General features: G+C 45.3%; 2 protein-coding genes across 8 annotated transcripts; one reads left to right on the top strand and one right to left on the bottom strand.

Moving 5' to 3' along the window:
• The first annotated feature begins 7,885 nt into the window (after nucleotides 1–7,885).
• LOC120761941 (serine/threonine-protein kinase PAK 3-like) lies at nucleotides 7,886–18,332 on the top strand. Its single transcript, XM_040083733.1, has 12 exons — nucleotides 7,886–7,979; nucleotides 8,797–8,846; nucleotides 9,711–9,818; nucleotides 10,270–10,426; nucleotides 11,350–11,413; nucleotides 12,483–12,531; nucleotides 13,394–13,506; nucleotides 14,391–14,508; nucleotides 15,119–15,218; nucleotides 15,336–15,532; nucleotides 16,554–16,691; nucleotides 18,216–18,332. The coding sequence occupies exons 1-12, from the start codon at nucleotides 7,886–7,888 to the stop codon at nucleotides 18,330–18,332; spliced, it is 1,305 nt and encodes a 434-aa protein (XP_039939667.1).
• Nucleotides 18,333–19,897: 1,565 nt separating this feature from the next.
• Nucleotides 19,898–70,448, bottom strand: LOC120762113 (calpain-5). Of its 7 annotated transcripts, none has more exons than XM_040084154.2 (14): nucleotides 70,224–70,448; nucleotides 64,011–64,097; nucleotides 62,982–63,154; nucleotides 41,984–42,115; nucleotides 41,553–41,761; nucleotides 40,977–41,169; nucleotides 37,214–37,407; nucleotides 34,169–34,246; nucleotides 32,835–33,030; nucleotides 29,583–29,705; nucleotides 28,013–28,215; nucleotides 26,840–26,961; nucleotides 23,363–23,499; nucleotides 19,898–22,504 (listed from the first exon to the last, which is right to left on the bottom strand). In XM_040084154.2, exons 3-14 carry the CDS (start codon nucleotides 63,144–63,146, stop codon nucleotides 22,322–22,324), a joined length of 1,935 nt encoding a protein of 644 aa, XP_039940088.1. In that variant the 5' UTR covers nucleotides 63,147–63,154; nucleotides 64,011–64,097; nucleotides 70,224–70,448; the 3' UTR covers nucleotides 19,898–22,321. The 7 variants fall into 7 exon arrangements, with proteins under 7 accessions (XP_039940088.1, XP_039940089.1, XP_039940092.1 ...); XM_040084155.2 differs by having other exon boundaries at nucleotides 23,363–23,496; XM_040084158.2 differs by lacking the exons at nucleotides 62,982–63,154; nucleotides 64,011–64,097; nucleotides 70,224–70,448 and adding exons at nucleotides 42,636–42,749; nucleotides 43,626–43,667.
• Between the last annotated feature and the right edge of the window lie 323 nt (nucleotides 70,449–70,771).

The following is a 70,771-nucleotide window of genomic DNA, read 5'->3' as shown; positions in this document are numbered from 1 at the left end:
TTATTGTTTACCACGAAAAGAGTGAATTGGGCAGCGCAAGTTCGAAATTTTAGCAGAGAGGGAGGTGTTGGAGTAATTAAATTCTTGATGCACATGAGGGAAGCTCCACGGTCTAACCTAAGGGATGGTGAGACTGAAGGCGGTGCACAATCAGCAGAAGGGTGCAGTGGGATGGCATTGCTGGGCTAAAAATGGCATTGCTGGGCTAAAAATGGCATTGCTGGGCTAAAAACACCTGCCAGCAGTGCACTGGGTGTCCCTGGGGATCAGCTTAAAGGTGCTGGTGATCTCTGCTTGCAGCAGTCCTGCGCTAAGCAGTGTGAAAAAAGGGGGCAGGAAAACCAAGCAGTGACACAAGGCTTGGAAACAGCCTCACTTCCCAATTCCAGCCTAGAGCTGGGCAAGACACAGACCTGGATGCCTCTGTTCCTGCAAAAAGAGAATGTTTATAAATACTTACAAAGGACAAAAACCCCTCCCACGCTAGGGATTGTTATTATGAGCAGAAAGGGTGAGAAACAAGCAGTTGATGCATCCCGTGCCGCGTTCATTTGTGCGGGTGTGCAGCACTGGAAGCTGTGTGAGTTGGAACAGGCCTGAGAAATCATTAGGGGAAGTGGGAAAAGGCTCACTCTTGTTTGTACCCCCCGGAAACAGCAGATCACATTTTTATTTCTACCTGAAACATGTAAGTTTTGCGAAGATTCCGTGCTGGATGTTTTGGCAAGCCTGAGGGTGTTCAACGCTCTCCATACAGATGATTGCTCCACGACACACATTTATCTTTAACGTAGTTTACAGAGTTGGGGTTTTTGCTGTTGTTGTTATTTTTTTGTGGGTTTCCCCCCCTTTTCTCTGTGACAAATTACATTGTGCTTTATGGAAATGTAACATTTTGTGTGAATGGCCGGCTGCAGCCACGGCGCATAGCAATGAGCAAGACAAAGTAGCTCCACTCTTATTTGCAACTGGCTCAGACCTTTCCATTAGCAAATTAAAATCTGTTCAAATTTATTTACTAATATATTAGGAGAAGCTTCAGGCTAACCCCTGTTGACCTGTATTATATAGCAAACAACTGTAGCAGTGAAAATAATTAATAGAATGTATTGCACCTCCTGCTTGTTTCTCCATCACAGCCCGGGGTTGGCTGCAGAGTGGGTTTGCCATCTGCATTCTGTTACAAGGCCACATTTACTTAAAAATTATCAATTATATTATGGAATTACTTCCTTTAATTGAACTCTCTCTATTCAACTCATCCCCTGTTTTTAAAGCTTCTGGAAGCATGGGCATGAAAACATTTTCCTTTTCAAAAACTTGAGGGGAACCTGCTGAATTACCTGGGGATGCAAAAGGAGCAAATATGCAACAGCTATTCCTTGTTACATCAGTTATTCATTACTATTATATCATACTCATGTCATTCAGGTGGAGAGAATTGCAAGATTTTTTTAATTTTTTTTTTTAATTTTATTTTGTCTTTGCTATTATAATGTTCTCCAGAGAACCTGTGGCTGCCCCATCCCTGGAATTGTCCAAGACTGAGTAGGACGGGGCTTGGAGCAACCTGGGATGGGGGAAGGTGGAACTGGATGAGCTTTAATGTCCCTTCCCAAACCATTCTCTGATGCTATGAATGAGCAAGAAACACAACTGGTGTCCGTCAAAAAGCTTGGGGTGTTACCCTCATTCAGCCTTTTCACCCTGGAGAACAGCTAATTCTGAGCTCTTCATCTAATTGTTAAAGGAGAAAGTGGTTATGAGCATAGAATGATAAAAAAAAGGGGTTGTGAGGAAAAAAAAAATGCAGTTTCCAGCTGCAGAGACTGAAGTTTAGGTGCCAATATAGTAAACGCTGGGGATGTGTAAATGCTTCCTTTCTATCAACACAAGCAGCTAAAATAAAAGCTGGCAGAGGGTGATCAGCTGCTAAGTTTTAGCCCTACACTGTGAGAAATGGATTTGCAGGGGATTCTTAAAGGCTGACTAAAAGCTCACACGGTCTTGTGCTAACTCTGAGATGAGGTGTGCTGACTTAGAAAGGCCATGGGATAGAGAAAACACTACTGAGAGAGAAATTGAACTGGAAAGTTTCAATCCATGGCCTTGCAAACAGACCAGGTATTTTGGAGAATTAGAACCGTGAAAGATGCTTTGTAGCCAGACCACGTGGGGTAAAATAATAAGTGATTGGGGTAAAATAATAAGAGATTGGTGTTAGAAGTATTGGCAGCATAGTGTGGCAAAAGCTAATAGGCTGAGAAACATTTATAAGGTATTGTAACAAAGAAATAGCTTGGTGTTGAGTTTTACATCTCCTGCGTCTCACCCTTCTACGAGATTGATAATGGAATAAAATCCTTAAAACGCCTCTCAGTTGCCCCATCTCTGTAGCGCTGTTTTTTTCCAACATTACACAACAAATACAAGTTTGAAGAAGGAAGCCGATGTGCCACTTTAACATCTCAGTGGAATATTTTTTGTATGTATATAGATATGGAAATAAATTTGCACATCAATGGCCATAGTGACAAATTTCACGAGGGAATGTAGGCCTATTTTATTATTATATGAATAAAACCAATCATGATCTCTGGAAAACATGCATTTCTAGACAATTTACTTAGTTTTTGATAACTTCCTTTCTGTATAAAGGCAAACAGATTAACTAATGAGGGCTAGATCATTAATTTGAAGGGTGCTCGATCACCCTTCAAATGGCTTTAGGAAAAGAGATTGTTAACAATCCCATAATTATTGCTATAAACAATAGAAGATCTTCTCTAAAATGACCGGAAAATTTAGTCTGATTAGGTGTTTTTATTACAATGTATTTAATGTATAGAAAGAAGGGGCATTAGCCATGACAGGTCGCTGTTGACCTCTTGTGGTCCCATTCTGTGGTTACAGAAAAACTCTTAAGACCAGCCAGGAGTTGGATATCGATGCTCCTTGTGTGTCCCTTCCAGCTCAGGAATTACTCTATTCTGTAATCCTCTGATAGCCAGGAAATCTCTGGAATTCTCCCCCTAACCTTAAAAAAAGAACCAACCCAATATTATTTCTGCAGCATAAGACTGGAATAGAAATCAAAATTCTTGACAGTTGTGTTTAAATTCATTCAATCCTAAAAAGAAAAAGGACTTTCACTGCCAGCAGCCAGATCTTTCTTTCCCAAAATGGAGGGGGGAAAAAAAAATTGAAAAGGATACAACACAACACGATGTTCTTCTTCTCTATTAAGTATTCAAGCTAACCAAGAAGTAACAATTAGCAGCAGGAGAAAAGGCAATCAGTGATGTGCTGTGTAATTACTGTGCCCCGGGTCTCATCTGGAATGAGAATCCAGTGAATCCAACAGGGATCGTTCACTGCTTCCAGCACTTCTGCTGGGTCAACTTATTTACACAGCAGTCTTCACCCTAGCAGACAGGCAAAAAGACAATTAATTATTTACTTATCACTGGTATTAATATTGTGTTTGAATGTGTTAATTTCTTGAGGCAAAGACTGTGAGGGTCAGCACATTGTTTTGGAGGGGAAAGGGGAGAGGAGGAAGATGAGAAATAAAAGAATGAAGATCCAGATTGCTTTCTGCACTGATAAATCAGCATTTAGGCCCTTCCACAGGAAAGAAGCTGCTCTAAGCAATCATTCCCTCTGGAAGTTCTACAAGTTCTTAACTTTCTATGCTAGTGAATGATTATTTGATTAAAAAAAAAAAAAAAAAAATCAATCTCTATATTCAACTGAAAAAAAAAAATTGTTTAGAAACTCACCCTGGCATATTGTCTGCTTTGTCACAAAGAAAACCAAACCCAAACATGTGAATAAACAGCTGAAAGAAAGCAGCATAGTTCTATCATTGCTAAAAAATATAAACAGAGCAGAAGCCCCCTCCATCTCAGTAACAGCAACTGGAATATTACAGAGAAAGCAAAATTCTGTTGAGCTACACGTATCTGCTAGGAAGATTTAAATTTGCACTTTTATGCTAAGCAGGAACAAGGAGAACCGTAGGTGATCCTGGGGGGTTTTTCTTCCCTGCAACTTCATGTTCCTGCTGCCTGTAAAAGATAAAGCAACCCAACATTTCCACAGGCATTGCTTTGAAAGCAAAGGAACATTCCACACAATTGCTAAGCGAAAACAATTAATTCGAAATTCATAGATGCTGTTGTGTCTGGCATCCCTGCTTTATCAACCAGGGTGTGACAATTCTCCTCTGCTCCAACACGATTTCAGCACCTGGTTCAACCACCCGGGACCTCTGCGCGGCTCCAGGCTGCAGAGCAGCCCCCAGCTGGATTTTCCCGGGTGGGAGGGTGAATGGGCAGGCAAGAGCCCTCTCCTAAGGAAATAAACATAGTCCTAAACTGACTTGAGGAAAAGGAACCGCGGTAATTCAGAGAAATGCCACGAGGTGGCAAGTTAGGATCGCATTAAACGCCTTCGCACCCCCGCAACTGCAGCAGGGGGAAATAAAAAATCAAAACTGCCATCGCTGGGATGGGAAAGGTGCGTTCATAAGAAGCAGTTATGCCACCTAATGTTCCTACCAAAAACAAAAAAGAGTTTTGAACAGTAACAATAATTTTGGAGCGGTTCCCTTTCCCTGCCTTTAAACTTAGCAGGATTCACTCGCACTTCTCCTGGAACAGGTTTCTGGGGAGGTGGTGAAGTCTCCATCCCTGGAAGAGTTCAAAAAACGCTGATGGTTGCTGATGGTTGGTGATCCTCGAGGTCTTTCCCAACCTTAATGATTCTATAATTCTATTTTCCTCAGGAGTTTCCGCTTTTTTTAAAACAAGAGAAAAAAAAAAAAAAAAAAAAAAAAAAAAAAAAAAAAAAGAACTTCGTATCACAGTTTTTAAATATGTAATTACAGAATATATATGACCATTCACTTGCAGTGGAATGGACCCAAAACCACACGATTCAATTGCAAGTAAATGTTTGGGGGGTTTTTTTTGTTTGTTTGTTTTGTGGGGTTTTGGTTTTTGTTTTTGTTGGGGTTTTTTTGTTTTGTTTTGTTTTGTTTTGTTTTTCTTCAGGACCAAGCCAGGGTAGCTGTGGGAATACGTGCCAGGAAATGTTTAGCACCTGCACAGTTTGTATCTGAGGGCATGGAGGATCTCCACCCTGCACCAGAAGTGCCCAAAATCCCATGACTTTCGTGCTTTTGCACACAAGAGGGACGCTTGTGCCGTTTCTCCGTGTGGAAGCACGAGGACTGGAAGCTGTGCCCGGAGCAGAGTGTGCAGCGTGAGGAGAGCTCCTGAGTCAGCGCTTGGGGAAAGCCCAAATGAGCAAATTTCTTGAGAACACGGACAGAAAGAACTCATCACATAATGCCAAATGAAAGTCTGGAGAAGGAATCGTTCCTTAGTGCTGATTATTTAATTTTTTTGTTGTTGTTGTTCCAAATATATTTCCCAACAGATGGATGCTCGTGGTGAAGGGAAGCTGCCAGGGATGATTGAAGCAGGGCACACTGCCCTGCAGTGTGTGATGTGCTCTTTCATACTGGAAGCTGGATAAATCTCCCTGTCTCAGCAGGTGGAAAGTGAAGCCAGGCCTGGAGCAGTTCTGGTGGTTCCTGTGGTTAATCCCAGGCAGTGCTCCCCGCTCCTCAGAGACTCGGGCACTTCTGGGCTTTTCCCTCTTTGTTTTGGTGATCTCAGTACCACATGTGACACTGAAGTGTGGTCCAGGAGCCCTGGGGCAGCTCAGAATCCTGTTCCACGTTCACTGCTGGCATTTCTCATCTGGACAGTTTGGTTTTACTCGATGCTTTGTGTTCAAATGCCATTCCTTCCTCCTGCTCTTGTTGGGGACACTCTGTGTGTTGGGGCTGCTTGGAGCAGGGAAGGATGGGACTGCAAGGAGCTTCCTTTCCAACAGGGCAGACACAAGGACCCTGATGGGCCAGGCAGAGGCTGTGCCCGGTGCCTGGCAGTCTGCCTTTGTCACAGCTCCAGGGGCACACTCTGCTCCTGCAGCCCCTCCCTCTCTGCCCAGCCCCTGCCCGCCCCTGGGATCTGTATTTCCTGAAAATAAATGGAGTTTCACCCTTCAAAAGTTTGCTTCCAAGTGACAGCAGAAAAGCTTAATAAAGATACCAAGGTCACATTTTCCTTGCCTCCAAAAATAATACGACAAATCCAATATCCACATTATTAACTATGCGTGTGAGCTTGTTTCCTTTTTAGGGGCTTTCTAATTTACCTGGGGCTCTTCTTCTTGTGCTGCACTCCTGCAGCCACTCCTGTGAGCCTGTGGGCAGCAGCTAGTTTTTTATTAACCAGTAGTAGTTTACTGTCTTGGCTAAAAACGCCCCCTCACTGCAGAAACAGCTGTGTGAACATTCCTCTCTTGGCAAACACTGTATTTTGACAAAAGCCCCTGTGCTTTGCAGAAAAAAAAATCACTTTGCAAAGGGCGTTTATCATTCTGCTTTGAACTGGAGCAATCCTCAGGCTGAGCAGAGACGAGCAGGATTTCTGTCAACATCCTCGTAACAACTGTCCTCACGCGCCACTGGTGGTCCAAGTTAAGGCTGCAAAGTCACTGCTGCAAAGTGTCACTAAAATCTTCCAGCACCAGTTTAAAAAAAAAAAAAAAAAAAAAAAAAAAAAAAAAAAAAAAGGTGAATTTTGATGGAGACGGCATTTCATGCAGCAGATCACTTTGGTTTGTAGGTAAAAGCTAGTGGAACAGAGCCTGTGATCGCTTCGTGTTAGAAAAAGACCTCAAAAATAGCATGTTTGGCAAAAGTGGCAAATTAGCTGCAATAACTGAGCTATCAAAGACAGTTACTGATGGGGTAATTTGGGTTATTTGAGTCTGTTCTGGGAAAATGAGGATTAGGAAGAGGCATAATTAAAATATGCAAAGCCAAAGGGGAATAGAGGATAGATATTAAGTCACTTAAAATTAGTAATTCATGAGAGGGTGGAAGGGAGAGAAATGGATGAAATTATGCTCTGAAAGAGCCCTGATATTCCATTGTTGCAGAGAGAAAAGCTATTCAGAGCCCGGGCACATCTTCTGTGCACACAGAAATTGGAGAGGAGAAGGACTGAAGAGCTGTACGTCCTCTGAGGGAGCCGATCCTGCAGGGTTCCCTCACATCCGAGGGAACAGGTTTTTGCAGGAACATCAGGAGCTTTCCAAGCTCTGTTTTCTGTACATTGACAGCAGAGCTACAGGAGAATCCTCAGCACCTCAGTGTTAGGATTGTGAGAGGAAGAGTCTTTCCCCCACAGTGTTCCCTGGTGTGCTGAAAATTGTTTCTGTCAGGGTGGGGTTCACCCTGTAATCACACAGCAGAGATCGTTTCAGCAAGATGTTTTTGTTCCTGAGCATCAACAGTCCAGTGCACAGCTCCTGAAGGCACTGTTTTGTCTACCAATAGAGAAGAGTTTCATTATGGAATCAAAGATTCACCAGGAGAACGAGTTAAGCCTTAAACCATCACTCCATGGAAGCGCAGAGCTGATTTCCAGACGAGTTGCGTGCAGAAATGGGAGCTCTGCATCAGGAGGAAGGCCGACATCTCACTGCCAAAGGGATGTCAGGCTCCAGAGTGAGCGCAGTGGAACATCCAGCCTGGAACCATTCCAGAGCGTGAACCTGCAGCTGCCGCCACTGTGATGTCAAAGACCCATCGGGGTGTCAGTGACAGGTTGGCACGTCCCTGCAGTGCCAACAGGACGCTGCCATCCCTGCAATCCACAGCTCCTCAATGCCCCCCTTCTGCTGGCATTCCAGAAGGATCCTTCTCCTCCAGGAGCTCTCAGTGCTGCCTGCAAACCAGTGAGGGTTTAATCTGACTTTTGGGTTATGCTGGTCTGCAAAGGTCCAGCACAGCTCTGCGAAGATGATCCGGCGAATCCCTGCTGCAGTGCGTGATTTTCTGTCTGCCGCATCTGCAGTGTATTTTTATCCAGATAAACCCTGGCTGGTGACAGCTCGTTTGAGGAGGAGGTCATGCTTTTCCCGAGGTACAGCATGCCTGGCTTCGGGGTCACTGTGTTCTTTGTGCTCTTCCTTAGGAGCTGAGCTGATTTTGGAACAAAAATGCCAGTAAGATGCCATTGGTTTGGTAAAGCTCCTGTCAACAGCTTCTGCTAAAAGGGGTGTGTCAGTGTGGGAGCATTTGGAATGTGGGGGACCCTGTGGGGGTTCCACTCCCAACACAGGACAGTCTGGGGAGTCTGTAATTCCCTCACTTTGCTGCTTCGGCCAACTTTCGAAGTGCAGACTGGAAGAGCTTTTCAGAAGTGCTTCTAAAAAGTGTGCAGCTATCTTCAGAACTGAGGGGAAACATCACTTTCCCCCATAATTAAAGGATCTGACTAACAACCTCTGCTAAAATAGTGATGACTTCCGTGAGGAAATGTAACTTCCCAACAGTGTGTGCTCCTGAACCCAGGAGCTGTTCCTGTGCAGTGTCAGAATAGAATTCATTATGGCTAAGGGGGATTTTGGGAAAGCTTTTCTAGGGAAAAAACTTCTTTGGCTCTTGGCCAGAGCAGAATCATTGACTATTAAAGAACAATTTACATTTTCTTGGCCGAGTTTCTGTTTATTTACTGGTGAAACAGCACAAAAAATAGACAGAAAAATGTAGAAAAAAATTAATCTGGTATTTTGTCTTGTTCTGTTGCTTACTGTGGAAAAGAACTGTTGTTGCTGGAGGGGTGTTGTGAAAGAAAAATGCTCTCTTATTTGGGCTGACTTGTGGGGTTTTCTAACAGCATCTGGTTTATCTTCTCTTGCCCACTGCAGATCAGATCACCCAAATACCCAGAGGTGGATACAGGGCAACCTATCCTTTGGTGAGTGGTAAAGCTACCTTTGACATTCCTGGAGTTTAAGAACTGGTGGAGCAAGCTGTGAGTGAGCTTTGCCTGCTCCAACAGCGTGCCAGCCTGAAAAAATGTCCATGTCTTTTTTGCAGCAGCAGCAAAGGGATCCCTGGCTGTTTCCCCAATTTCTGTTCAAAGCTTTTAAACAGATGAAAGTCTGGTTTTGCAGGGAGAAGATTGTGGGTTTAGCCAGGGATCTAATTCACAGCAACTTTCAATACTGTCTAATTGTCCCATTTTAATTTAGTTTTAACAACTCAGAATGCCCTTTCTATCAAGTTTCATGATTTATCTTTAGTACAGCTGGATATATAGCCGAACATAAAAAAAGGTTATAATTGATAATGTAACTCACTGGAACCAACGAAAGGAAGTTTTAAATAACAATCCACCCTAATAAATGCTGAGTCACAATAACAGTCCTAGAGAGAGGAATGACATCCACATTGATATTGGCCAATTTTATTAGGGTTAATATTAAACATTTTAAATGGAGCACCACTGAGGTGTGAAGGCGTAGGATGGTGCCTTTGGTTTGCTTCAGTTCTCTAAGAGGCCTTTGTGTCAGCTTTAAGCAGTTGGGAAACAGCAAATTTGGGGCAACCTGGTGTAACGCTCTGCCCCTGCAGAGCAGCAGCTGGGGCTGTTCCAAGCCCCATAATTTACAGATATTTAAATTGTGCTGTGACACGTGTAACAGAGAACTGAGGCTGCAGGACCGTGTGCACATCTCGATCAGTCTGTGATGTGGGAGCAGGTGAAAGCTGTGTGTACCTATCAAACCTCCCGAGGGGCAGAATGGAGACTCTCACTCACGTTGCTGACTGTCCCCAGGTCACAACACTGCCACCCGAACCTCGGCTGGCTCCTTCCCTTCCTGGACAGAAGGATAATGGGGAAGAGGTGGACGAGGAACCTGCAGCTATTACCTCAGCAGGACCAGTAAGTGCCAGCTTTGCTTCCCGCTGGTGTCACTCAGAGCAGCAAGTCTCTGGTCAGACAGCAGCTGGAGGTGCTGAGGGCTGGAGTCCTGCCCATGACACTGTGCTTCACCCCAGCCACTGGCACCTGGAAAATTGGTTTGGAAATTCCCTTTGAGTCATCAGTTTCCCATGCAGCATCCAGGAGAAACTGTCTGTTTCTCCTGGATGTACCTGGCGCTCTGCACAGATTATTTGATGAAATCTGTGAAAATTGAACATGAAACGGGCCATGAACGTGTGTAAAACCAGCCTGTTGTTTTCGTTCACTCAGTTTGTGATTGGGCAGCAAAAAGCAGTTTAAGAGCACTGCATGTGGCCGACAGCATCTTCCTGAGAGTTTGCATTTGGAATACGAGCTCAGGGCATCGCTGCACGCTCCCTTCCTGACAGAAACTAATTTCTCATCACAGATGCTCCACATGAGCTCTCTGCTGGGAGCTGAAAGTGCAGAACATCACACATTTCTCCTGTCGGACACCTTCAGCAGAATCGCGACAGCCCCAGACGAACCCAAGGCCAGGCTGCAGACGACATTGCAGCTGACAGAGGAGGTGCTGGAGCAACTGAGTACGTGTGCTGTGCCTCTTGTCTGGTGTGTGGGGTGTGCGTCCCAACTCCAGCTGCACCAAAGGGGCACAGGAAGCAGGAATTCTCTCCGGGCATTCCCGAGGCTGGGTTCAGTTTCTCTGAGCTTCCATCTGCGCTGAAGGCAAAAGCAGAGATGGTTTCTGGTTCAGCAGAAGGTGCTTTGACCTAGCGAATGAACTACTGAACTCCTGAGTGCTGATGGCCAAATCAAGCAGAATATTTGGGTTCTTAAATTCTCTTTAGTTCCCTGGCAAGCCATCAGAGCAAATCCACCTCACAGCAATCTATCAGAGTGAAGAGAAGCAATTGGTCCTTCAAATGGCACAGGCAAGGTTATCATCAGAATTTAGCCTGGTAATCCATGATGAGGGTCCTGGATCCTAAAGCCCCATCATTATTGATTATAACATGAGATGCTGTTCTTTAAAATCATAAAGACAACCTTTTGGCAAACACCTGAGAGTTGGGAAGATCCCCTCCTCTCCTGGAAACACTTTGCACCGTTTCTTAAATTTAATCCCAGAGCCCAAGGTGCATTTAATCTTCAGAAATATTAAACCTTTTGTTGAATTGCACCAAGTGTTTATTCCCAGGAAAATAAAGGCTGTGTTGTTCCAGCTCTCCTAACTGTTTGTCGAAGAAAAACTCTTGCTTTGGTACCTGCTCTTTTCCGATTTTGGTCTCCTGTGGATATTTCTCCAGGTGCTTTGTTTCCTGTCAAAGTAACTCTTCAAAGCCCTGTAGAAAATCAGAAAATCTGTGTATCCATCTGTGCTTCGGAGCTGCCTGTGTTGCTGCTGTTGCCCTCAAGGGGCTCACAGCCAGGCGGCGGGGCTGCATTTCCCATCTGCTGGAAGGGGGTGTCTGTTCCAAGTGAGCATCCTGCGCTTGGTTTCTTTCAGGTGGCATTGTGAACCAGGGGGACCCTGAGACGAGATTCACTGAGTTTGTTCAAGTTGGCCAAGGGTAAGTCCAATCCCAGCTGCTCCTGAAGCCAAGGGCTGGGCATTTGGCTGCTGTAATATCAAGTGTGAAGCCAGGCAAGCTCCCAGCATGATGTGGGTTTAGATCCTCCCATCTCAGTACGGATCAGAATTAACAACTGTGGTCAGAAGGTGTTGTCAAAGAAAACTCAATGCTGGCAGCGCCTCGCCTGCAACAAGGAGCGGGACTTGAAAGATCTCCCATCCCTCAAACCTTACTGCCTAAAAGAGCGCCTTACCACCCCACAGCTGCCAGAGAAAAGTTCTCAATAGCATTTATTTCAAATATTTTGCTAAATTTGGTATTCTGGATTATACCTCTGCAGCACCTGAAAGATCTCCCATCCCTCAAACCTTATTGCCTAAAAAAGCGCCTTATCACCCCACAGCTGCCAGAGAAAAGTTCTCAATAATATTTATTTCAAATATTTTGCTAAATTTGGTACTCTGGATTATACCTCTGCAGGACCTGAAGGATCTCCCATCCCTCAAACCTTATTGCCTAAAAGAGCACCTTAGCACCCCACAGCTGCCAGAGAAAAGTTCTCAATAACGTTTATTGCAAATATTTTGCTTAAAAAATACTTGGTAATCCAGATTAGAGCCTGGTTATAAAAACCAAACCTGGGGCTTGGTTTTTAGCAACTGAAATGGGAGGTGAAATAATAAGCTCTCACCACTGTCACACAAAGGTGACTACACAGACAGTGTAGTCCTGCAGCATGCTTTCCCGGGGAAAAAAATACACACAGAGACACAAAAAGAAGGGAAAAAACCCCAATACCAATGCAACACAACTAGGCAAAATGGAAAAATTTTAAATATTTTCCAGTTTTTGTAGGCACAACCTCCCCCTGCTCTTAGGTTTTGAAGCTCTTTTTCTTCAAGTTTTCCCTTGGCCACCCTGCATGACAGAGTTGGAAGTGTGTTGGAAGAAGAGATGAACCAAGGTGTTTTAAAACACTTCACGCAGCAGAGATCTCCTGTCTGGGCTGGCTTTCATCCCAGCACCTGAACTGCTTCTCCTTTCTTCACTGCTCTTTTGTTTCCAGGGGTTTCGGGACGGTTTACAGAGCCACGGACCCAGCCACGGGAGGTGTGGTGAGTGCCAACACCCCCAGCACACTGTGCTGCTCTTCAGGGCTTTCCCCTCTGCTCTGAGCTCTGCTGGAGCTGTGGGTGCCCGCAGAGATTCCCTGCTCCTCAAGCACAGAGCACTGGCAGACTCCAAAGCACGTTTTGAACAGACTTTGTTCCTACTCAGAAGCAGAAAGAATGCAAGAGGGGCAGTGGCGTCATTCAGAGAAGGACATAATTAAGGCTTAAAATACCAGAGAATGGGTTATTTCTTTAGAAACACAGAAAATAATTGCAAATCTGGAACTGTGGTAAAGAATGCTCATTGAAGTAGCAAAATCGAAGTTCGAGAACTTAGAAACATTGTCGGATTGTAATTTTTGTGTGTGTGTGTGTGTGTGTAACTGCTGTGATCTTTTAGGGTGGGATTTTATCCATCACGTTCACATGTGTTTGCTTTGTTATGCAACCAAGACCAGCAGCAGTTGCTGAAATAATGGCCAAACCCCATGGAATTGCTGAAGGATTCCCTGTTTTGATATATTTTCACAGTCACAAAATCCTGCTTGCAAAACCTGTGTGAATAATAACAGAGGTGATAAACTGAGGCCATTGGGGAAGAATGTGGGTGAAGGGTGTTGTCAGAGATGCGCGGGTGATATCTTAGGGAAAATTTTCCAGAGTTTAGAAGGCAAAATGTCTCTGGCAAGTGGCACCCAAGCAAGTGGAGAAATCAGTTGTTGTCCTGTCGCTTCCTGAGCTCTGGTGTCTGCTCTGTTGGCAGAGCCCAGCACCATCCCCATCATTCCAAAAACACTCTCTCCATGGACACTGTGCTCTCCTGCAGCAGAACTTCTCGAGTCCATGATCTCCAATCTCATTTCAGGTGGCCCTAAAGAAGATGCCTCTTTACAAACGGAGCAGAGGGGAACTCATTGTCAACGAGATTCGGATCATGAAGGAAAACAGGCATCCCAATATTGTCAACTATATAGACAGGTGAGTGGTTCTGGTGCTGTCGTGGGAATGTTTGCTCACACACTGCAAGCCAAAGGTTAAAAAGCCCCTTTGGGCACTGGCAGAACATGAAGCTCTTTCTTATTTCTCTGTTCATCTGCAGTGGATGGGAGGAGATGGCCTTGGGTGTCCATTAATCTCTTCTGGTGTACGTAGCTGGAAACCCCTTTTCAAAAACCTGGAAATCTTTGTCTTACTAAAACAGCAGCCTGTCAGTTCATTATCTCTGTGTTGTTTTGGGGGTTGGTTTTTTCAAGTTGATCATATTTCCTATGTCTTAATGATAAATGCTGATAAACCATCATAGAAATTACCACCCTTGGGCTGTTCCCACCATTTTCCGTTGCTGTGGAAGCCAGGAAGACTAAATTCTCATTTGCAGAATCACGTAATTTGCCAGTTCTTAAATAGTTTTTCCTGTTTCTGACTGTATTTTATGCCATGTTTTCCAAATGGTTGGCCAACATCTGTCCTCAGTGGTGCAGAGCCTCCTCCCATGGATAACTCTGGGGTTGTGTTGCCTGGTTCCTGGAGTGAATGGTGGAATTGATTAGTTAAGATAATGACTCAGTTGATGGCAATTGTCCTGGTTCCAGACTGATCTCTGCTGTTACTAAACGGCGTTTTTTGTCATTTGCCATCTAAGGCATCTCCCTTTTTATGGATTTGCCTTTCTCATTCAGACTGCACAGATTCCAAATGCCCTGTAGCCCGCAGGGAATGTCCTGTAGCCTGCAGGGAACGTCTCTCCATTTCATTCTGCCTCCATTCACAAGCGACCTGGAAACAAAACTCCCCTGCAGTCTTTTCCACCAGGTAATTTAGCTGTGCACGTTCATCTCCATGCTTTTGTTTTCTTCTCTCAGCTACCTGGTGGGTGAAGACCTGTGGCTCGTGATGGATTATGTGGATGGAGGCACTTTAACCAGCGTTCTTGTCCAAGTCCTTATAGAGGAAACAGTGATAGCTGCCATCACCAAGGAGGTGAGGGACCCTGCTCGTGCTTCCAGTGGCTTGGGCAGGGTGGGACAGGAGTGACCTCGTGTTCAGAGCTTTGTTTCAGTGCTGCTGTTGTGAAATGTAAAATAAAAGAGTGTCTAATTGAGCCTCCTGCCAGTACAACAGCATTCCTTATGCTCTGTTATTACACTCTTACACTTTTGTTGTACTCTCTTTTTATATTTATTTAACATTCTAAACTTTGCCTCTTTGAACTGGAGCATGTCTGCGCTGCACTCTTGGCCTGTAAAAGCAAACACGCTGGTGGCGGAATTTTAGACTAACAGCAAATTGAAATAGAGCCTCGTTTCTCACAGCTTAAAAGGAGAGCATTGCACCCCAAATGGTGTTTGCTTCTGAAAAGTGACTAATGTGCTACTTCAGCCTGCTGTTGAGGCCAACACAAAACCTTCATCATGCAGCCTCCCACACAAAAGTGATCCACTTCATAATGGAGGGAGAGATGTTTTCCATTTTGAACAGTTATCAACAATTGGTGTTTCACCTAGAAATTAAATCTTTTAGAGCCGTTTCCTTTCCTTGTGCGATGAAATGAGGTTTATTAATTTTTACCCTCATGGGCTTTTTGTCTCAGTGCCTCAAAGCCCTGGATTTCCTTCATTCAAGGAATGTGATCCACAGAGATATCAAGAGTGACAATATTCTTCTCGGGATGGACGGGTCTGTGAAACTGAGTAGGTATTCGTGGTCAGGCACAGCATCCCCGTGTTCTCAGGTGTAGACTGGGGAATTCTTTTGCTTGGTTTCAGGGCTCAAGGTGGTTTTGACAGGGTTTTTGTTTTCCTCCTCAGCCGATTTTGGCCTGTGCGCTCAGCTGACCCCGGAGCGGAGCACACGGTGCACAGTGCTTGGCTCCCCTTACTGGGTAGCCCCAGAAATCCTGAAAAGAAAGGGATATAACACCCAAGTGGACATCTGGGCCCTTGGGATCGTGGCCATTGAAATGATGGAGGGAGAACCGCCGTACTTTGAGGAAAGCCCTCTCCAGGTAAGGTGCAAACACTGTCAGATACCACTGTCTTGCCAATCTGTGCCGTGTTTTGTCTCCCATGAACCAAAATCCCACTCAAATCAGCCTGAAATTGTTCCAAGGCCCACTTCTAGGAATGTCTCAGTTGAACATCTCATCAGAGGAGGAGTGTTGTGTACCAGTGTGAAAATGTGCCTTTTTTGCCTTCAGCACTGCTTGAATTCCTCCTGCTGTGTTTGATCTCTTTCTGAGCTGGAGCTGTGGATGACAGCAGCAAGTTTCTCCAGCTGGGAAATTATTATGAAAAGCATTACAAGTGTATCTGCAAGCCCAGAAGTCTTTTCAAACTCTGGCCAGTGCCTTTCAGGGAGGGTCACTGCTGCTAGTGATGCCATAATTATTACTCAAAAAAATTTTAAGAGTATGTTTTAGCAAAGCTACTTGCAGTAAACATATTTTGAAGTTTTTCAGTTTTAGATCCCAATTCTTTAAAGTGAAATTACGAGTTCTTAAACCAAATGAGCAAGGAATAGTGGAGGAATGTATACCAGGATGAAATCTCATGAGTGATATCTGAAACCAAGTTAAATGCTGCACAGTTAATTCCTGAGGAAGACAACAGTTCTGAAGATTTTAGTCTTCCACTCTTTTTGAAGAAGTTCCCTGACTTTTCTTGAAAGGTCACTTTTGGACTGCCTTTGCCTTGCATAAGGCAGCAAACACAGATGGAGAGAATTATTTCCAGATCCCAGAATATTCAGAGTTGGGAGGGACCCACAGGGATCACCAAATCCAGCTCTTGAGTGAATGGCCAGTCTGGGGACTGAGGTCTCAGCACCATGCTCTGGCCAGCTGAGCTACACTCAGGGTCATTATTATCACCCTTGCTCTGGAGGCTGACAATTCCCTGCTTCCTTACCCTGGAACGTTGATCCCAGCCCCTTGAGAAGCGTTAGGAGCTGTCAGAGAGCCAGGAGGGGCAGTGGAGCTGTCACCCCAGGGATGGTCAGTGGCTGTGCCGTGCTTCCTCTGTCCCCAGGCTCAGCGCCTGATAGCCAGGAACAAGTACCCGCCTCTGAGGATGCCCAGCAGGATGTCGCTTCTGTTCCACGCCTTCCTGCACTCCTGCCTGGACTCCGACCCCAGCATCCGCTGGACAGCCAAGGAGCTCCTGCAGGTAAAGGGCAGCGGCTGCTGGGGAAATCCTCCTCACCAGGTGCCCTCCTCTCCTGTTAATCCCCAGTCTGGGTGCTTTTCAAAGTAGAATCATACACGAATTTGGCTTGGGAAGGATCTTTAAAGTCCGTCTGCCATGAGCGGGGGCATCTTCGACTCGATCGCGTTGCTCAGAGCTCTGTCTGACCTGACTTTGGATGTTTTCAGGGATGGGGCATCCAACACCCCTCTGGGCAACCTGTGCCAGTTTCACCACCCCTAGCATAAACAATTTCTTCCTTAGACCTAACCTGAATCACTCCTCTTTTTGTTTAAAACCACTACCCTTTGTGTGGGAATTGCAAAAAGCAGAAGACTTTCACAGTGTTGCAATAAGCTTACATAGATAAAGGTTTGAAACCTTTAAAAGGTTGAAACCTGATAAAGAGTTGAATTTTAAGCCTTGAAATGTTTAGACCATAGAAAGTTTTTGAGCTGCAAAAAATATAGAACAAGAAACTATTGTATGCTATAAGGTGTACGTGTAGTGTTTACTAATTAGCTTAAGTAAATGATTGTAAGATTTTAGCATTAGCCTATTGGCTAAAAACGTTTAAAAGACCTTGTAACAAAGAGAACTTTGACTTCTGTTGTAATAGCATGAATTTTACCATCTTTTATGTCTCTACTTTCACTGAGACTGATAATGAAATACAAAACTGTGAAACACCTCTCAATCACCCCATCCCATTATTGAGGATTAGATCCAACACTTTGTCCCTTTGCAACAGGCTCTGCTAAAAATGGGTCCCCGTGAAGGTTTGAAAGGCTGCAAAAAGCTCTCCCTGGGGGCCTTCTCTTCTCCAGGCTAAACAACCCCAGTTCTCTTGGCTTTTCCTCAGAGGAGACGTGTTCCCTCCACCCTCTGACATTTGTGTGTTGTGTTTGGGGAGTGCATTCACTTTTAGCTGGTGGCAAGAGAACTGCAGTAGAATGGTGGCAGGTACTGAAGCCCAAAATGGTGTTGGTGGAAGAAGAACCCAGTCCCAGCCCAAAAGTCAGAGATTTCTTGTCAGATGTTCTTGTCTTGGTGCTGGAAACGTGCACCTCAGTGTTCTTCAGAACAGCACAGAGCTAAATCCTAATGGGACCAACATTTCTTGGAGTTCCCTGCGGAACAGCTTGCGCTCATCTTTTCTGACAACTAAAGTAGCCCCTGCCTTTAGAAAAAAGGAACCTGAGTCCTTTGAGTTTCCTGCAATGAAAAAAGCCCTGAGGCAGCAAGTGGCATTCCCAGAGTGCTGGCAGGGCCAAAATCCCAGCAAGCTGAAGACACCTTGATAAATTGATTAATGGGATTACTGGGCTGTGTTTGCCTCTGACAGCAAGGTCCTGAATATTAACACTGGGGTGGAGGTGGTCCCCTCAGTCCTATTTATGTGTATTTCTGGTAAGCAGAGGAATCCTGCTTCCTGCTTCCTCTTGTGAGAAACTGGGTTTGGAAATTAACAGCTCCTTTCTTTCTTTCTTTTTTCCTTTTGGGCAGCATCCATTTTTAAACACAGCCGTGGGTCTCTCTGTCGTGCCTAAAATGATCTGTGTAGCCAGGAGCATCTGCCAGACCATGGAAGGACTTCATACCAACAGTGCCAGAGCCGAGTAAAATCAGGAATAAAATTCTCACTCCGCTGGGAGATTTGCTCCCTTCTCACCCAGTGGCTGCGTTCACTTCTGAGTTGTTGGTGGTTTCTTAAAGCTGGAAAGTCCCAGTTGTGGGGGTTTTGGTGTGGTTTGGAAATGGGGAATCCTTCATTCCTCAGCTCCAGGCCACGCTGCCTCTGGAATGCCCACGGGCTGGGTTTTGCCCAGTCCTGGCACTTCAGGAGGAGGCAGAAAGTGCAATTGCATTTCCAGCCAAAACCAGGCGAAGAATGGGGCAGCCAAAACATCCTGTTGGACACTCACAGTCAGCTGGGACCGTGGAGTGTTCGCAGAATTCCCTGTCCTCCCTCCACCTGGCGGAACGCCTTGACACAAAAAATGTACAATATGTAGAGATTACAGAGAAAGATATGTATATGACATAGACTACTAAATGGGGGGTGTGCAAATAGACACGCAATATACTGTATAGTTATTATATGTATGAAGATTTATACTCTGTTATATGTTATATTAATATACATAGGCACACAGTATACAGTGTCATTATATGTCTATTTATAGAATAGATTTATAGAATGTATATATATATTATATAGGATATGTGTTATTTTTGGAATATATATAATATAAAATAAATTTATTTGTATTTTTATATTTATAGATATTTATAGACTATATAAAAATCAGAATGTTTATAATATTCTATAGATTTAATAGAAGAAATAACACTAATTTATAGAATATATAGTATTTATATAGAACATTTTATTTATTTATATAACAGAAATTTATTTATATTCTATATTATTTATAGAATATATATTATATTAATATGCATAGACACAATATACTGTGTAATTATGATATTTACAAATACTTATAGAATATATTAATTATTATTATAGTACTATATATAGAATGTTTTAATAATTATAATTATATGTGTAGAGATAATATACGTGTCTATAATATATATAATATATAAAATATTCATAATTATAAATTTTATAGTGTGTTACAGAGCTATGGACATATATTTACTTTGTGCCTTATATTGTTCCCTATGCACAACCCCCTAGCATAATTCTCCTGCACTAGTTATATAATGCTCCTTATATGTATATAAATATATCATATATATCTGTATATACATATATATATCCTGTGTGTATACATGGTGTATATATATACACACATATATCCTGTGTGTATACATGGTGTATATATATACACACATATATCCTGTGTGTATACATGGTGTGTATATATACACACACATATATAATATTTTTATACACCCTCAGAGGCACTTCTCTAACCGTTAGGCAGCGAATAGAGAGGCACAACAGCGTGTACAGGGTAACGTGCGGCATCCTCTCCAAATTAAACCCCGTTTTTCCCCGGCTGCGTTGCTCCCGGCCGCGGGCAGGTGTCGGTACCCGGCCGTGGTCACACCTGCGTGGGTGGGCACCCACCGCCCTCTCGCGGCCGCCGCAGAAATCGCTAAAATTGTAAAAAAAAATTTTTTTTTTTTTTTTTTTGTAAAATTTTATTTAGGTCACTTCGTATTGAAAAGTTACAAAAGGTTGGATTGAAACATTTTACACCCGTTTCCCACCTGTTTTCATTTTCGAGTGCGTGCGTGCGTGCAGCCCTTCCCACCTCCCAAAAAACCACATGTGCGTTCCCACATGGTGATATTAATTACTAAGAAATTAACAATTTTAACTAACGACGTTAGGAGCAGGCAGCAGCACAAGCCCCTGTCAGCCTGGGAAGGCAGAAGCATCTGTAAACCAGCTGTGTTCCCAGGCTGGATCAGCTCCTCCTGATGGGAAAACCAAAGAGATCCCCAAACTGACCAATGCAGAGGTCCAGGCATGCTGCAGTCCCTCAGGGCAGCGCTGGCCAGCAGCGCCTGTCCCCACGCCACGGCGACAAACTGCGGGAATGTCCGGAGCTGGCACGAAGAGCAAGGCCTGAAAGTCCCCGTGTGTGTGCTCCCAGCCTGGCTGCCCACTTTGCCAGGCTGTACACGCCCTGGAAGTGCTGGTCACGCTCCCTCTGTCCCACTGATGATGGGGAGAACCCTCCAGAGAGGCTGGAACAGGGCGGTGGTGCCGGCACTGGGGCCAGGGCTGTGGGGCTCCAAGGAAAGAGCCGAGACTCCCCTCCAGCTCAGAGCTGCGGTGGCTTTGTGCCCTCAGGAGCTTTCTCAGCCAAATCGTGGGGCAGGGAGGCACGAACCTCTGGAGCCAGCTCGGAGTGGAATTTTTCAGGCTAAACACTGAGCCTTGGGCAAGCCAAGCTCTGGGAATGGCCCCATCCCATAGGGAGCACTGCAGGAAGCAGATCCCAAAGCCTGGGACAGTGTGTGAGGAAAAGCAAAGCAAACAGGTCTCAGTGCAGCCCTGGCATTTGCAGTACCCCTCGGCCAAGCTCTGGTCTGCATGAGCTTTTATGCTTCAAAAAGATAGTTCTCAGTTTATAAACATTTCTGAGAGTAAGCAGCCCTGAAACCATGAGCTTGCAGAGAATGTCACTTGCCTGTGGGGCTTGTAGTTCACACCTCTGACAAGATCTCTGCTGTGCCAAATGGCCTGAGCCCAAACTGTCTGAAAAGAGCTGGATTTACACCCTTGGTACAAAGCTGGCACTGCAGCATCATTCACAGCCCCACAGCCCAACTCTGGCACGTCAGAGAAAGCATTTTCCTACCACAGCAATGATCCCTTTGGAGCCCTGAGGAGACTTCAAAACCTTTTGTGAAAACGTTAACTCTGTCAAGGGCCATTTTATAAATTGTAAAAATTGCACAATGTGGCTGAAGTGGCTACGAGGCACATAGGAATCCAAATTTCCTGGCTGTAAAAAAAAGGCAGAGCAGTCCTTCAGCTTCACTTTAGCATCCAGAATCTGCAGCTGGGTAAAATCCATTTCTGAGAGAGCCAGGGTCAGTGCCCAGTGTGCCCACCCCAGGCAGCTGCTGAGGGAACCCTGCCACGGGCTGCAGGGGAAGGGAGGAGCTGGCACCCGGCCCCTGCTGTGAGGGAAATGTGAAATATCACCCATCCTCCATGGTACTCGAGTGAAACTCCATCAAACATCAGCCGTGACAGCAATAAATCACTGCAGAATTTTGAGAGTGAGGCCTGACACCTGCCAGAGAACAGTGCCCTGCTTTTACAAACCCACCCATGAGCTCATTTTCTCCTCCTTCAGGCTGGTGCTACATCTACCAAAACAAGAGGGCTGTTGTTCCTTTGTTTTAGCATTATGTGGCTTCAACAAAGCAAGGAGGCTCCCATTACTGAATCTGTGCTCTGGGCAAAGCCACAGGTGAACTGTGAGGTGCCCTTGGACAGAGGCACCAAGCTGTGAGTGACCAGCTCCAGGTGGAGAAGGATCAGAAAGTGGTTGGACAGAGCTCCTATTTGCTGTGCTGTTCAAGCAGGCACTGCAAGATCTGCTCCTCTGTTTTAATACAAGACTGGTCTTAAGGCCACGAGCCATGACTGAGCTCCTCGAGGAGCCACATTTTCACCAAGGAGTAGAAACACCTAATCTGTAGTGAAATTCATTTAAAATAAAATAAAATAAAAATATATCCTTCTGTGCGAGGGGGGAGCAAAAAGAAAAAAAAATCCCCAAGAAATGCCCCTTGTACCTGCCAGTCCCCACGCTGCTGGTGGAATGGTGCAGCCATTCCCGCCTGCATCCCCACCGATGCTGCTGGGGAGATGCTCACACCCTCACGAACCGATCTGCCAGCATTCCGTGCGCACCGCACGAGCATAGATATATATAAACACGCATTTCCCCTTCTCCCGACGCCTCTCCGCCCATTACCATCCACAACGCGGAGAGCTGGAGGGCTTCTCCCCTCCTTTTAAAGCGATTATGCTGACGCGCACGCTGCGCTCCGGGCTGCCGCGGGGCGACAGCTCCGTCCGGCTCCGCGGGGCCGCGCCGAGGCCGTCGGAGCCCTCAGAGCTCGGCGAGGTCATCGCTGCACAGCACCGTGACGCTGATGTGTCCCGGCAGCTCGGCTGCTTCCCCGCCGCCCCTGCCCCGCAGCCGCAGCCTCCGCTGCTGCCGGGGCTCACCGGGGGATGCTGCCAGCACCGCCTGCCCCAGGAACCGGTCGCGCAGGAGGCCGCTGTTCCAGACCTGGCGAGTGGGGGACACAAAGAAACACGGCTGAGGCAGCAGCGCTGCTGTCACAATCCGCCGGGAAGGGTTGCGCTCGAGAAGGGTCGACCCCCCGTTAAGCCCTCGGAAAAGCAGCGAGGAGGGGGTGCGCGTCGAAATTTAGCTAATTGTCTAGGGAGAGTGAGGGAGAGTCTGGATTTGCATGCTCATTTACATAGACGATGCAAATAAGGAGGGAAAAGCAGCTTTTTGCTTTCTAGGTCGCAGCCTGCCTAGGAGAGGAGTAAAATTTACCTTTTTGAGCTCATTGGCAGTAAAACCTACCTCCAATAGCCTGTCTGTGCTGCTCTGCCTGCCTGTGCTAGCCTCTGCACCTCCTCAGGGCTGGAGTTTTAGAGTCTGGCCCAAAGACTAGACTGAAGACAAAGTTTTCCTGGACTGCATCATCTCAACGCCAAGCTCTTTTTCTCCAGCTAGTGCTGAGGTAAACAGCGAGGTCTAGGTCTCACAGGACCAGAATTCAGGGTAAAAAAATTTCTTAATAACAGCCTTAGCTTTGGTTTTGCTTCAAACACTGACTCTGGACAACACTTGGCTTTTCTTTGTCTCTCTTTCAGCATGGGGCAAAAGGCATTCTTTCAAAGCTTTGGAATGAAAGGTGCCTTGGAATGAAATGTGCCTTCTGATCCCTAAGTGCCATCAGCTGGTGTTTGTGGAGAAGCAGCAGCTCCAGGCAGAGCCCAGCAAGGGGAACAGAGGTTCTCGCTTTTCTCTCCTGGATATGGATCACACGAAGGAAAAGTTGGCCCAGTGAAGCCCAGGGGTGCTGCTGTGCTGCCCTGCCTGCCCTGGGCAGCTGCCCTGTGGCTGTCTCACCTGGATGGTGACAGGGCTGTCGATGTCCTTCCTGTAGAAGATCACCTGCATGTTGAACACGGGGCTGGTGGTGTCGTGCTGCACCGGGGAGCGCCGCCTTTGGTTCTCACACTTGATGAGCACGTAGGGATCTGCTCCTGGAACACAACCAGCAGCACAGCTCTGGGAATACAGGTGGATGGCAGCTGGGAGCTGCCCAGAAACCCAGCAGAGACATTCCCCTCCTGTGCCTGGCAGCAGCACAGCACAGGGCGCCAGAGCACGTCACAGCCACCGCTCCCTGTCCAGGTGAAAACACAGAATCATGGAATGGTTTGGGCTGGGACTCCTCCCACTGTCCCAGGCTGCTCCAAGCCCTGTCCAGCCTGGCCTTAGGCACTGCCAGGGATCCAGGAACAGCCACAGCTTCTCTGGGCACCCTGTGCCAGGGCCTTACCGCCCTCACAGAGAACAATTTCCCCCTAATGTCCAATCTAACCCTCATACGTGACCCCCTGCAAATGTTCAACATTCTAGAAATGCTTTGTTTTTACACAGAGCAGTTTTATTTCTTATTAAAGTTGATATTCTCTTTCCTTTACAATAAGGAACGGGAACTGTGTTTGAAACACCAAACACATTCAAATAAAATGGGCCTTTCTAATTAACTTTTAATTAAACAAAGGCAAAATACCATGTTTTGTATTTCAACACAACTCTGTCCATTTCTGTTGTTAATGACAGAATATCTGTTTTTTTCCACACCTTGTAACTTCTTAGATCCAGATTTTAAATAAACCCAGGCTGTCTGTTAGTCAGGCTCGTGAGAGTTTCTAACACACTTTTTTTTCACCATCTACTTGAAAACACCACCACAGCCAAAAGGCAGCACGACTTTAGGCAACTCTAGCTTTTTAACAAACCATTCCCAGATGATTTCCCTCAAAATCACTCATTTACCGGGTACCAGCATCCCACAGGAACAAACCACACAACAGCTGCACCCCAACCGGACGCAGCCACTTCCACGTACGAGGCACACACAGATTTTTCCATGTGTTGCTCTGTGGTTACACCTGGCCAGAGCTGCCAGGGGCCTGTTTCCCTGACAACCCCTCAGCGTTCCACGGCAGGCAGCAGGTTTTTGGCTTTTCTGATGGGCAGTTGTGTCACTGAAGGGTGAATTCAGCTCTGGGGCACGGGCTGGCACCACGCGGTGTCACCAGGGGTGGAAATGCCGCCCTCTTTGCAGAGAAATTTGGAAAATGGATCTGGGTAAAACAGGGTCTTGCCTGTCACCCCAATGGTGTTAACAACTTTGTTCCAGGGCAAAGAGCAGAGCAACGCGCGATCATTAACAGTAATTAAGAGAAAAAGAGCATAAGGAGGGGTGGGGAAAGGGCAGAGAGCTAAAGAGGCGACAGGCACATCTGCTGGATGGATGAGGGAGCAGTTAATGAGGGACTGGATAAGGGAAAGGAAAAGGAAAGAGAATATTTGAAGGAAACGTTCAAATTCCCAGCAAGACCTCAAGAAACAGAGGGAGGTAGAAGGAGGACACAGAATGTCCCTGCACCCATGATGTTCCAGAATGTTCTGACCCCAGGATGGCCGTGCTGGATGGGTCAGTGGATTCAGGAAAACTGGCTCCAGTTCCACAAGCAAAGGAAGCAGTGGGAGAGCACATGGGGGATCAGATGTTCTCAGCTAAGGATGGCCCAGTTCTGTGCCTGGTTTATTTACAGGACAAAGGGAAAACACAAACGTCTGCCAGAGTGGAAAAGCAATGTCCTGGTGTTGTCCTTGAGCTGGGAATGAAACTGGAGCTGCTGCTCAGCAAAGGGCTCTGGCAGTGCAAGGAGAGCTGGGTTCAGCTCTGGGGCACACAAATGGCTCCAGCTCTGCCCTGAACCCCATAACAGCTCTCTTACCTCAGTCCTGGCCGTGCTGCTGCTTGGGGGAGCTGTACAAAAGAACAGTGCAAAGGAAAAAGCTGGACTCTGTAAAAGCCAGAAACACCTCAACAGTAATGGCATTTCTAAGGCTTAAAGATATCTGTGCTCAGTAGTCTAAGGCTTAATTTTTGGGTTTTTGACAACTGCACCGAGGATCTAACACCCACATCCTGCAGCACTGTATTACCAAGGCAAAAGGCTTTCTGGAAAACATTCCTGAGGGAATGTTCCCACCTGCATTCCCACTCCTCTCTACTGCTCTTACCACAGCCTGGAGAGCTCTGACCCCCTCAGCCACTGGAAAAGGGCGTGGGACAAACAGTGGTGAGACACAAGCACTGCCCTGGCAATCACAGCAGGTTGTTTTGCCTCTTGCAGGTGAATCTCTGCTTCTGCTTCTCAGGCTGCTCCCAGGGCAGCTCCCACTAAAGATTCTCTGCTTGCAGGGCTGTCACACACCACGGATCTCAGCACTCAGCTTAGAATATAAGTGGTGAAAAACAATTCAGTATGCAAATACAACATGGAATGTCAGCAGGAAGACTTAAAGGTGCGAAAGGTGATTTGTTCTCAAAGAGAAACTCGGGGAAAAGGTCTGACAGACAGTAGTGAGAGTAATTTTTAAAAGAGGCTTGGGAATGAGGGACAGGAAATCCTCTAGCACAAAGAGTTTCCTCATCGTCCTGCAGACCTGCCACTGTGCTTGGCTCACAGACAGCTGGATCCACTTCAGGACACACTGACTTGGACAGAGGCACTTCCAGGACTCAGTCTGGGCCATTGGATTCATCCATTACTCCTGACCACAGCAAACCACCCATTACCTTGTCCAGACAGGGCAATGGATCAAAGACAGCACCAAGGAGGAACCTCCCAATAAACATTTAAAATAAGGATTAAATAAATTTTCTCTGGTCAGGAACAGGGCTCTGACAACAACTAGCACTGAGCTGTGAAAAGTGGAGACTATCAGAGAGCAGGAGTAGAAAATGAAAAAGCAAATGACGACTGAGCAAGTCTCCTAATTAACTCAACATCAGGTGCTATAAAGCCATTTTGGTGTCCTTCAAGACACCTCCTCTGACAGATGCACAGTCATGTACAAAGCATTTAACACCTGTTCTACTTTACCCAGCTGAAAATGGCTGTTTGAGAACCCTGAAGCCCTCCCTGAAGTGCTCTAATGAGGTAAATGTAACATGCTACACGACTCTGTGCCATTCAGCTGCCTCCTGGATATTTTCCATGTAGAAAATACACAACCCTGACAGAAGAACATTACAAATCCCCACAGTTAGCTCCTCAGGAGGGTCTGGCAACTCCTGCCCATCCTGACAAGTTATGGACCTGCCCATAACTTGCTGTTGTGCATCCCCATATCCATCTGATCTCTTCGCTGGAGCAGGTTTTACAACACAATGGAAAAACAAATCCCATAAATCCTCTGTGTTTGGATAATTTCTGATTGCTGACGTATCAACCCAAATCATCTTTAGAAGGCTGAAAAGCCAATTCCACTCTTCCAGGCTCTCCTTCCACTTACCTCCTGATGTGTCTTGTTTCTGCAATCCCTCTGCAGAGTGGACTTTGATTTGGGTGACTCTGCGTGGGTAGCCACAAAGAAGACTCCAACACGTCATTTCAGGCCTGTCTGCCTTCAGCTCCCTGAAAAATCATGGGAAAAGCAACCTGAGCAAAGAATGTCAAGCAAACGATCAATGGTTGTGGCAATCCGGCATTTTTAGAACACGAGATCTGTAGTTTTTGCTCATCTGCTGTTTTTGAATTCTGTGGTGCAGAAGTGGCAGATGTAAGTGTTACCCTGGTTTTTCTGAGTTTTTTAAAGCCTTTTGATTGTTCATAAAAATGGAGTCAGACCTTTTAGCTACTGTACAATATTAAGAGCAGTTTTCTACCTTTTTCCCACAGATGTAACATAAACAAATCCTTTGTTTTTCATTCTCTGTCCTTTGTTTGCATATTTCTAACCTGAAAACAATTGTAACTGACAGTTGGTCTGGCCACTGAGGCTGAGGGGTGGAAACCCCAGAAGCCAATCTTCAGCCAGACCCACAAATGTATAAAAAGTAAGAAATAACCAAGGAGGCTCTCTCTCCGCCCTGACTCAGCTTGAGCTGGATCGGAGAAGTCTCTGTCCTGCGAAAATCTCTCGTCTCGTGTGATTGCTTTGCGTGTGACGATCACAATGTAAGAAACAAAAACAGAGCAAAGCAAAGAAAAACAAATTTGTGCTATCATTCACGTGGAAGCAAAAGTGGTGAAAAAAACCCCAATTTTAAACAGTGGAAAATACTATCAGATCAAGAACGAAATGCAGCGGGCCTGATTCATGAAGCACTGGTTCTACTCTTGCAGCAGCCACTGCTTTCAGAGGAGATGGTCACAGAAACAAGCACCACCAGTGCTCCGTGTCCTGGCCTCGAACTGGAGGCCGCTGCAAGAACTGAGCTAAAAAAGCCAAAAGACTCAAAACGAATCGTCCAAGAGGTCCCTAACTAAGCATTGACCATGATTAGTTAATAAACCATAAACTGAGCGTGCACAAACCCGGAGATTCTCAGAGGTGCTCCTGATATCTCCAGGGCTCAGTTCTGGAGCCGCATGAGTGAGTCAGGGGTGTTGGAGGACAGTCCCTTCCACGGAGCTGCAGCCTGTGGGCTGAGGAGGATCTCCTGCAGCTGTGAGTGCCACCCACCTGAGCTTTGAGGGCACGTCTGTGTAGAGCCTGAGGATGAACCTTGTGGGGACACCTGGGATGTAGGTGGTCGGGATGAGGACGTAGCGGCCGTGCTGGAGGGTTCTCCTCAGGAACACGCTGCGCGTGTTGGAGTAGGGAGACGTGGCCACTCTCTCCTGCACCGTGAGCTTGTGCAGCCTGTACCTCCTGTTGTCCTCCACCTGCAGCAGGAGAGGGGTTAATGCCGGCAGGGCTCTCCCTGAGCACCACAGGGCCGTAAAGCCACACGTGCAACAAGAACGAATCGTTTGGAAAGTGTTTTCTCATCCAGTTAAGCTGTGGCAGGTGAAAGTTTGGGGCTGGCAAAGACAGGAGCCCACTGAAAGGGATGATGTGATGCTACTGCAGAGCTTGGAACACTTCCAGAGATGGACACACAGCCGAGGCTGAGATCCCTCTGCCTCCTTTCTCCAGCCTTTCACAGCAGGCTCCCAATCCAGATGCACACAGCTGGGTTTTCCTGAATACAAAAGCCACAGAATAACCATTTGTGTTTTGTTCTAAGCCTTGAAGTTGTGCTTAACTCTTAACATCCTCTCCAGGGGGCTGGTATTTGCCAAGGCACAGTTTAAATCTAAACCTCTCTCAAGCAGCTCTTGAGGCAAAGGCAGCCCTTCATTCTTTTCTGGCAGCTCTCTTCCCGAGGCCTTTCATCATGCTAATGAGCCTGGAGTGTTAGAACATATCTAAAATAGAAAAATTATTGATCAGAAATAAAAATAGAGCACTGAACCTTTTAGGAAGGTGTGGATTTTCTTTTCCAAGCCTTTCCAAATTACAGGCGTGAACAAGGGAAATGATTCTGCTTTCTGCAATATACTGCAATTTCCGCAACACTTTTCAGTGTATGTGGTTAACAGGTGATTGGCAAAGGAGCAGGTGTGGTGCAGATGTCAGCAGATCAAACCAACTGTCAAAAATTGACTTTTCTTAGGGTGGGGACATAGATTTAATGTAGTCCCAGGAGCTGTAGCAACAGATGACTGGATTACCCCAATCCTCACTGGAAGAGCAGAAAAAATGCTGTTTCTCTGTTTCCCTCCTTCTCTGAGTTTGAGTGTTTTCATTTAACTCAATTTGCCTTGAGAGTGCAATTAAATTACCTTTTGGGATCCCTGTGGTTTATTTTCCTATATATTCATTTCCTGCTCTCTAATCCAGCTTTTGAAAACACATTTTTTTTTTCTAAGTGGCAACAGAAGAACTGCAGACTTTTCAACTTCATTCACCTGGCTGCATTTGCTGATCAAATGGAGGCAGAAGAAGGAGGAAAAACCCTCCATGTTTTAAGTGTTAATATCATTTTGCCTTTCTCTAGAAACTTTGAGGGTAAGAAGAGCACTTTAAAATGCTTTTGCAAGGGGCAGAAATTATTTATTTCAACCAAATGAAATGCATTCAAATAGAGTTTGAGCCGAAGTAAATTCAGTTGGGTTCCCGTGGCCTGAGTGCAGTGCGCACACAAAGTTTGAGCCAGACCCCAGGATAAACTGAACAAACTCTGTGCCAGGAGTGCAGAGCCGCCTACCTTGAGTATTTCAAAGCCAATTGTGATGTTGTCTCCCTTCCCTTCTTTCTTGTACTTGCGCCGATCCTCCTGCTGTAATGACACCAACACCTTGTCCTCAGCCTTCTTCACGTCAAAGAGGTACTGGGAGGAGAGAGGGGAGAGAAGAGATGTTGGAATTCCCTCAGCAGGCTGAGGGTGAAGCCGTCCCCAAGGAAATGTGTGCATTCAAAGGAGGGAAATGGAAATACGTTTGGGGGAGGAAGGAGAGTTCTCCATGTAACAGACATTCGCAGCAATTCACAGCTGGAAAATTAATGCTAATAATAAGGATCTTAAAATCAAAAGTATCAGGTAAATGACAGGTGTTGATGGAAATGGTGACCCTAGTGATAGGACATGGGGGAATGACCTTAAGGTGAAGCAAGGTAGGTTTAGACTGGATGTTAGGAAAAAATCCTTTCCTGAGAGGGTGAGGAGCTCCTGGCACAGGGTGCCCAGAGCAGCTGTGGCTGCCCCTGGATCCCTGGCAGTGCCCAAGGCCAGGTTGGACACTGGGGATGGAGCAGCCTGGGGCAGTGGGAGGTGTCCCTGCCATGGCAGGGGTGGAATGAGATGAGCTTTAAGGTCCCTTCCAACCCAACGCATTCCGTGATTCTCTGATTCTGTGAACTCACATAAAGGACAGCCCAGCACAAAGCTACAAAATAACTGGAGTCAGCAGGAGGACACCTCATTTGAAAGCAAAAGACAAAAGATGAAGTTTTATTTAGCTATAAATCAGGAGTGAGGTTTAAAAAATAAACCAACACACTCCACATGGGGTCTTAGATAATTTTCTATTCCCCTTTTAACTAACCAGCGCGTGTAAATTTCAAACATCTTTATACAGGACCTGCAAATGAAGGGATCTTTCAAATCTTATTTAAAAAGCACTTTGTTCTGCACTTACAGTTCCTATTTAAAGTGAGAATGACAGGAATATTACTTTTGGACTTCTCAGTTTTCCTGAATACCCCATAAAAAACAGCTAAGAAAGACTCCTGCACCTTTAACATGCAAATGTTTTATCCAAACTGTTTACAGTAAACTTGAGTCACCTGGGGTTTAAGACAAATCAAAGGAATTTATCTCAAGTTTAAGCAGCAGTTCCCATCTTACTAAATCTGACTTGATGGATCTAGTAATCTAGTGATTAGTAGGAATCACTACCAGACCAGTTCATAAGTAATTATGAACAACAGAAGGTCATCTAGGTGTTTTCTTTATATGAAAAGGAATTTAATTAATTTGTTCATTATTAGAGACTCCTTTAAGTTTTGCTTTGTGCATGCAGAGGGCAAACCTGAGTTGTCAGGACCAATTGAGGGAAGAGGACATGATTTACCCCAAGTTTGGACAGATGCTGTATTCTCCCATCCTCAAAGACATTTAAATGTGAAGAAAATAAATAGAAACATAAACCTGCAGCAGCACCCAGCTGGGTACCATGTGCACCACGTGCTCTGATTTAAGCAGAAATTCCCTGGCACCATGGAGAGGAATATCACCATTGGTTCAGTTCCACCCTTCCTTCTCCTTTGACTGCTGCTAAAAAGGAAATTATTGAGCTTTGCTCTGAGGTAGACATTGAGATTGCCTTGGTTACAGAGCCACCCACACCCCTCTGCTGAACAAGGCCCCATCCCAAACTCTGATTTGTGTTTTATATCACCTATTGCAGCAGGGAAAGCACAGGGACCTGGGAGAGCCCCGGGGGTTGTAAGAGAACATAAAAAGTGAGATATAAACATGCAGCAACCCCCAGTAAGGCACACGGGAGTTCTTGAACCACACAGTTCACCTTCAGGGTGTTCCAAGGCCATGGAGGGGTGGGAGGGGAACAAGAAGAACCAGGAAAGTTCTCCTGGTCTGATGACAGCTCCACAACTGTGACCCCCTTCTGATGGCACTTCAGCTGGGTAATGATCTAGAAGTCAGCAGGTGACGGCAGAATACAGAAACACTTGGCTGAAATTGCCTTATCAAAGGGACTGGAAGTGTGACAATCCCTGTCTGCACAGATAAAGCTCACAGGAGGCCTCAGTGCCAGGAGAACAGACAGAGATTATCTCTAGATTATGGTGGGGTGTGCCACAGTAACCTGCAATGGCTTTAAGATAACATAAATGTGTTCCAGCACTGTTGCTAAGAGCCTTTTAATCAGCTGGCCCAGAGATAACGCTGGAATACAGAGGCCTTCCACTGCATCAGGCATTGCACTCAGCTGGAACGAGTGTATTTTGTTCTCTGACACAGCTAAACACTTACAATGAGACCAGACAAGCACCTGGAACACATCCAGGATCCTACAGGGCAATACCTGAATTAAATCACCCGCTGGAAAGGAGGCACTGACAGCAGGCAGAGCAGTGAAGAAATGCAGGATGAGCTGGGAATCAGATCTGATCTGAGCAGCAGAGGCTGCACTGCTCCAGCATCCTGCCCTGAAAACAGAGGCTGCAGGCAGAAACCTCCCTTGCAAGTGCAGAGAAGCAGATCCAAAACTATCTTTAATTGATCCAGAGAGAAAGATCCATTTTCACCCGTAATTAATCTGGACAGAAAGATCCATTTTCAACTAACAGTAAGTGCCCAGACCCCACAGACAGTAACAGTAGTTAAATGCCTGAATTTGCATGTGCTGGAGAGAGAGGGGCTGGAAGGTGGGAAAGGGAATAGGAATGGATGAACTGATAAACTGAATAGCTTGAAATGACCAGGTAGGACGAGACAGGGAAAATTCTGGAATGCTGATGAGAGGGAGAGCTTGGGGAAGAGACCAGGTATTTGAATCTTACATTAATGCCAAGGGAATAATATTAATAACTTAATACAGTGGATCAAATCCCCAGTGTTTAAGGGGGTTAAGTGAGCTCTGCCACTCAAAAATCAGATTTGTTGCCTTTCTGTGACTGGGAAAATGAAAGAAGTCCAGGCAGGACATCAGTAATTCTGTTATTTGTGTGACTCACCAGCATGGTCAGTCCTAAATAAATATCTAAACCCTTCTGAGAAATTGCACCAAAATCACCAAAACATGCAGTACACAGCACGTACCCAGGGCAGTGAGATTTTTATCTAGTAGTCACTGCCAGCTCCTAAACAGCGTGGATAATTCAGGAGCCCCAGGTAAAGTGGATACACTTCAATACCTAACAAAACTTCCCACCTGGGGGTTCTCCAGGAAGGTCTCTGTTATCAAATACCTCACAAATACACAGGGATTCCCACCTGGGGGTTCTGCAGGAAGGTCTCTCTGTTATCAAAGCAGCCCCCAGATCGGTTCAGCAGGGGCTCTGGATGCTTTGCCCAAGCCCCAAACATCATTTCCTTCTCCCAGGTCTTGTGGAGGCTGAAGTAGGAGGTGTTCACAGTCCTGCAGATGTCCACATCTGTGAAATTCTTACACCAGTCCTCAAACGTCATCCTGCTCCACGGAACACCAGGGAAGTAATGGATTGTTTAGAAATAAACACTGATATTCACGTAAAGATCCAAAACAAAACACAAAATCTTCCAGTAATTTGAAGAGGAGGCATTGCTCAGCTGTCCAGGGGACAAACTGATTCACTGGAAAGTATTTCCATGTGGAAATACTCGTGAAGCCACAACAACAGAGTTTTGGAGCTTAATTCAGAGCAGCATCACTCCGTGTGTTTGGTCAGATCAGGATCTGTTCTGTTGCATCTCCTAAGCGTAAAGGAATGGTTGAACCTCCCAGGCTGGATTTGATAAGACATTTTACAAAGGTCAAAGAGATCACCTGCAGTCAAAGCAGGATCCACTCCTCATTATTACAGTCCTTATTGCCACATCTGTCCCTGAGCACGACTCAATCCACTGAACTCTGGAGCTTTTATTTAACCCCACCTCACCCGTGCCTGCTGAAGGAAAGGGCTGGACTGCAGAGCAACTGAAAAACAGCCTGGCCCTTTGAATTCATGGCCCAGAGCCAAACCCTGCAGCTGCCAGCCCTGACAAAGCCAACAGAATTCTTTTCACTCTGAGCCAATATTGATCATCTCCTGAAGGACCTGCTGGGCTAAGGGTCTAAGCTTTAAGCAAGGTCAAAATTAACAGAGCTCTTAGACGTTGTATAGAGAATGAACACTTCTCATTCCCATGCTGGAAAACACCAACAAATATCAAAATTCACTGGATGCAGCTCTATTTTTAGATGCCTCAGCCGTGGCTGACCTGCAGACAGGCACAGTAGTCAGTAGGGAGGGTGGGAAATGCTTCCTCAGATATTTTTACCCATTTCAAAATGTAACTGGTCTAAACAGTGTTCAACGTTGGGCACTGTGTCATGTAAACCAGCACGTGTTCTCCTGGCTTCTGAGAGATTATCCTTAATATACACAATAGATTCTGAGAGCTACTGATTTTGTTCTGCTAGTTTTAAATCCATTTTTATTATTCCTTTCTGTCATCCCTTGGGAGTTTGAAAGAAACAGACCTTGGGATAACTTTATCCATCTGTTTTTGAAGCTGTTAAATAGCAGATTAATGACAGTTATCAGTGTAGCCAGTGTCTTCAAATCCTTCACATCCCTCCCACTCACCAGAACTCTCCATCGTTCGCAACAGTGAGCCCCAAATTCCTGCGCTCAGAATCGCTGACTTTCTTCCACTCTTCAGAACTAAAAGGAAACAAAACAAAAAATTTAAAAAAAACCCAAAACAATAAAGATGATTAATAGCTTAAAATAAAAACACTCACCTGGAAAAAAAAAAAAAAAAAAAATTGAAGTAAAACTCTCTCCTGGTCCATGGTTTTAAAAGGAGTATCAGAGTACTGAAAGGGCAGATGATATTGATGAAAGTGTGAAGCTTTCCGGGGGAGTTTTAAAACATTAATTGAATTGAAAGCTACTAAAAAGAAAGAGATGAATAGGAAATAGGCTCAACTAGAGCAGAACTTTATTGATTTCCTTTGTCACACCCTCCATTAAGACTCTTAAACAGCTGGTTTCCAAGGTCACAGGAGATTGACTCCATTCCCTGAAGGCCCTTCAAATGAAACCTGGTTTTCCTCCTCGGGAGATTATTGAACGCTTCACTTAGACCAGAGTATTCTCTTTGTCTTTTAATCACCTTAATAAAACAGGCCTGAGGCCGGAGATTTCCCTGGGGGGCCTTTGAGAAGGAACTGCTGGAGCCTGAGCACAGGGTCCAGTCTGCAGAGGAGCATTACAGTGCACAGACCCTAAATTCCAGCAGCTGAAACCCAAAGCAGACCCCATCCCTGATGGGTCACGCCAGGCAAACAGAGCCACAACTCCTCCCTGCCCCTCCAAAAGCTCTTGGAGGCTAAAGCTGAAGGTGGCTGGAAAGAGGGAAGGGAGGCTGCTCATCCTAACAGATATTTTCTTAACCTAGGTGGAAATTGTCAATTTAATTCTGTTAGACCAAAAGCCATTGGGCTACCATCAGAGTCCTCGGTGCTGGCATCAGTGGCAGCTGTGCCAGGCAGGCCACTGGAGAACCCTGAGGGCTTCAGTTAAACAAGACACAGCAGCTCTTTTGTGCACTCTTTGCACTTCACCCAGACCAATCTCTCTGAAAGTAGTAAGATTTTTGCTAGCTAAAGAGTGGATTATAAGAAATTAATCTGCTGCTGTTAAGAACACGGCATTGTTAAATTCTAAATGCTAGCTGGCGAGCCCAGTGCTGAACTGTCACATATTTTTCATGTATAAATCACCCATGATGGGAGACATCCCCTCCAGCAATCATTTCTCTTGCTGTGGAGGTACCTGCTAAGCCAACATCCCACATGAAAATTCATTGGAAAGCTAATCAGAAAGAAATCACAAAAATGGCACTTTTACAGCATTTTTCACCAGTCACTTAAATTATCTACAAGGCTTTTACCATCCCCAGCAGCTGGAAATGACAGATGAGAAACTGAGTCAGAGACACGCTCAGTGGTGAAGCCGGGAGCGAGCCTCCTGTTCTTGACTGTTTTCCTTCCCATCTTCCAGTGTGCCAGAAGAATGATGTGAACAGTAAATAAGGTCCAGGGAGCCACAAAATCTTCCAGGACGTGCTCATTTTCACAGAGGAAAATGGGCAGAGATTGATACAGGCTTACACGTGGCCAGAGTGTAACGAGCTCCGTGAAGATGTACCAAGTCTGAGGGCTGACCTGCTGTAAGAGTCGGTTGGAAGATCCCTCATCTCCCTCACGACCAAGGACAGAGAATGAAACCCTGAAACCCCAGCCCAGGAGTTCTGGCCTGGCTGAGGTGGGATGTCTGCCAGGTGTTGCCTGCACCAAAACCTGCTCAGAGCCACGGGCAGGTGACGGTGTCTGGCTGTGCTCGCTGCAGAGGACTGCTCTGTCCTGTAGCTGCTCTCCCAGAGGATCTCCCCACCCTTTGCCAACTGCCTGTCGCTTTGGAAAAGAATATAAAGACTCCCTAAGTTAACCAAAACTGGAGATCTCTCCATGGATGAAGAGGGATCTATTGGCCGATGGCCACGAGGACTTTGTCTCATCTCTTGGTAGCTATTCCCTCTCTCTCCCCGTTCTTTGTTTCTCTCTTTCTCTCTCCTCTATCAAATCACCGTGTTGTGGGCACTCAATAACGGTGCACTGATTTGATTAAAACTTTTGCACTCTGAGATCCATAAATTAACCATCCTGACCCCCGTTTGTATTAGAGGATCGTGACACCCGCAACTTCCCAGAGTGGCTCAAAAATAGCAAGACTGTTACCCTGGTTTTTCTGACTTTCTTTATTAGCCTTTTGATTTTCATAAATGGAGTCAGATCTTTTAGTTACTGTACAATATTAGGAGCAGTTTTCTACCTTTCCCACAGATGTAATATAAACAAATCCTTTGTTTTTCATTCTCTGTCCTTTGTTTGCATATTTCTAACCTGAAAACAATTTTAACTGACAACTGGTCTGGCCACTGAGGCTGAGGGGCGGAAACCCCAAAAAGCCAATCTTCTGCTAGACCCACAAATGTATAAAAAGTAAAAGAATAAACAAAGGGGTCTCTTCTCTCCGCTCTTTCAGCTGGGAGCTGGATCGGAAGAACCTCTGCGAAAATCTCTTGTCTGCGTGTGATTGCTTTGTGTGTCTCGGTGACAGCGAGACCACTTCTCTGGACATGCTTTGTAAAATTAAAGGTTTAATAATGACAAAAATAACGAACATTACCAAACAAAAGAAATATAAGTCGAACACAGTGCAGAGAATACTCTTAGACTGCTAAGGCAGTCCAAAAATGAGTAGTTCTGTGCAGTCTTTTAAATACTTGATGGTCCAGGTGGGCTTTTTGGCACCTTGCCCAATGAAGTTGGCAACAGGCTTTGAGAGACATTTCCAAAGCCCAACCAGTGCCTCTGTGCTGGCACTGGACCAATGCTGATGAAAGAAGAATGGAAAGTCCTGGTGCTTTTCCACAATAGTCAGGGGTAAAACTGGAACCCCTCTTCCTTATTTGGAAATGTTTGGGTGTGGAAGTGCACTGCAGCCAGAGATGGCACAGAGGTTCAGCCATCTCCGAGTATGGGAGTGTCTCAGCAGTGTTTAACCACAAATCCCCCCGGCCCCAGCAGTTTCACCCCTTGACACTGTGTTTGCAGCTCTCACCTGTCGCTCCAAGCACCGTGCCATTCTTTATTCCCCCAGGGGTTCCTCAGCCTGATCATGAAGAGCTTCTCAGCCTGGAAGGAGAAGAGGAGCCTCTCCCCGAGGCGCAGCTTCCTGATGGCAGTCACGGAGTAGGCGTGGCCCACGATGAGCCCCATCTCTGTCTCTGCTTCGCTGGGGCGCCCAGAGGACTCCTTGGGCATCAAGAAGGACAATGAAACCAAAGGAACTCATCTCTCTCAGGAACCTGATGGCTCCAAGTTCAAAGGGAAGGACAAGAAAAAATTGGTTTTCATTCTCTTCCTGAGTGATTTGACTACGCAGGAAAACAACAGCGCTGGGAATCAGAACTCACTAGTCTGGTGAGACAATTCCAGTGCCAGGCAATCCCAGAGCACAGGGGAATCCTGGCCCTGCAGCCAGTCCATCTCCTCCTGGCCTCAGAGACAGAGACAGGGCTGATGGAAAATCTTTATCAGCCCTGCCAAAATCTTGTCATCTCTACCAAATGACCCTTCTGGACACTGATGACTGTGCCCAGAATGTCTGGGGGTGTCCTCACCTGGACACTCATGAATTTAGCTGCTGAGGCCAATGGTTGTTCTTGTGTTGGAAAAAATTTGATACCCAGGAAGAGCTACTGGCCGTGGGTAAGAATGGGAGAGCACAGGCACAAGTGAAAAAGCTTCCAAGCCATTGGTGAAGCCTGCCCTGCACCTCAGTCACTCCTGGCAGGGCTCTCTTACGTGGCAAAGGGAAGATCTGTAGGGTGCTTTAGGGTTTGCTCATCATAAAATCCACATAAGAATCCCAGTTTCCAGCAGTGCTCAGGCTGTCCCTAAACTGTCCCTAAACTGTCCCTAAACTGTCCTGCTTGATGACCTAGGCCTGATCAGATGCTGATCTAAGAATACATGAAAGTAGTCAAGCTCTGAAAAAAGCCACAATTTCATTGAATGCATCCAAATCTCCTGATCCAAACCCAGAAAAGCGGCACCCTGCAAAGATGTTGGAGTTGTTTTCATGGCCCTGGGTCCAGATTCTCCACACCCTCACTGAATCCAGCCAAGCCACCCTTGAGTCTCTCTCATCTAGCACACACAGGGCCTGGAAACACTCATTCCCTTGGACATCAAGGAAGGAAGATTTGACTCCATGCAGATCCTTGTGTGTAAACTTGTAATTACCTAATTAATGCTAAATCGAGCCTTGGCTGTGGAGGAGAGAGCAAGAGGTATGGCCTCTTGGTGTTACTAATGCCAATATTTAAATATAAATATATTATTTATCGTTATGCATTAATATATTACTATAAAGACATGAATATTTAAATGTAAATAAGGACTTATCACATGTTATGAAATGCACATGGTACTTGCTCAGATATTTTTACCCTTTTCAAAATTTAACTGGTCTAAACAGACAAGGTCCTTGTCCTAAGGCAAACGTTGCACTGATATAACAGCGCTCAGACCCCAAGGGTAAGAAATCACAAAAAAAAAAAAAAAAAAAAAAAAAAAAAAAAAAGAAAAAAAAAAAAAAGGGGTTGGGGGAAGGAGAAATTCCAATCAAATTGGAACTGACAGATGGTCTGGCAACTGCGAGAGTCTCACCAAACCCCCCGTGCCTCTCATGACAAGAGCTCCCAAAGAATCAGCTCAAGCGCTCCCCAGCCTGGCTGGCGTTCCCATGGCTCTGGGCTCCCTCCAGTGTAACACTTCCACTCGCGTTTTTCACAGCTAAAAGCAAACAAGGAGTCCTTGACAGCACGGGAGTCTGCAACTTCTCCTGCTGCCTTTAATACCCCCCAGGCTTTTCTCACTGCTGGCTTTTCCCACCTCATTCTGAAGACATTATTTATTTCTTTATTCAAATGAGATATTTAAACAGCTCCTGTCTGTTCAGATTTCCAAATGGTGATGCTCAGGGCCATTTTGTAATCCAAGGAAAATGATGATATGTTTGTAAGGCAGCAATGAAGCCACTTGAGTATTAAATATTCTACACCTAGCAAGCTCCACTGTGTGCATAATACATAAAAAAAGTGACAAATACAGGCAAACTTAGGAATGGCCTCACTGTAATCAATGTTTAGAAGCATTTATGTTTAATTTGGAAGGCATAAACATAATGCTAAGAATCAGTGAAAGCATTACAGCTGCTTAATTAACTGCTTTTTAAAACACAGCTCCCTGAACTGAGTCAGTCACCTCACCAAATTCTTGTTAAGAAATGGAACTGCTCCAGCGTTTGGGAGCAACCTATCATTCCAGAAACAATGTTTGCAGTTACAATTCACACCAGGCAGCCTGCTCTGCCAGCCTGGTCTGGGCAAATCAGATGGAATTCTTCCCAATAAAAAATTCAGGCTTTATAGGGGACAAAAAAAAAAAAAAAAAAAAAAAAAAAAAAAAAAAAAAAAGTAAAACTAAACCCAAAGACCTTGAAGATTTTATTTCTGAGCTGTTTCCTGATGTCCTGGAAGGGACAGTCCAGGACCCCTGTTCTACCTCAGGTTAAAGTTTGTGTCCCAGAAGGTACCAGGTGCTCCTCTGGTGCCAGGCGCTGCTGCAGGACAGTGCATGGCCAGGGCCAGATAGACAGGGAACGTTCTCAGGAACCTCCAAATCCAGCTGATTTGCTGTTGTTCTTGACCATTCCACAACTCTTCTCATAGAAGAATTTCTGAATGAATCATCTTCATTCACAGACAGGGAAATTAAAGTGAAATGTTTAAGTGATTTAACTAAGATCAGCCTTAGCTAAGGTCTTAAACTGAAGCAGGGGCCATGGGAGGAAGATGCTGAAGTGAACTGAGATGCCAAACCCTGCAGCTCCTAGAAAATTATCCCTTTTCTCTGGGCTGCTGGATTAATGGTTCACGATAAATGATTTAAAACACCATTTAAAAACAATCTTTTAGGAAATATTCAGGTGCCATTGCAGTTTGTTGGCCCTTCACACGTGATAACAGTTTTGGACAAGGTGAGGATTTCAGCACTGCCCAATCAGGGCCTGGCACTGCAGATTTACTGAGAAGGGGAGTTCAGCCCAGTTGTCCATGGTTTGGGCCACAGGTGGTTTCTGAAGCACAAACAGTTCATTTGAGAGCTGTTATCATCCATCTTCTAGCACAGGACTGGAGAGAGGCAAATCTTCCTCAGAAACCATCCCCTCTCTACTGACTACGGGAATTTCAGGGCCATGGCCTCCTAAATGTGTGCACTGAGTTACCTGAGCCTCACATGAGCCAGCACAGGCAAGTTCTGCAGCTTAATTCCAGTGGGGATACTATTCAATATATTCAATAGTCAGTATAGTCAGTATATTCAATATGAAATAGCATGACCTGAACAACCAGGTGAGCTCAGCCTTTCAGCTCAGCTCCACTGTTACCCTGGCTGAACCAAAGTCAAGAAGTCTCAGCAGCTCCATGCCAGAAGTGTTTTCTCTAAAGAGATTTGCCTAAGAAATAAAGCAGTTGAATGCTGCTATCTGCTCTGTAAATTAGGGTGGATTTACCTCAGGTCAATTCACAGCTGTGGCCATTCAGAAAAAAGAATTTCAGACACGGTGAAGTGGCAGCACAAGCTGTTGTGACTGTGTTTAGTGGCTCCTGGAGCTGGAAGCTCTTGCTAGATTTCTCCATACAAAGCTTTTCCAAACATGCAAAGGAAGAACGTACCCAATATCCTCATTATGGCATTTCCTCCAGAACATTTTCATTGAAATAAACCCTTAAAATCCAGCTCTCTATACTCACCGAAATGAAGCAGCTGATGAACCCTCCTCTTTTATGCACTTTCATCAAGTCTTCAAACAGCTTCATCTGCTCAGAAATAACCTCTCCGTATTTGCCCTCTGCCAAATTAATGGATTCTGCCACTGCTCCAGTGAAATCCACCAGGGCTTCTGCAGCACAGCCTCCATCCAGGGCTTGGTAGGATCCAGCCAGCCTGGGGGCAACACAGAACATTCTCAGTTTACAGGGGGCTGGAACAGGTGCTCTAATTCAGCTTGAATGTAGGGAACATGTTGGTGCCTCACCAAGGGGGAAAAAAAAAAACAACAAAACAGAACAAAAAAGCCTGAGCAGGCTGCAGAGAAATCTTCCCTGGTTTCTAAGGATCCTTAAGGATTTGGGCTGCTGAAGTAGACTGCATTGCACTCCTTTATTATTTGCATCCTTAACTTTAAAGAAGATTAAAGAAGGAATTTTCAGTCTTTTTTAGGTTCTCTACCAGCAGCAAAACTAAAACCTATTGAAAGTCTGATAGAATTGAAAGACAAAACAAAGGGACAACACTGAGAGCTACAAGGACAAGGACCCAGCTCATACTTGGCGTAAGCTTTCTCCAGCAAAGCGCTCCAGAATTCATTCCTCACGTTGGAACGGCAGTAGATCAGCTCCCCGTTCTCTGTTGGCAGCAGATCATCAACCACCACCTCTGTCCACTCTCCAAAGCGCCAGAAACGGAAACGGAAAATCCCAGCGTATTTCCTTGGGTTTTTAGGGTCCCATTCCTGCTCCTTATAGTCCGGAATCACCTGAGGAAGCACGGAAGGGGAAGAAGCTCAGTGAGTGCACTGTGCTGGGTGTTTATTCCCAGGGCAGAGCACCCTGGAACATGTTAAAGAAAAGGAAGATTTAAATCCACCAAAATTTGCCCCTTGTTAGTCCTAGGGAGAATAACACTGGCCGATAGGCAGGGAAACAACCAAGGTTAGCTTGGTTTATTATTTCCTGCACCACACACACCAATCACCCACCTGCTGCCAGAGGCTTTTCCTCAGAGCCAGGCAGGAGCAGGCAGCCACAAACCAGCAGTTCCCCAGCTTGCCCTGGTGGAAGTCGTGGGAGCTCATTCCATCCACAAGCAGGTGGGGGTCTTCACAGAGATCCTGGCAAGGCAAACCAGAGATTGCTGGAGACTCCGCTCCAGAAATGATCACAGCATCCTTCCAGTCAGGAAAAGCAGCAGGAATTGATGCTGCTGACACCTGAGCTCTGATCTTCTCCTGGTCAAGCCTCTAAAGGGGGGGAATGATGCCTTAAGATTTCAGCCTTCACCTTTTTCAAATCCCAAGCTGCAATAGTGCATAACTCTACGCTTCACATAAAGTGTTAACTGCTGTCTTCACACTTTGGTCAGACACAGCAATTCCTTTGGACCTGGAACTCCCCTACAGCCTTAGGCCCTGAGAAGTATCAACGAAAGTGAATTGTGGGGGGAGCAATCTGGGGGAATGTGACTTCATTACCTGAAGCTGTAATTGGACAATTAACCCCTGATATGCAAATAGATGTGCAAACTTATAATTGTCTGAAAAGCTCGTGACCATCATCCACCTTGGGTGTAGCCTCTGCCAGGCTTTTGACTGCCCAAGGTGAACCTGTTAAAGGCCTTTAATAAATACTCACTTTATTCTCTTCACTTTGTCCAGCCTCTGTTGTCGGTAGCCACTCCAAGGCATCATCCTCGCTGCCATTCCTTTGTATTCACTGGAAACCCTCCTCCACCAGCAGCCTGAGTCACTGCAGTGACCCCAGCGCCACAGCAGGAAGAGAACAGCTCTTTGTCAAGCACACCTTGCACTCTCTGCGTCTCATAATTCTCATGGATCTGGCTCCTGTTAGAACTTTTTGTCTCTCTTTTCCTGGCTCCATCTCTATCCACATGCAGATTCCCACCAGAGCACGGCTGGACCTTCCTGGGTGTGTCCCTGCTCCTCCCAGGATCACCCCTCGCACTAAAGGGAGAACCTCTCAGTCTCATGGAGCACAGGAAAGCCTCAGGGGTGCATTTTGCAGCAGTGCTGAGTTTGTCCCTATCGTTGTTAGGGTGGACACGACACACGGAGTGACATGATGAAAGTTTTTCAGAAGGTTCTCCTTTTTTATGGCCAGGTGCTATCATTTATACAGTTTTTACAAACCTCCAGGGCAACTTCTAATTGGTTAACAGCTTTCTTGTTAATTATTCTATTGGTTAGTAAAAGACATTTTACTTGTCCATCAGATCTATCTATTCCCGGATTGTTTACATATTTTCTTTACTGATTCTCATGGGACAGATCCCTTGTTGTTACAGGCGCATTTGTTTTTAACACAACAATCAGAACAGATTGTTGTGTTAAAGGAACTTCTCATTCTCAAAACAGCTTCATAAGGGAACTTACAGATTATTTGTTAGCTGCACTTAGAAGAAATGACAGGCCAGCTTTTCACCCTGTTCCTACATGTCCCCATGAAACCCTTGGCAGAAGCGTCCTGCTGAACGGAGAGGGAACCTCCCACCAACACTTCAGCAGAAAGTAACGGGACCACAGTTTAATCACCCTAAATTTCAACATTGTGAAAAGTATCTTTTATCCAAGCATTAGAAATACAGAATAAATAACTCCATCTCACCTCAAAATGGCAGGAGAGCCCAGATTTCCTGCAGCCTGTGCTGCCTGCCATCAGCAGCGGGGGAAAGAGCTGTGCTCCTCACCTGGGGATCCTCTCTGCCCTTTGCTAATTAAAGATGATGATCCCAAAATAGCAGGGCTGCAACCCAAGCCCGGCTACAGGCCACAGGCATCTCTCTGATGTGCCTCTGACAAATCAGTGCCAGATGAACTCATTTCCAGAGAAAAGAACCACCTCAGTGCTCAGCTGATGGTTTTCCTGGGCTGGTTCAGCCGATGGCACCTGAAATCAGCCCACAGCGTGGAATTCATAGAGCTACGGCTGTTTTCCTTAAGAAATTATATTTTTGGCATGAGACTTCTCTCATTAAATACCAGTTGACATTTTAAATGCCTTTTGGGAAACAAGCAATGATCCTTACATGACTCTGCTCTTCTGTCAGGAATTCTCACGTGTCTGCACTGAGAGAAAATTCAAAGCTTGCTAAGAGACCTTAACAAAAACCTGAGTAATAAAACGGTGCCGACAAGCAAAACTGACAGTGTACAAGATGCTCATCAGCGTCATGGACAGATTCAGCCAGCCTCCCTGGGTGCTCTGGGGTGGAATGGCAGCAGGACTCCCAGGCTGACGTAAATCCACCCGGCTGCAGGGGTTGACATCAGTTGGCCACTTGGCTTTCGTGGTGGTAGCACACATCCCACATCCACGTGGGCTAGATTCAATTTTATTTCCCATTTCCTGGCATCTCTGGCATCAATAATTTCTAGTTTGTTTTTCCTTTCAAAATATTATTTTGTTAGAATAATAAATGAGGGATAAATGGAGCCATTGGAGTTAAAACTGTCCAAACTTTTCTGTCACTAGTGGAAGCCAAAACTTTAATTAATTTTAGAAAGAGATTAAGCACTGCTGTGTTTAACAGAGATCTTATTTGGTTTGTTTTGATAAAAATATCCACATTAAACTGCCACTTTTTAATTGAAGTGTGTCTCGCATCTCACAAAGTCCTCAGAGGAGAAACAGAGCAGCATGTGCCAACTGCCAAAATTTATGGATGAGATCAGCATTTGCTGAGTGCTGGGGTCCAAAGCAAACATGGACCAGCAGAGCTGAGAAACCTCCCTGCTTCCACCAGAGTCACCAAATTCTCCAGGGTCCTGTTGGATAAACCCTTTCTGATTAATCCACCTAAGAGCCCTGGAGTTCTGGGGCTAAAGAACAGCGTAAGAAAATGCCACCAGTTCTGTTTCTTTTGTCATTAATTCTCTTGTCATTATCACAGCCTCTCTGGTGACTGCCACTGCGTGGCTCAGATGAGACACAATAGCACTGAGGCACAACCTAGAGCTCCTTTCAGCTCTTTGCTCTCTTCTGGGCTTTGTGATTTTCACCACTTATGCCACATAGTGGGTTCTTAGGAATACCTTTATCTAGCTAAGCCACAATTCCCCCAACACGAGTTAGAAATGTGCTATTCCAGTATATCATTCTGTAGCCCTTGTGAGGATCTTTAAGCATTTTTGGTTGCCCCAATATGTAAAAAAAAAAAAAAAAAAAAAAAATTTTTTTTTTTTTTTTTTTCCCCTATAATGCTCCCAGCAGTTAAGATATATAATTTTAATTTTCTCAGTTTAGGATAGTTGAGGACCAAGGCAGGTACTATCAGAGGAATTTCAGGGAGGGGACACTGACATGAGATGTGATCCAGGCACTTGAGCCCCAATCCCTTCTCTCTCTTGCTGCCTGAACACCCAAGCATGGGGGCATGGGTTCCACCCGAACCTCCTCCTTCGCAAACACAATGCTTTAACCCAAATCCTTTTTCTCAGGATCACTTTGCAACATCTGTGCTGTGAAAGAGAGAAATATCCTCCCATTTCCAAGGAAACATTTAAAGGCAGGCACTGGATCCTACTACACATTAATGCCTGACAGCCACCCTATTTCTGATACAGCACCACAATAAAAGCAGTTGTTGCAATAAGACTTTTGCAAAGTCTGCCTGTGGAGTGAAAAAAGAGAAGTGCCTCCTTAGGGGACAGTTCTCAGAGAAATCTCCATCCAAAAAAACCCGGGGTCATATAGGACCCGACTGAAACAGCCCTTGCTGAGATCAGGAGGGGACGTTGGCAGTGCTGTTACACCATGAAAACCCACAAAAGGCAGGTTTAGCCCCAGGTTTCTGCCTGTACACCCTGAGCTCAGGATGGGCAATTCCCCTGGAAACTTTGTGCCCAGCAGCAGCAGCATCAGCTCCTGAAAGTGAGATAAAGCCCAGGGCTGCTCCAAGAGAAACAGCAGCACAAGAGCAGGCCAGAGCTCCAGCCTTGTGCGAAAGAAAACTCAGCTATTTGGGGATTGAGAAATGCTTCTTCCCCCTCCTCCCTCTCCACTAAATCCTGTTACAGAACCAAATGCATCACAGACATTTTTATAGTGTTCCTTTTTTCCATTTCCAGTTTGGGGCTAGCAGTGACTAATACTCAGTCCATGGGTTTCAGCCTTGCCCTGCCTATGAGACACGTGTGTTTGGGGAGGATCTGAATCAATGTTTTGGAAGAAAAAAAACCCCCAAAATTGGAATTGGGCAACATGGTGTGTATCTTGGCTGCCTGTAGGCTTCACCTGACCTCTGGAGCACTACAGCTGCTTTCTGCAGAATGCTGACAGGGCTGGGAAGGGCTCAGTGATGAGTCCTAGGGCTGACCTTTTCCTGAACCTCCTGACAAAGTGTTTGCTGAAGCCCTGTCAGTCCTCAGCCCCTGTGACCCAGAAATCATTCCAGACTATAATGAAAGATTTGCTGTTCTCCCAGAACCCTCAGACAAGAACAAACCACCTCAAATCACCTCTTGCTGCACTGAGTTTGTGATGCTCCAGAACTGCAGCACATCCATAACACCTCTAGAGAAAAGCTGCCTTGTTTGAGAATAGCACTTTGTTTTCCAGTGAATTTACCAAAACCTCTCTCTTATTTATCTTAGCCTTTGCCTCCTGCCTTCTTCTCCTTGGACCCATTCCCTCCTCCAAACTTGGTACCACAATTGGTGCGACTTTTCCTCAGCAGCAGCCATCAGAGATGCCATTCTTAGGACAGGATTCACCTCAGGCAACATCAGATTCTCTCAGCCAGATGTCCAAACTCCCCTGGAAGCAGAGCTCAGGTCCTTTCAAAGGGCAGTGCACAGACATGACCCTGCCACTGCCATGGTGCTGTGGCGCTGGAGAGAGCCCTGTGCCTCTACTGATTGTATAAACCAAGAGTTCTGAACAATTCCAACCCCTGTGAGACTTGATCTTCAGCTGTTCCAAAGCTACAACAACTGTGACACAATGTGGGGGGAAAAAAAAAATTAATTGAAGTCCCAGTTTAATTGGTTTAAAATGTATATGTTTAAACTCCTGGAAAATGTGATCGTTTTCCATCCTAAAGTGACCGTTTTGGGGTCACTAATCTGAAGCTTTCTTGCAAAATGCTTTCACAAGGGTTTACTCTGATTTTGAGGTGGTGATGCTCCATGAAAACCAGGTAGATGTAGTGGCAACATTTTGAAGAAAATCTGAAGGTAGCCATGCACCAAAGCAGGGGAAACGTTTTTGCATTAAATGCAATAAATGAGGATGGCCAGGGACAAAGGCACTCCTTAGAGCAAACCCCTGGCATCATTTCCAGAAACACCCGAAGGTGGCCGAGGTCAGACATGGGCTGCAAGGCCACTCATCAGAGGCCACCCACTGTTCAGCTCCATCTTTTTACTGCTTCCTCAAAACATGCTTGTCTATCAAATTCTTGGACGAGATTCCTCAGATGGGGAATAAAAACAATAAGAAAAGGAAGTTGGAAAAAGTCGCACACACATTTTCTTTTTCGCAGCACTGAAATATTCATCACTGGACCAGTGTGGAATAAACTATTGCCAGGTCAGTACTCCTGACTGTCCAGCTCTGGCTGGGGAGGGAAATATTTGTTTGCCTGATAACGAGCATCATTTTGGCTCAGGGGCCATGATCTTGTCCAATCTGACTTTCTGCTGTGTCTCAGGGGGCTGGCAACTGATGCAGATGGAATTCTCCATCACTGCCTCCCATGAGGAAGGGAATTTGCTGTTTACAAAAGAGTATCAGGCAGATATCAGCAAAGTCACTTTTTTTTTTTTTTAATTAAATTGAGTATTTTTTTGGCAAAACTAAAGTCAAGTCATCTAAACGTTGTCTGGAGTGAAAATTCAGATTAATCTGGGAGTTTTGTTTTTCCTGAAAGGAGGTATTTTTCCCTTGCCCAGTGGCAATGCACAGACATCAAAGATTAAAAAGCGTTAAGTCTAAACATCACATTAAAGAACATAAACCCCTTTAGTAGCAGCAAGTTCCTCCTTTCTACATCCCTTTTCCAGCAGAGTTTGCTTTCAACCTAGATTCCACTATCTACCAATCATGGCATTTATCTCAGACGCTTCCTTTATCCTCTTCTCCCAGACTCCTCATCTTTTTCAGACAGCACCTTGAGGTGTTCTGCCACTTATTTGCTTCAAGCACAAATATGTGAATGCCTGGGATAACAGTTGAAGGCATATCCAGTGCCTTCCACAGAAACCTTTGGAACTGTGATCCACCCCACACCATTCTGAACTAGATGTTTGCTTCCTAACATAAAAAGAGGAACTGTAAAATGCCGGGGCACAAGACACAAGCTTCTTAGACTATGAGATGTGCTGAGCTGTATCAAAACTTGGATTTTGAATTGGTTTTTAATAGAAACTTTGTTCAAGCCAGCACAACACAACTTTGCTGAGCCCGTGAAGGTCAGAGTCTATGGAGGCTCTCTGTCCCAACATGACACATATCAGACTTAAAATTCTCGTCTGGACATCCTTTCTGGCAAAGATCAGCCTTAGAACATGTAAACCAGAGTATTTTTCTTTTAGGAAGATACAGAGTTCAAATTCTAAGCTATACGAATATTGCCTCAAAAGTGACACAGCAGCATTCATTTTACTCCTGAATACCAAAAGCACTTTTATGACTCAGCCAAATCAGTGTGTCATAGAATCATAAATTCACAGTAACGACCAGGAAGGATTTTATTTACACATCTTGATAACAAACAACACCTTCTACCTCTACATCTTTCTAAACTTTGTCTTGCAAAGATTTTCATTGAGCAATAAAGTTAGCAGCATGTGAGATAAGTTTCTTCAGTTTCGAGTGATGACACTGAAAAATCCACATCAGTGACTTCCAAAGAAAGATTATTAAGGAAAATCACAATTGCTGTATCTGCCAGGCATTCAAGCCCATGCTTTTCTCTCTGTGTAGATAATTTTGTCTTGCACATATGGCTATTAGAGTACTGAAATGAATAAAATATGTTTGGATAACATGCTGTTATACAAAGTGGTCTTGAGGATTTCTTCTTTCCAGCCTCGAGAGTATTTCCAAGATAAACCAGTCTGAATATGTTTTAATGTTTTTACAAACTCTGCGTGTCACTTTGGATATCTTTATTGTGCAACTTAAATGCCTAAACCGTTGAAAAGCCAGAGGAACTTGGATATTTTAATCACTTAAGGACTTGTGAAAACGTGGAGCTCTATCAATGTTTGAATATTCAGTAAGCTTCCTAGCACCATTAATGATAATTACTTTTGGATTCTCTTCTGCTTCAGCCCAAAACAAAGATTGGAGCAGATTCAGTCAGACAGATCCATGGGCAAGAGCCTTTGGCTGCCTGGGAGGACTCAGCCTGTCAGGGTGTAGTCGGAATATTTACTTGGTCATGATTTTATCCCAGTTGAAGCACAGTGAGTTTCATCTTTGTGATTAAATTGTTCAGACATTTAAGAGATTTCTTGTCTGCAAAGACAGAGTAAGAAACTCTTATCCTTATTTATATCACGCTGTTTCTTTCCATAGCTCTTTCACTCCTTGAGCTAATTTTTGATTTTCCTAATGTGATATAAATACACTGAGCTGAATTCCCCGCTTCATTTCAGACAAATTTCTCTGTTAAACACTAACATCAGTGCCATCACTGAGAAATTACCCTCTTGAATTACCAGCTTAGAAATCTTTGGAATCCAAATAATCTCCCTCCTATCTTTTGCAGTGACTCCTGACAGCCATAGGAATATTCACAGTGCCCAACCTCACAACACTTCCCAGATAACATGAAGTGTTTGCTTTGGAATGATGGATTTGAAGCTACATTCTGGGTAAAACAAAAGGGATCCAGACCTCCAATTCTTGGTGCGTGTTCAAAGCACCACAAAATTTCCTCTGAAGATGAAGAGTCTCTATGAATATTTAGAATATTTATTTATTAATTATTCTCTATGAATATTCTCTATGAATATCTGCCGTGAGAACTTTGTCATCTTTATTTAATAAGGGACTAATAGCTAAACTAAAGCCAGTGAAAAAACCTAAGGAAACATTTCTTAACTCTCCAAAGACAGGAGAAGGGCCTGTTTCTAATAATGTTGAGGTTTGCCAGTATTGCTTTTCCCTTGTCTTACAACATAAGTATTTACAGTTCAGCCATTATGTTCATTGGGGGTGATGTTGGTTTTTAATTTTTTGCAGATTTCGGAATGCCTGCACAAGTAACTCAACCTGGTGTCCCTGTGTCTTCCAAGCACACCCTCCCCCTCAGGGCGTGCAGTTTTCACTCCACCCAAATGCAGACCAGATCCTCAGCTGTTGTCTTTGGTTGCAACGCAAGATGTATTCTATTCCCATCTGTTCAAACTGGTTGAAGAAATGGGTTTTTTTTCTTTATCTCATAACTCTGGGCTGGAGGGGGCGAGTGCCTTCTGTCAATGGGCAGCTGTTAATCCAGGTGTGTCACTGCTCTTTATCCCCTCCAGGACCCATCCTCCCTGCAGGGATCTCTGCTGTTCCTGGCCCATCCAGGCTCACTGCAGGGCTGAGACAATTCCATCATCCATGGGGAGATGCTGCACCCAGGGGAGGAGCCCGGCATTCCCAGCTGGATCACACCTGGCATTGGGAACAGCAGCACAGGCTGTGTGCACGGGATTGCCAGAGGAACACCGGAGCCATCTCAGCACCACTGGAGCTTCTACAGGATCGTCTCTGCTCCAACAGAACCACACCTGGCACTGCAGGAGGACTGGACTGGGCTGTGACCAACACCCTGACCAACAGCGTGTCAGGATGTGTTCTGACTCTGACAGTGTTTTTTTCTTTTTTTTCTTTTTTTTTTTTTTCTTTTTTTTTGTTAGTTTGGGGTTTTTTTGTAGTACTACATTTTTAATATTCCTAGTAAAGAACTGTTATTCCTATTCTCATATCTTTGCCTGAAAGTCCCTGAATTTCAAAACTGTAATAATTCAGGGAGAGAGGGGTTACATTCTCCATTGTAAGGGAAGCTCTGGCTTTTCCCTGGCAGACACCTGAATTTCCAAACCAAGACAGCTGTAAATCATCATCACTTTAGCTAAACCAAGGGCTGATGTTGCTTCATAGGTGCAAGTCTCCTCAATCCACCTCTGTCCACAGGCAGATGCAGCTTTGGTTCGGTTCATGAGGCATTCAGCATTTCAGGGAAACAAATGTGCTTGTTAAGACCAGGAAGGAGACATGCCATAGTTGGATTACATCTGAAATATCTGGATTAAATTTGAGTTATTCCTCTTACAGTGCAGACAGCAGCTGTTTGAGCCGTTAGATCACATGCCCAAATGTGAAAAGCAGCTTTTAGGCAACTGTCACTTCTGAGGAGTTTTATTTGCGGAGAGCAGAGTCAGTGAGGGAGGGAGGAGAGGCCAGAGGACAAGGTGCTGCATTCACATCTCCATTTAGGGAGGAAAATCAGATGTCCAAGGCTTAAATGCCCTTATCTGAAGGAAGGAGGGAACAGACAGCAGTGATCATGCACAGCAAATGCAGCTCTGCACAAAAATGGATTATCTATAGAGTTATTCTATTGACCCAGGGAGAGTAAATTCCTGAATTTTTGTCTTTTTTCAGTCCCAAAACTGCTTCCTTAAAGCTCCCGTGGGAAACTTGCAGCAGCAATAAATCTCCAAATGTGCAGACCAAAGCGCAGCCCACAGGTGGATCGCTGCTAAATGAGATTTAATTTTTGACTCACCATCCCAGGACTGAAGATTTAGTTCAGTCTTAGGAAGAAAACCAACCCGATTTTGATAATTATTCACTGTATCAGACTAGAAAGTGGTGTCTCCAGATAAAAGCCAGACCTCAATGTGCTTTATACAGCAGAGACACTCTTTATAAACCAGACCTTGGGGAGCCGCCTGTCCTCCTCTTGAGCTCAGGAAGGGTCACCTGGAGCAGGCAGTGCCCAGATGGCTCCTGGACAGCTCCAGACATTGATTCCATCTCCTGGTGCACATCAGGAGGCCAAGGTGGCCTCTGCCACCTCCAACAGTGGCCAAAGTTCAGTGCATGAAAATTGTAAGGTTACACTTGCTCTTAACTAAAAGTGTCTTTTTCCTGAGGAACGGCATTTTATTGCCCGAAAGCTGGAAAAAAAATGCAAATTCAAAATGTTTTAGCCTTTGTGATTAAGTGAGAAACAATGCCACATACAGGCAAGACAGCAGTTCTAAAAGGTTCTTTCAGCTGTGAAGGATTTTTAAAAGCTTCTTTTCAGCCAAGAAAACATACTTTTTAATTTGATCTTTGAATAGAATTAATCTTGAAGGAAACATACATTTGGATCACAGGAACACAGCGTGAAATTCAAAAAAATTACTCTGCAAATCGAAGGCAGAATGGCTTTCTAAACACCAAATTCCAGCTCGTCCCAAACACCCTTTTAAATATGGAAATAATAGGACAAAAGAATGAAGCTCTTCACACAGAAAGCATTTTTTTGGATGTGGATGCTTTCCGCTCTTGCTGAAGACTGTTGACAGAACAATACCTCAATTTCCTTTGCAACTGGCATGTTTAGGCTGTAATTTTCCTTCAGAGAAGTCAGACATTTAATTCTTTTGGAAGACTAAATCAATGAACTAACAATTACTGTAAGAAGACTTATGCTAGCTGGGGATATGATCCTCAGGCTTTTTGTTTTACAGTCTCAAAATAAATTTTACCATGTCATTCTTACCATCACCACATTGCCTTGGGGCAAACAGAAACTGTTTGAGAAACCAATTTTCATCTAATGACGACTGAGCCAACTAAATAAGACCTGACATTTTAAACTTTAAGGAAACATTCAAAGCCTTGGAGTCGTACTGTTTGTGTTCTAGACATGACATTGAGGTCGTTTAATATTTTTTTCCTTCAGAGGAAACAACCACAACAACATAAGAAAGCCTTCATCCAGTCTGAGGGAGGGAAATACAAACTGGAAAAAGTGCCAAGAGAGAAGATAACAAAATACTGGCATCTGGAGAGCTGTCTGCTTGGCGAGCATGCATGTCATTTACAAATGTTTGCCTTTAATTATATTCCTGGAACACTTGGGTGCATAATACCACTGAGCAAGCTGTCACTTTCCAAACGCTGCCTCTTCATCTTATGGAAATAAAGGGTGACCACTGTGGGGTTTTTGCTTCCTGTCCTGACACAGCCAGTGATGAAGGGCACAACTAAAACCAAAGAAGTTTCTGATGTGACACCAGAAATGGGATTGAGCCATCAAATTGATGTCATATGGGCTCCACTCAGTCACCAGATTCCGCTGGAGAGGTCAGACCTGGAGGATTTATAGTTCCTTGCTCATCTCTTCTTCTGGGCAAGCCCCATCTTAACAAGATTTTTCCAGGCCAAATAAAAATTAAATGGTGGAATTCATGGAATAAGGGTGAGCAACGGCTCGGTTCTGGGAACATTTCGGCAATTCCGAGAAGAAATATGTCACAACTTACCCAGCTGAGAACATTAAGGACAAAAATATTATGGGAGGAATGTTTTATCCAGTCAGAAACCAAGATGGAAACATGCCAAGCAATGTTTTCATGATGCCTCCCATACTCAGCCCCTTGGGGGACAGTCAAGGTGACAAACAGAGCACAGTGAGATTCCGAAAGATTTGAAAGGACCAAACCCCCTGATATTAATATTGAGGTGTACCAGCATAAATCTCTGGTGGGAATAAAAGTGAATTAAACTATGTTTATAAGTTTCTATCGTTCAGAAAAGGACACTTTCATAAAATAACATCCCCAAGAGAACAAAACAGTATCTGCTTCAGTCTCAACAGAGCTTCTTAAATTAAACACTCATCTCAAAAAAAGTGAGGCCCTTCCAAGTTCTAGAGCACTGTGTGCTCCCATACTTTCATTTTTCAAAGTAATACACAAGATCTCTTCAGGGTGAAGCACTCTGCCAGAGCTGGGCATCACCAGCCTGCTGCAGAAAGGTGAGGAGAGACACAAAATCCTGGAACAATGTGGAATTCCTGGTCCTGTTTCTCATGGACCTTCACAGACACAGAAATGGAGCCCATCTGAATGAAATTTTATCAGGTTCTCAGGGTTTTTTGTTTAGAGCCACAGCAGCCTGGACTCACCTCAGCCTGGATGTGGCCTGGGGAAATGGGACCTGGACAGGGCTCACAAAGCCCTGAGAGTGGAATCTCAGCCCCTGCCAGCAACAACTGCTGGGAGGGGTTCAGGGAATTAAGAGATCCATCCCTGTTTGTTTGGCTGTGTGAGAGGAGCCCTGGGGGCACCACACATGGCTCTGCTCCACTCCCTGGCTGCAGGAACCCAGGAGCTGGGAAAGAAAGCGCCTAACAACACATCCGCAACAACCCTTTGTGTCTGGTGACTGCTCGGTCCAGTTACTTCTCCCTGGACCCATCCTCTTTCTCATCACTGCTCTTAGTGGGGAAAAAAAAAATAAAATATATATATATATATTTCCCTTATCAAGATACCACCATTCAAATCCTACAGCACAGATTCTGGGGCTCTGCCTGCCTTCCAAATGCCACAGATTTGCCCTGGGGTGACAAAGCAAGTCCAGAGCACTGCTTCACCCTTCAGCAGCCAATGCTTCCCATGCCCCTGCCCCATGGCATGTACACGATCCATGTGCATATATCCATTTAAACACGGGGTTCATGCCCTCACAGCCCATCATCCAGGCTTTATTTTGGTGTCAGAAATTGGGTTGGTCTCGTCACAGACAGAAATGCTGCCGCAAATGAATCGAGATTTCAGCTCGCTAGGGGGTTACATTGGTGAAATTGATAATGGTATGTGTAGTTTATATTGTTTAATTTAAAATTCTCTTTAGTAAAGCGTGATCCAACTGAAACATTTGTTGTTAACAGAATTCTCCCAGGGTCTAATGCCCATTAGATTTCCAGAGGCAAGCCTGTTAATTATTACTTTGAGGCTTCGGTGACAAAGGTTACTTTAGAATAATAATAGGCCAGACCTGCAGACAAAGTCAACAGAGATTTTTCAGTTTGTCTGGTGATAGCAGAACACCTGCAGAAGCTGAGGCAGGGCTTGCAGCAGAGATGTCACAGCCACTGAGAAAGGATCAGTGTCATGTTGAACATGAATTAGCACAGTGACCACGGCCTGGGCATTTCAACCCTCCCATCCCCTTTTCCTGGGATCAACATAATGTTTCCTCAGTGGAATATTATGTATTTTTACTATATTCAAGGAGGTATATCTTGTGGCACCTGTGGTAATAAAGGCCCTTTCCTTTGCACTGCAGGTTGGCTCCATAAAAGGTTAGCTAACAAGAACATAAATAATATCAGCCTGGAACACAGCACACTACTTTGGAGTCTCCTTGGTTCCTCAGGAGGCTGCTCTCAGATGTTGTGAGCTGTCAAGCACATTTTACATGCCTGATGTAACAGAAAATCCTCCTGTTTGGTTCTTCCTTTTCCACCCAGCTGTGAAAACAAACCAAAAAACCGAAAAAACCCCAAACTCTAATGAACCTCCCAGCTGTGAAACACACAAGCACACTCCCAGAAAACCCCAGCTTTGCTATTTCTCGGCCAAGAAAGGGCAATGGACTGTAGGAAACAGCTGCATGGAGCTCCCTACCTTCACCTGCCAGGGTGCTAGAAGGTGTCACATTTTGTTTGCAGAACATGAAAAGTTCAGTGAAAAAAAAACCACCCCAAAACCACAACAACCCAACCTCAAAATCTTAGGAGAAAATAATAATGGGAGAAAGGAAAAAAATGAAACAAAGCCCACGATGTTTTCAGTGAATTCTTTGGCTGGACACCATCAGAACATGCTGTTCCAAGTACCTTAAAAGATCAACAAGGGAAAGCCCTTTAGAGCTGAAAAATGTTTCCTTGCCTCTGAGAAAAAAATTCCAAGAAATATTTCAGTTTTATTAGCATATTTGGGGAAAAGCTACAAGATTAAATTAAAACCAAAAAAGTAATTTAACCCAGCATTTTCCCCCTACAAAAAAAGCCACTATTTCTCCCCTCCATTTTTACAAAATGTGTGTGCTCCTCGAGAAGATCAATTACTTGGAACAGCTGGGATTATTATTAACTTAAAAATGATTACAGGATCGGATTAGGGTGATGATTAGGGTGACGTGCTCTATGAGAACTTCCATTCTTGGTTACTAAAATGAGAATTCCAGTTCCAAGGGGTTCCAGTTAGCTTTTTGATCTCTGTAGATCAGTGCATCCTGTATGTATTTGATATATTAGAACTCTTATTTAGATTACACTTAGATTTCAATATCCCCTCCAGAATCCTGGCTGCTAAGTGATTTAGAAAGTTTTGAATTTCAGTGAATTCCCATATATCTCATGCACCAAATCAGAACTGACCTCCTCTGTCTCATTGCTCCAGGGCAAAACCAGGTGGCCACACTTCTCTTGAAAATGACATGGTGAAAATGATCCAAATCAACTGACTTCACCAAATAAAACAAGAAAGCAGATTCTGAACACAGCTGATCCAGAACTGCAGCCGTACAGGAAGGGTGAGACTTGTTTTGACCTGGATTCGAAAGACCTTGTCCTCCACTTTTGGACACCTCCTCCTAAAAGCCCAGTTCCCTGGGAACTTTGTAAACCCCGCATTTCCAGTCCGTGGGGGATGCAAGAACAGCGATAGCTGCACAGAAGATCACTCACTCCACCACATCTACCCTCATTAAACAAATAAAGCTCCCGAGGCAGATTTTCAGGCACTCCAACAACCAAAAAAAACCCAAAAAAACAAAAAACCACCCAAGGTTCAGAAGCCAAGTGCCAGCAGTAATTTCACCCTTAAAGAAGCACAGAGCACGGTGAAGCCCTGCCCACCCCGGGGTCTCACAAGGCTGGCAGCTCACTGCCCTACCCCTAACGCGCACCCATCACCCCTCCCCTCCCCTCCCAGCTCAAAATTAATTCTAACAACGTGAAGACAATTCGACTTAATTGCAGCCGCACCGTCTCCCGCAGGATCCCGCTGCCAATCCTGCCGCTCGAATGTGCAGTTGCCAGGGCAACGGGTGCGAAGAGGATGCTTCTGCGCTGCCACTCGCATCCTCGGGAGCCGTGCCAACCTCGGAGCTCCCGCAGCTGGGCTGGCTTTAACGCCTTCCTCCCCGGAGCCGCCTGTCCTCTCCTCCCTCCCTGCCCCCTTGGCAGGCGGCTCCTGCTGCTCTGCACATCGACACCTGCACGCAGGGACAGACGGCTGCAGCTCAGCCCGACAGCACCCCGGGGCTGGAACAGCTCCCCTCAAACGGGCAGCAGGGATGCAAGCTGTTCTTGCATCCCCCACGGGCTGGAAATGCGGGGTTTACAAAGATCCCAGGGAACTGGGCTTTTAGGAGGAGGTATCCAAAAGTGGAGGACAAGGTCTTTCGAATCCAGGTGAAAACAAGTCTCACCCTTCCTGTACGGATGCAGTTCTGGATCAGCTGTGTTCAGAATCTGCTTTCCTGTTTTATTTGGTGAAGTCAGTTGATTTGGATCATTTTCACCATGTCATTTTCAAGAGAAGTGTGGCCACCTGGTTTTGCCCTGGAGCAATGAGACAGAGGAGGTCAGTTCTGATTTGGTGCATGAGATATATGGGAATTCACTGCAATTCAAAACTCCATTTGCAGGAGGTTTGGGGTGCGCGTGTCGTCCTTAATGAGGAAAGAAAAAGATCTTTCACCATTATTTAGGAACGGTTTTCTTCTGGTGGTTTCCCATCTTGCCTGTTGTTGTCCCCTCACCCACCCACTCTACACTAACAGAACATCATGTCTGGAGGACTTCATGGTCCCTGCCTCCACAATTTTAACCTAAAAGCCTTGATTAATGGGTACAGAATCCTCCCCATCAATCTGTGATCACCTTCGAGGGCAGACTGCTTCCAAGAGTTCAGCTCTTAATAGTTCTCCTGTTTCTTTAAGATGAAGGGTTTAAACTTAGGTCAGAGCCTACTTTGCCTGTGACCTTTTATACCACTTTTGAGCCTGCAAGGCTTAAGCCCTTCTATGAAAATTAAGGTGCACTGCAATCATTCTCTTTATACACACACACGGGCAGCTAACAAAGAAATATCTGACTTTAAACTTTTCCACAGATAATGAGCTGTAGCTGAAGATCACAAGCTAAATCTGCTTTTAACCGCAAGAAAAACTATTTGCCACAACAGCAAACAGCCTCCCTGCTAGTGCACTCACAACTAATTACAGCACACAAAAAAGCCTGTTGAAATGATCATCAGTGTCATCTAGGAAGTCCTAAAATCCTCCAGTAGCCCTGCCCAGCTGCACTCATGGAGGGAAAGGTCTGAAAGTCACCCACAGAAGGATGCTGGACTGTCTGTGGAGGGCATCCATGGTGTTGAGGTCCAGGATGTGACAGACACATAAGGAAGAGAAGCCAGTTCAGGATTGATTTCTCCTTCGTGCAAAGCCGAGTCTCTCACAGCCCTTTGCTGCTACAGACAGGTCCCAGAGAAGCACAGCAAAAAAGCAAACCACAGGACACCGGCTCACACCTGAAACCGTCCCTGTGTCCCCAGCTGTGCTTGAGGCACATGAAAGGAGTTGTGAGCTTCCTCAAAGCTCAGCAGAAGCTCAGCACCCCTTTGAAACACATCTCCTGACCTCCCAGATGCCACATGTGCCATCATTTCCAGTGCAAACACGAATGTCACAGCACAGAGAGCTTTGCAACTCGTGTTTGCCTACACTTGAACAAGAGTCAGTAACCACCAACAGCAGAGAAATGTGGACAGTTCTGGGATAGGCAGGGAAACAGAAGATTAAGCTTCAGCTGTTTCAGTACATGTAGCCTTTGCAGAATAAGTAATTTTTTTCAGGAAAACAATAATTATACTGTGCAAAGCTTTAGGGGTGTGAAGGAGAGATGAGGAGGGAGCCTTGTTCTGATTAAGCAAGAGGATTGCTGTTGCTCCATATTTTTAACTGGAAAAAAAAAAAAAAAAGTGGCTGAAGGAATTTAAAAAGTACATTCAGATGTGAAAAAGTGATCATTAAACCACGAGCCACACTCCTGGCTTGGAGTGGATCTGGCAAACCAGGTAAATGTCACTGTTCACGGGGGTTGTTACAATCCTGTCCCTCTGTCACACAGAAGGCAGCAGTGCAGCTGCCCTGAGAGGAGTGCAGCACTGCCACGCCAGCTGATGGTATTGCCCTTTAATATCCACTCTCCTCCAGCTCTGGATTCCCCCCAGGCCCCATTCTGGCAGATATCCCAGGGTGTGATGAGCTGTCACTCCTCTCCATGCCCCGAAACTGCTCTTGCACTGGTCATGCAACTACTCAAAGCCCGACGCAGTGCCAGGACACCTCCCTCTCCCGAAGGCACCACTGCGCTCCACACGAGTCCCAAACACAAGCAGATGTCTCTGGTCTTGCTCAAGCCATAAAACAGGGTCAGACTGCAGTGACACAGCTACGGAGGAGACAGAGGAATTCAGTGATGGAAAGCATAACATCTGAGGGACATTTAACCCAGGCATGCTTACACCTGACAGCCAAGACTTTCATGACCCTCATTCCGTGAAATTTATGACAACGGGGTCACTGTTGAATATTCTGGAGGACACTGAGAACACAAACCCTGGCACTGTGCAATAAAGAACATTAGTGTAAAATCTGTAAATCTCACCCAGACAAAAGTGCCCAGGCAGGGATTTGCCCCAGGCTTCCTCTGCCTTCCAAATGAGAGCAAGATCTTAAACAGGTAACGAGGTAGGGGAGGGTTTAGGCTTTAAATCAGCACTTGTAAGTATGAAGATGTTTCAGCTCCTGAGACAATGGATCACTTTCCACCAGTTAGAAGCAAACAAAATCTGGTGCTGCCTCCACTAAATACATGAAGGTGCAGAAGTCAGAGCTCCTGAATTTTCTGGCACCTCAGCCCTGGATAAATCACCACCCTGATCATCCCGCACACCCCAATTTGGGAAGTGGGGAGACACTTGTTCCATTTATTCTTATCATTGTATATAATTCCAGAACACAGTACCGCCTTATTTCCTGGACTTTTCACTTGCGTGGTGGTAATCACCTCTGAAAATGCTGGAAAATGGGTGAGAAGAGTGGAGAATGGGGCCCAAGGCACGCAGTGTTTCTAGGAAAAAGAGCACTGGGCTGGGCAGATGCAACTCTCCACCTTCAGCCAGGTATCTGACCTTTGGAGTTGGTGGGAATTTAATCAAACAGAGCAACGTCCCTCTGGGCTGGGACACAGGAGGGGTTTCTTGGGAAGCAGTTCAGCAGCCCTGTCTCACGGTGTCTTTCTGTGCTGTTTTTCTGGACACAGACCAGCTCTGTCTTCCCAGAGCACAAGGGTGCAACCACAGCCCTCTCTTAAAGAGAAGATGCAGATGAAAGCAGAATCAGGGCTTATAAAACACAAGGTTAAGCGAGGAAACCAGGAAAGCACATGATAAGAGTCTCATTCTGTAGGATCAGACTATTTTCCTTTGTGAATTACTGAAGAACACTGTTTATCTCTGAAGCAAGTTCACCCACTCTTTCCTCACATGCTTGCCTGCCGGGCTTGGGGCATCACTGCTGTTTGTTTAACCCTGACAAAGACGTCCTTGAGATTCCATCCTTTTTGCGGGGTCAATGAAAAAAGTTCACACAGACCCGAGGTTCAGTTAAAAATAAGTCAGACAAAGCATCCATTCAGCAGTGACAGTCATTCCTGGGTATTTTCAGCCCATGCTGAGTGGGACCACCACACAGAGGCAGTGTTATCCAGCACAGGTGGCCAAGGACATCCTCTCTTGGGATGTCCCCAGCCTCACTTCAGCCTGGCAGAGGGGGCAAACTCCAGGGAAATCACAGGAAAAGAGCAGGATGGGCTCTGATGCTAATATCAGTGGGCAGAAAGGATGTCCACTAACCAGATGGAATAATTTTTAATTTTTTTTCCCAACAAACCAGCAGGTTGTCACCACAGAAAACCTCCCCAGGAGGTTTCCTGCATGAGCTGCAGGGATCTGGAAGATGCTGCACCTTTGAAATGGTTGTGCTCAGCCCCGTCGTTATTTCACAGGTTTACCTCAGAGGAACTGGGCTATCACCAGCAAAGGATTCACATACCAGAGGAGGTTTAGATTAGATAAGAGGAGAAATTGCTTTATCAAAAGGGTTGCCGAGCACTGAAACTGACTGCCATGGGAAGTGGGTTTTTTAAGACTTGTAGATGTGGTGCTAGGGACAAAGCTCAGTAGTGGACTCAGCAGTGTCAGGGTAAGTGTTGGAGTCAATGATCTTACAAGAGATTTGCAACCTAAAAGTGTTTTTCAGCCTAGAAGGTTCTATGATTCTGTGTTGTTGGCATCAACACCAGAATTCACCCTCTGAACTTCTGGTTGGCAGAGGCCAGGGACTGCTGGGATATGATTCAACATCTCAGGAGTGTCAGGTCAGTCTGTGCGTGGTTTTATGATAAATGATAATTAAATCTATGTAAATAAACATTAATTAATATGTTATATTTCCTACATTAACATCTTTAATGGGTAATAATTAAATGCAAACCTAATCACTGACCTACAATTAGACTTCAAACCACTGACCACCACCTTGAACAAGCTCATACACACAAGAATGGCCCAAAATGTCATCCTTGGCTAGAGCTGAGCTTTTGCATCACATCTCTTACGAAGAACAAACACTCTCCCTGACCTCACTTTGACTGGTTGCACAGTAATTCCTCTTCGAGGAGGGGATGAAAGACTCCAATGAACAGGAAAGGGCTCAGAAATAAAAATAAACCCACAGACCTCAGAATTGTCTTCTTTTTCTTTCCCAAATTCATTCTCCCCATTCTTCAGTCTCATGTCTTACTTGGAAAACTGAAAGGAGAAGCAGGAAAGCAACCCTTGGACTGCTCACTAAAATTCCACTAGAGAAGCTGCTGTGAGGAATGAGCACCACCAGGGAAGGAGAAGGAGAAGGAGAAGGAGAAGGAGAAGGAGAAGGAGAAGGAGAAGGAGAAGGAGAAGGAGAAGGAGAAGGAGAAGGAGAAGGAGAAGGAGAAGGAGAAGGAGAAGGAGAAGGAGAATAGAGAAGCAGCCTCAGACCATCCTGGCAAATAGAGCCCAGCCTTGGCAGGCTCATCTGTTGTCCCCTGTCACAGAGGACAGAGAACAGCACCAGCTGCATATGAAGGACATCACATTGACATCGTGCTTTCTAAGGAAGGACTCACAAGTCTGTGCTTCCAGAAGATTAACTGTAATCCCAAAAGTGGACATGGGTGAAGTAAAGGAGAAATTCATCATGTTTAAGGGCAAAAATACTGCCTGGATCTGGCCAGAGGCTTCCACTGTCCTCTCCATTACACTTGTCACAGTAAGAGAACAGATGACACTGATGGAAAGCCAGACTAGGAGTGGGTTTGTGTTCTTCTGAACAGTTTGCTTATGGCTGTGAACTGGATTTAAAAATACATGTGAAGCATAAAACCTCAGAGCAAACCAACTAACAGACCCCGAATATAGGTGGTATTAATGATTTCAAATGCCTACTACATTAGTTACAATTCATAGGAAATGACATCTTTGTTTTCCTGTTAAGATGCCAGTAAAAGTGGCAAATAGGCACAAGCATTCTTGGTTGCTTACAGATAATAGCTGTTCATTTAGCACAGAAAATCACGGGGGGGTCATTGAGGTTTTACACAAGTCAGAGGCAAAATCCACTGTGAATTCAGCACAGCCATACAGAGCTGGCATCAACCAATAAAGGAAATCTCTCCACCCCCTCTGGGTAGAATATGCTGCTAAAGCTTCACCAGAACCAAGCTGAAAGAGCTGAGGGAGAGGGTGGCAATTCACAACAGAACAAAGCTTTGCTCAGACACCTCTCGGTGGAAGTGTCTCTGCTGGAGGAGACAGCAGGAGTGGAAACACGTCCATCCATTACCTTTGGCCGCTTCCATTCCACGTTCCCTTTTTCTGCTGAGTCATAGTAAAGGGATTCATCCGAGGCTGGGAACTCAGGATCCTCAAAGAGCCGGCCCTGCTGGAGGCACTGCCCCTTCAGCTCGTGGTACCTCTGGTCCCGGAAGAGTTGCACTGATGAAGACATCTTCCTGTCTGGATAAAATCAATATTGGACAAACATGAAGGCTCTTGAAAGTCCATAGCTGATACCACTCCCTGGTCTTTAATAAGAGAGCATGTAACTTGTTCTAAATGACTGATTTATTTAAAATAAAACAAAAAAAAAATCCCACATTATGAATTAGATTATGTTAAAGACTAGGAAAGCATAAACCCAAATGAGGATTTAAGTATGAACCCAAAAGGGATCCTTATAGTTAAGGATCCTTATAGTTAAGGATCATATTTTTTCTGACAGAATTCTTATCAGTGGAATCCAGACCAGGCACAAACCCAATGTTTTGCTTTGTGTAATTGATTGGAAAGGTAGCAGAGTGAGGCTTGGCTCTCAGTCTGCACCATGTGCGAAGGGCTGGGCCATCTTTCTGTCCTGCATTCTTCTTCTGGCCACTAAAGCTCAAATTATCCACTCCAAATCTTATGCCTAAAAAAACCAAAAGCAGATTTCCACATTTCTCCATCTTAATTTAAGTGACAATGCTTTGGCTTGCGCTATTGTCTTTGAACTTTATGTCACATTTCAGGGAACTGAAGTCCCAGAAGGGGAAAATATTTGCAAATAATTGACGAGAACTAAAAGTATTTTTAAAAAGCACAACAACAACAAAAAACCCAAGCAATGTGTTCTCAGACCTTAATTCCCAGAATCCTGACTATCAAACTTGGCAAGTTTATGGCCGCACCCACAGAGCTCAAATAAATTGCTTTAAAACATTTTACAAACGAGAAATCAATCACAGAAATCACTCAGGACAGTTTGAAATTTGGAGGACACGAGGGACGCTACCTCTGCTTCAAGAGAGGGAGTGGTGGGAGCATCTGAACTTACCCTGGTTGGAAAGGTGCTGTGTGTCAGTTCCTTTCCCCCTCCTTCGGGGCACAGGCTGGAATTAGAGATGTATCCCCCTTTCCTTGCCTACAGCAATAAAGACAAATGCAGGTTGAATGAACGTCCTGCTCTGCAGCATCATCCTGGCTCTGCCACATCGTCCTGGCAGCCACTCGCTGTGTCCAGCTGCAGGGAGCTCAGCTGGTGCTCCTTGAGCCACCTGCAGCACACGTTGGATGAGATTCCACAGATCCACAGGAAACTAAACCAAGCTTTTGCAGGTGTGCGAGTGAGCACAGAGAGAGAGAGAAATACAGAAGAGTAATGAGGAGCACCTGGAAATGTCAAATTTAGCGTGGTCTCTGTTCTCGTGAGTGAAAGCTGTTTGAGGATGTCCCACCCCTGGAAGCGTCCAAAGACAGGCTGGATGGAGCTTGGAGCAACCTGGGATAGTGAAAGGTGGCAGGGGGTGGGACAGGATGGGCTTTAGGATCCCTCCCCACCAAAGCTATTTTGTGATTCTATTACTTTTTGCTTACTTATCTCCCTAAAAAAACCACTCTCAAGGTCTCTCACTTGGCAGGTGGCCTCCCAAGACTGGGCAAATAGATTTGCTTCTCCCCATAAACCAGTTCTTCAAATTCGAGTGTAGAACAACTTGTCAATTTTACAGAACTACCCCAGGGACCAAAATAGTCTGACTAATTTGGGTGGGATATAGATTATTTCATGATAACTGGCATTCCTGATCATCAAAAATTCCCCATGAGCTAGCTAACATTCTAAACCGAGTCTATTTGTTTTTAAAGCAGCCCCTGGGTGATGAGGTTTCTGTCACTGCCTAATTCATTGAGACAGGTCTTTCATGACCTCATTCCCCTGTCCTTTTTCCCCCACCTATCTGCTAGACAGCACTGTGAGTCCTTCCAGGATTAACGCTCCATTTCACAACAGCCCAGAATATTCTGTGGCGATAAAACACTGCCTGCCTCACCCTGGGCTGCACAGCAGGAAGGGGAACACCAACAAGGAGGAGCCTTCTCCTGCCAGTCTCTCATCCTGCTCCTCTCCAGGCTCCCTGTGACATCTGCGGTGTGTTTTAGGGGCTCAGGCTCCCAGGGCTGCTCATCCTGGCTGCTGAATGTTTCACCCCCACCCAGGAGGCACTGAAGTCCCATCACCATCCGGAGAACCAGGAGAAACCCACTTTCACAGGAACCCAGAGCTGCCCATTTTAAACTCAATAAAGACATCTCTTTCTTGCTCCATGAAGAATGTCACTGCAGTTTCTGTACAACAAAGAGCCTGGTGGTTTGAGCACTGAGGATGGGGGAGCACAGCTGAGCCCACCTCTCCTGGAGTGTCCACCTACCAAGACATGGCCTGAGGCAGACCTGCCTCCCATTCCAAGGTTTATTATTGAAGCAGCTCCCAGTTTTTGACCCTCAGTTGATGACTGAAGCTCCCAAACTAAGAAACACACTCCATCCTCAGTCGGGGCACACAGCAGCAGAGCATCCCCTGCTCCACACCCACAGCTCTACCCTGGCTCAGCTGGCACTCCAACCTCGCAGGGCTTGGCAGCTGCTCTGCCAGGGCTCCCTGCTCTGCCATGTGAGCTGTGCACAGTGGACTCACAAACACAGTCCTAAAAATACTGCACCCCAGCTCAGAGACTGTCACTCCACAGAGAGAAGGACCACTCCAGGGCAGGGACAGAGGAGAAAAGAAGGGGGGAAAAAGCCCTGAAGAGCTCTAGAGGTCACCCAATCCCCCATGGTATCAGCAGAAGTACAGGAGGTCTCACGTCACTGAGCTTTCAACCTCTCAGCTTTTAAGCCTTTCTCTGCCCCTCTGTTTTTCCAGAGAGTTTCCCATTCTGATTAGAAAAAAGGTTTCAGCAGAAGAGTGAAGTGGAGCTGGTGCAGAGTCCCCTCTTCAGTCTAACCACGGAACAATCTCATTTTTACTCACAGTTTATACTCAGAGATGATTCCTCTGCCAGAGCCAGCCAAAGCACGGCTAAATCACATTCAGCACTGGGCAAATACCAACTCCTGGCCTTAGGAGCAGCCATAAATTAAAGGGACATTCACTTGAAATCCAGGTCTTCACCAGAGCATTGAGATAAGCTTCGAGTGTTAAACTATCCAACAGTGTTTCTTTACACTCACATTTACCTGTGCTAACTTTTCTCTCCCCCAGCTGCTACACAGGAGATCCACAACAAACAACACTGACTGTCCAGACATGCGTGTGAGGGATAACTACACCCTCCTTGTCCTTGAATTCACACAATAAATACACAAACCTGGACAAAATTCACCTACTCTCATCCCGGTTTTGTTACTCTGTGTAACCAAGGGGCATGCAGGATAAAAACTCAGGCAGAGCAGTTACTGCAGCAGTTAAGCCCAGCCATTCCTCCCACTCCCATCCTGGCCTAAGGGCAGCAGGGCTGAGTTTTTCCTAACCAAACCCAGCACTTTCAGCCCCAGAAGCCAAGCAGCTGCAGAGGCCCCTCGGTGCCAGATGGAACTCCTCTGCAAGGAGGAGGCTTGGTGTGTTGTAACACATCAATTCGATCACACACCCCACTTTGCTGCTCCAGCTGCAGGACTCCAAGGAATTTCCATGCACAGCACTAAGACCAAAAGAGCAAAGTGCACTTCCAGGCGGGATTTAAGGCTACAGTTGAGCACAGCTTTGAAAATGAAACTGCCTCTTCCAGAAGCGGACCCTGAGTTCAGGCCCACACCACCCTCAGTCCACATTCCTGCTGGTTCAGGAGCCCCTGTCTGGGAAGGCAATGGAAGGATGACAGAAATGATGCACACAGCATATTCCATGCTCTGGGGTAGCCTCCCACCCTGAGAGAGCTGGGGTGCCTCAGCCTGGAGAAAAGAAGGCTCCAGGGAACCCTTAGAGCAGCCTTTCTGTTCCCAAAGGGACTTTATAAAAAAGAGGGAGAGCAGCTTTTTACATGGGCAGACAGTGATAGGATGAGGAAAAGTGGTTTTAAATTGAAAGAGGAGCAGTTTAGATTAGGATACCAGGAAGAAATTCTTCCCTGAGAACTGGCACAGGTTGCCCAGAGAAGCTGTGGACTCCCCATCCCAGGAAGTGTTCATGGCCAGGATGGATTGGACTTTGAGCAGCCTGGAATGGTGGAAGATATCCCTGCCCAGGGTGGTGGCATGACATGAGCTTTCCTGCCCAAACCATTCTGTAATTGTAGGAACCCCGTCTGAAGATTATTGTCCATTTGCAGGTACCAAATCGTCACCTTAGCAGGAGTAAGAGCCACCCACCCCTGGTTCTCAGGTTTCTCTTTTGTACCTGCACTTGTGCGCCTGTCTTGACAACACACAAAAACCTCCCAGCTCCAAACTCCGCTCCTTCAACACCAACTCCCCACCAAACCTCAAAGCCACTGTTTGGACTACAAGAGCAAAGCAAGGACTCAAGTATTTCACTGTTTGCAAACATACTTTTGTATTTTCCCAAACATCTCGGTCTCCACAGTTTGCTTCAGAACAATCAAACCAGTGAGTGCCTCCAAAAAAGCAGCCCCGCAGCCAAAAGCTTTAAATTACTCTGAACTGGTTTTCTGTAAAACTAATTAAAGGAACTTGCAGAGCTCCAGCTGGAAAAGGTTATTGCTCTTTCTTGCTGTGCAGAATGATCACAGGTCCTTACAAAGCAATGACTGCAAATCTGTGTTAAGAGTGCAGAGGAACTTAAAGCAGTTGAAAAGCTTCCACTTCATAAACACTGTGGTTTCACGATCTTGGCTGTTCCACTGCTACTGCTGCAGCAGAAGCATCTCTTGTGGAGAAATTTACTCATTTGTATTCTTCAAACAGCTCAAGACATTAATTGGGAGGCTTTATGCTGGACTGGATATCCTCTCTTCCTCTGCATAAGCCAATAAAAATGTATAAAGTCAGCGTTAAATCCTTGTTGTGTGGATGCGCAATTGCATTAGTAAGAATATATTCAGTTTTGATCAAATTTGCTGCACAGGATAATTTAATAGCACCCTGTCCAGTATTAATGACTGTGATCCAGGCTTCTCAGTTGTTTTGTGTGGCTGTGCTGTCCCTGACAGAGTAAAACACCAAGTTTATTGTGTGCTCTGAGGATACCATAATTGCAAAGCATTAACCCTTCTTTCACCCAGTATTTGGATTTTCCAACAAAATAAGGTTAGTTTGCCTATTTTATGGCCTCTGTAACTCCAGATTTTTATAGGCATATAAAGGTTTCTATGTTAGCTCAGCTCAAGAATTAGCTGTGGGAAGGAGACACAAGCATTTGCCTTCTTGCAGAAACGGGACGGTGCCAACCTTGTTCTGCCGTGCAGTTTTGCCACACTTAAAATCGAGAGAGGAAACCACATGTTTTCATCTGGGAGTATCTGCCCATATCCTACCACTTCTGAGCAAGAATGTGGGGGAGAGTAACTGGACATCAGGAGCCCACAGCCTGTTTGCTTTTGCAGATAGCCTGGCAGAATCATCAGGCTATAAACCAAAGCTTTTCTACCATAAAATCAATTACAACACTTGCACTGCAACAGCACACTGCTTAACCAGGCTTTTCTTTCAGGCCCCACTGGGACAGGAGAGGTTCTGTGGCACTTCAGCTGGAAATCAGAATTTAGATTGCACTGCAAAGGGTGGGTGCTGGGTCAGGGCCAAGCCTGACACTTCCTAAGCCCAGGAATGGAGCAGGAGCTCTGCCAAGAACCCGCCACTGATTTTCACAGCTTGTTCTTTCTCCAACTCTCTATCTCACCAGTTCCTGGCGAGATAAAGTGCAAACTCATTCTGACCCTTCAGGACGGGAGTACAGAAGCAAACAGCTGCAGGTGACTGTGCCCAGGGAAAAACAATGGCATCTGCCATGAGCAGAAACACCCCAAACTGGTAGGGCTGGCTGATGGTCAGGGGTGTGTGGGACCTTTTCAGCTTGAGAACTGAGTGAAATCAATATACACCTGTGATTGTTCAGCAGTACAACGCTGATTTCATAGTCAAAACCAGTCAAAGTCCTGGCAGAACACACTCAGAGAGGATAAACTCTGGCTGGATGCCCTCTCTCCCCTCCTTGCCTTTCCCATGAGACTTTACCCCTGAGCAGTTGCCTGTGAAACACTTTTAACTATTCTCTCTCTCCCCTCAGGCAAGGGCAAAGATTTAAAAAGCAATGGGATTAACAGCAGAGCAGACTTTTGCCTCCACCTGAGTTCCAGGTGAAACCTTCAACAAAATCCTGAAATTCTTAAAGATCATTGGAAGCAGAGACAGAACCCGTGGCTCCTTTCAGAATTTTCCAAAGTGCACAGGTGTCTTCATGTTTCAAGAAACCTTGAAACACAGCTTCAGTGGCTTCCAGTATAGCCTCAAAATCAGACACATTTTCAGTTAACATCAGAGAGGTACAATTCTAGTGAGATTCTCTTTTTAAAAAAAGTCATTTAGTACAGTAGATTCCAATTGTTACAATTAACAGTAATTCAGTCAAGTGATCTATAAAAAGCTCTGAAGAAAATGCAAACAGCATTGTCACTTGATTCATTCAAGCCAACGTTTTGTGCTGAAACCACGGGAAACAGTTTTCTTCAGAATTCCAGTACCTCTCCATCCTGCCTTTTCATAAAAGTTAGTTTAAAAAAAGAGATTGCAGATTAATCAGTAACTCCTTATCAGGCCACTTCATTATTTTATACATCCGCTTATCAATTATTTTAGATACAGTACAAAAATCTCTCCTTCATAAGAACAATGAAAAAAACTAAAAAAAAAAAAACAAAAACCCTTGAATTTCACAGTGAAAGAATCCATGGTGAGAACTGACAATATTTTGGAAGATCAGAGACAGGATGAAAAATGGAATTATATGAGCAGAGATCAAATCATACTTTATCCGTCTGGCCCTTTTCTTTGGACTAACTGTAAAGGATTCCTGTAGAGAGAAGAGTGGAACTGGTTATCCCAGAAGAAAGGAGAGCACCCATGCTTTGGCAATAAATCCCGCAATAAAGTTTGGCTCAGAGTTAGCACAGAGCTGTGACTTTCAGAGAGAACTATATACTAAAGAAACTCAAGTAATCCAAAGCATTTTCTCACTGTGTCGCCTCATTATGGTTCACACAGGGTTTTTTCCTTCCTGGTGACAAAGGTGTTAAAATGCCAGTCAGGCACTCACCTGCCTGGGGTCAGACGCTGCTCGGGGCACATCGAACTCCAAAGTGGCTCCTGCAAACACTGATCCCTCGGCTTCTTAACCTGGAATTCTCCGGGCTGTACCACGGTCACATCTCCAGAGGGGTGTGTGTTGGGAAAACTCTTCCAGGGATGTCCCAGGGAAAGCTCCGAGCTGACCGAAGGCGCAGAGCCTCGTGCGCTCCAAAATCTCAGCTGTGGCTGTGGCTGGAACTGTGAATGAACTCTTGAAGAAGGAGATAAGGCCAGGCTGCTTGGCAAGAGTTGCAGGGTTTGTTTGGAATTTTTTCTGGTGAGGAAAACAACAGATTAATGTGCACCGTGAAAAAAAAAAAAAAAAAAAAAAAAAAAAAAGTTACATTCCTTATTAGGCTGCACAGCATTCTTCCTTCTCTCTCTGTCCTAGTAAAGGAATTGGTGTCACTTTATGGGGGTAACAAAGTTTAGAACCCAGAAAATAATCTATTTCTCTGTGCTGTGGCAAAATAAAAAGTAGGGCACAAAGAAATTCTCGACAAGAAATGGATTTGG

The sequence above is a fragment of the Hirundo rustica genome, chromosome 21 (genome assembly GCF_015227805.2).
Source record: "Hirundo rustica isolate bHirRus1 chromosome 21, bHirRus1.pri.v3, whole genome shotgun sequence".
NCBI lineage: Eukaryota > Metazoa > Chordata > Aves > Passeriformes > Hirundinidae > Hirundo > Hirundo rustica.
Note: the sequence above shows the minus strand (reverse complement) of the source record. Positions and strands in the feature narration are given on the sequence as shown.

Coding starts and splice junctions, on each gene's coding strand:
- LOC120761941 (XM_040083733.1), top strand. CDS start 7,886: ATGATCCGGCGAATCCCTGCTGCAGTGCGTGATTTTCTGTCTGCCGCA. Junction 9,819..10,269: donor CTATTACCTCAGCAGGACCA/GTAAGTGCCAGC, acceptor TTCTCATCACAG/ATGCTCCACATGAGCTCTCT. Junction 11,414..12,482: donor TTTGTTCAAGTTGGCCAAGG/GTAAGTCCAATC, acceptor TTTTGTTTCCAG/GGGTTTCGGGACGGTTTACA.
- LOC120762113 (XM_040084154.2), bottom strand. CDS start 63,146: ATGTCTTCATCAGTGCAACTCTTCCGGGACCAGAGGTACCACGAGCTG. Junction 37,408..40,976: donor TCATCAGCTGCTTCATTTCG/GTGAGTATAGAG, acceptor TTGATGCCCAAG/GAGTCCTCTGGGCGCCCCAG. Junction 26,962..28,012: donor GACGTGCCCTCAAAGCTCAG/GTGGGTGGCACT, acceptor ATGATTTTTCAG/GGAGCTGAAGGCAGACAGGC.